The following is a 72089-nucleotide window of genomic DNA, read 5'->3' as shown; positions in this document are numbered from 1 at the left end:
GGATAACATGAGAAGGATTTGGGGGGAGAAGTCAGCCAGAAACAAAGACCATCTCTCCCATCAGATTTCTCTAGAACCCCGGAATAGCTGCAGTGTAAGATGCAGAGGACAAGCAAAGGCAAAGTGGTTTAAGTTTATTCCTTGCCATTAACACTATCACAAAGATACTGTTCATCTCTTAGGAAATCACAGGGGACTGCATTATCTTTGGTGGGGTCTTCAAAGATTAAAGGACTATAAAAACCTGGAAGTTGAGCATGGCAGATCAAAGAAGGCCCCCCCAAATCAAGAAAAGCATGCAGAATATTGGGGACCAAAAGGCAACGAGGCTGACTATATTCAAAGCCTCAGCTTTGCCTAAAGACTACGTCGCTATTCCCAGCAATGCTCCTCAGAACTCCATTAATAAAACCAGCCCTCCAGAGCTTGCAGGGCCCATGAGAATTTACCAGAACTCAGAATATTCTGGTAAGGATTTTGATAGCTAAGAAAAATAGCAGAATGTCATTGAAAAAACTGTTGGATCCAGAAGGGCCTCGTACAGTTGAAGATGAGCTTCCGAGAGGCAGAGAAATTTCAAGGAACTAATAATCTCAATTGCAAAGGCTCCTGTACAGTTCAAGCAGACATATCAAGGCCAAGAGATTTGCCTTTGTGGTTGTTCTGTTTGGTCTACATATTAGGAAGGTCAATAGCAGATGGTTGCCATTCACTGAGGAGTTCTTCAACCCCTATCGCAGGAGCATCTTCATTCAGAAGCTGTGCTGAATCAATGTCAAGGTGATGGATTGAATCAATCTGGCTGAAACCATCATGACAGGGCAAAACCATGAACACACCATCAGGTTGTTCCAATACCCTCAGTATTCAGCCAGTGATGAGTTATGCAAAAATAGAAAAAAAAAAACTAAACAAAGTAAATAGCAGATGAGTTTGCAGCATCACACAACCAGACAGCAGAAGCCACAGCACTGGAAACTGAACCCCAGTTCTGACGTTACAAGACCTCGCCATAAAATCCAGAGAGCTGTTCTCCCATAATGAAAGAAATATCCAAATAATGGAATAAGGCAACTGAAGAAAGCAATTAATGTGTTGCTTCAGGATAGACATCAAGGCCATTAATAGCAATTAATGTCTTTTATGCATAGTATTATGTACAGGGTATTGTAATTTCTACATAGTAAAATGATCTATTTTTCACTCCATTAATCAGAAAACACGATCACTGTGCTCAAAAATAGTGGCCTCATTTTCCTTCCCAGGCAACAGTTAACTGCAAGTGCTGACAACAAGTCTCATTTTCTCAAGACTTTATCACAGTTAAAGACATACTGCGGCCCATTAAGCCATAGACTGTGGATTATTATAATAAATACTTAAAACCACTTATCAAAATAAAAAGCCAAAGCACACTCTGCTATGCAGTGGGCCTGATTTTTTAATCAGAGTGTCTCACTAGCTAATTGGAAGTATTCAGAACTCCAAATGACTCGTCTTATCGTTGGTGAGAATTAAAAAGGTTTTACACTGGAGATAACTTTAGTTCTTTTCCCAACTAGGTCACCCTCATTAAACTAGCTTTGAAGCTTCTATTACATTTTCCTTCTTATATGTCAGTTGAAGAAAGAGGTTGGCAGAGACAATGACACTGGGCCCTGCAGCCAGTGACCCGCCGTGATGCTGTTCCGTATGTAGTCGGCTGTACATGTAGCCGCTTGCCAAGGGGAAAGAAAATCAATTTGTTCCAGAAGATTATTAAGACCATTTGATTTTATTTATTTTACAATCTACCAAACTCCTGCCTGAAATGTAGGCAGGCTTCTTTTATCTGTCGACATCTGTTGACGCACTTATTTATAAAGGGGTATTAAACAGATAACTGGACAGGTTAAAAGGACTGTGGACAGATGTGTTTGGGTTTATTTTGTTTGGTTGTTGGGTTTTTTTGGTTTTTTTTTAACTTTTACTGGGATGCTAGTGAGGTTTTGGAAACATCTTAGGACCAGACATTGCAATCTACATAGGGTCTTTTCCTGGAGTCTCACAAAACAATGGCAGCTAACAGATTAAGAGCATCTGAAAGAGGAAGAAATGGAGAGGGAGCCCTGGCATGGGGATAGGAGCACAGAGCAGGCCAGGAAGCAATCCACTTAAGGAAAATCTTCACTTCCTCTGAGGACAAAGGGGTGGCACCGTGAACTTTAGCTGCATCAAAGACTGGAGTGAGTGTATGGACTAGGTCATCAGAGCACCTACCCCTCAAAAATGGCAGCTCCTCCCACAGCTTCCAGGAACCACCCCTGAGGCCACCAGCTGGTAAGTGCACAAATAAACACACTACACCTAACTCTTCTGTTGGAAGCTCCAAAGAAAATCATCTTCAAATCTCTCAGAACCCACCATCTGCCAGGTCTTTTGAAGGGGGGCAAAGGTGACCCACTCTGTGGGCTGAGATAATTACATCTCAAGGTTTAGTTAATTAGGACGATTGTCTCATTATCAACCAAACTCCTTTAACATAGCTCACATGAACTGAGTCCAAATATTCATCTCAGAAACCAAGACAGGGCATGAAAACCTAAATATTATTCAACAACCTTTGCATTTTGGCAAATGTTGGTAAGTGAAAGACAAAGTCCTGGGTTTTACACAGAAAAACATAAACTCAAACAGTAAAACATAAACTCAAGCTGCCAAAGGAACATAGTAAATTAAAGAAAAAGATGCTAGACTCTGGCTACTTTTCTATTCTCTTATTTGAGCATGGAATGGATGTAAGTCCTTCCTGTTGAGTAATCTATGGCTGCTATATTTCCCGTGCAATCGCACCTTCTTGGACACCCTTCTGCCTGGTCACACTTCCACATGGAGGACTGCAATTGCACAAAGGACAAATGGAAAGAAAAGTAGTTGTTATCATCACAGGATCAAAATAGATTAGAAATTGTCAGGAGAGTCCTGCCTATGGTAATGAGAACTGAGTAACCATCCATCCACCCTCTCATGTCCCTCCTCTGATTACTCTCCTGTGTAATTCTGCCTTGGTCTTGCGTGTTAGCTTTCATTACAGGGTTTTTGCCATGACTCTGTATCTGTTGTGTCTTGAAAGCCCAAGAGAGGAAATTCCAGCATCCATTTCTAACCCAATGTCGTAAGAACGCTCATTAAACTCTTCTCCTCTCCCTTCAAAATCATCCTCTTCATTCTTCTTGAACCAGAGACTGGTTCCTGTTTTTATTGTTTATAATTTGTTTGCCTCCCGTGTCCACCTGTACCTCCTCACATCCTTCAACACTACTGCTTCATTCAATTTGTGATTAGACTTCACTGTTCATGGATTCTCTATTCCTGCAGCACTCTCCACCTATTTCTGTGAAAATACCGTTGTCAGTATAGTTAGTTGTCTTTTTTTCCAACATCCACCTCCATGAAGCTCTAAGATCTTGAAGACAAAGATACAAAACCACGTCACACACCTGGACCATCAAGGATGTTTGGAAAGTCCATACTGATTTAGATAGATTTTTCACCACTGTGACTGAAAGACCCCACCGGCACTATTATAGAGGAGGGAAAGTTTATTTGAGGGCTCACAGTTTCATCGGTCTCAGTTCATAGAAGGCTGGCTCCATTCCTCAGGACTCACGCTGAAGCTGAACATCATGGCAGAAGAATATGGTGAAGGGAAGCAGATCATGTGATGATCAGATTGCAGAGAGAGAGAGATCTCCACTTGCCAAATATAAATATATACCCAAAGCCACAATCCCATGATCCACCTCCTACAGCCACACCCCACCTGCCTCCAGTTACCACTCAGTTAATCCCATCAGGGAATTAATCCACTGATTGGGTTAAGGCTCTCACAACCTGATCATTTTCCCTCTGGACCCTCTCACATTATCTCCCACGTGAACTTTTGGGGGACACCTCACATCCAGACGATAACACATACTGAGGGAATAAACAAGCTTCAAAATATGGAAGGTGGGAATCGGATTGTTCTGTCTCTATTTAGCTGTCCTTCCTACTCAGAGTGCCCAGTCATTGGAAATAGTGACTTTGTTATACAACAATATTTAGCACCTCCATGGTTATCAGCTTCTTTGAATTGGTCCATTTCTTCACTCAAAACATTATGGAAACTCGGGATTAGGAGTATCTGCACAGATGGTTTCAACCAACCCCAAGCTTTGCTGGCTAAACTGTCCTTTCAAAGTAAAGAAAGCAAAGCTTGTGTGGTTGCTTTCTTATCAATAGTACAAAAGTATGGATATTTGGGAAAATGTTAAGCATGGCTGTGGAAATGGACGATCTCAGGCAAGTCTTCCTTTGACACTAGAATGTCTGGCCCAACCCCAGCCTCACCACTGGGTGATGCATGTAACCTCAAACAAGTCACCTAATCCCAGTCCTGTTATGGCTCAGATGGGGAATAGACATGACCCGATTAGGCTCATGGAGGTTTGAGGACACAAATTGTGTAAAGAACTGGTGATGTCCAGTTCCTACCTGCTAGCACCATGCAAGCACTCAGTGCCAATTGCCATCACCAGTATTACTAGACTGTTCACAAGTCACTCATGTCCACATGTCACTCAGAGAAGGTCCATCAAAGAGACACAAAAGGATGCAAACCTAAGATTATTCCTCCACCTCACCATACAAGCACTCACAACTTACCCTACTCTGCCCTACTCCAGACCAACTTCCTGTGTACCATGAAAACAGAATAAAAAAACTCCAGCAGGAACTGGGGATGAGGCTCAAGCGGTAGCGTGCTCGCCTGGCACGCGCTGGGCGCTGGGTTCGATCCTCAGCACCACATAAAAATAAAATAAAGATGTTGTGTCCACCGAAAACTAAAAAATAAATTTTTAAAAATTCTCTCTCTCTCTCTCTCTCTCTCTCTCTCTCTCTCTCTCTCTCTCTCTCTCTCTCTCAAAACAACAACAACTCTAGCAAACACTGGCATTCATCTTGCTGGTGGCTTAAGCACAGTCATACCCCAGTGCCCAAGTTCTAGCTTTATCTGTTCTAGCTCTATCTATCACACTCTATTATTGATGTTTATCCCAAAATAATAGCTATAATGATACTAAAATTTCTTGAGTGCTTACAATTCACTTTATACATTTTTAACTTATTTACTCCTAACAATGATCCATTAACAAGGCATAGTTATTATACATTTTCAAATTAGGAAACTAAAGCAAAGGGTACTCAATAAACTTACCTAGATCCCACTATAAATTATGTACAGTTTAAAAAATTGTATTAAAATACAAAAAAAATGCATTGAAATTTTTTTTTTAAATATTGACAAGTGACCAATTAGTCCAGGAAGGTTTTCTTTACACACACACACACACACACACACATACACACACACACACACACACAAAAGGAAGAAGTGAAAGAAAGAAAGAAAGAAAGAAAGAAAGAAAGAAAGAAAGAAAGAAAGAAAGAAAGAAAGAAAAGGAAGTGGAAAGAAAGAAAATTGCTCAGTCTTACCAAAATATATGTAAATGCTTTTAAAAACTCTGGAAAAGATCATAGAGAATCACAGGTAAAGAAAGATGTAAATCTCTACAGTTAAACTTGAGCAATGTCAGTGCATTTTGTGTTGCTATAACAAAGTACCCAAGGCTGGGTACTTTATAGAATAAACTGGGCTCACAATTCTGATGACTGGAAGATCCAAACAGTACGACACTGGCATCCTGGTGAGAGGCCCCTGGCTGCATTACAGTATGGTGGAAAAGCAGAAAAGGCAACTGGTCACCTGAAGAAGGGGCACCCATGCAAACAAGGAAACAAGAAACCTGCATGAGACCAGGCTCACTCTTGTATAACCACCCCCTCTCAAGGGAACTGACCGTCTTCTACCAGACCCCACCCACTCTCCAGAGGCAGCATTAACCCATGCTTGAACCTAGAGCCCAGCCCACATGACCCACAACTTCCTAAGGCCTCATCTCTTAAAGATTGCACCAACTCAACACCATCATGCTAGGGATCAAGCTTCCAGCACATGAAACCCTGCAGGGGGTCAAACCACATCCAAATCACAGCAAGCAGTTTGGTAAAATTCTGCAAAGGAGGGAAGGGAAGAAGAGATGAGAGACAATACAGAAAGCAGGGCAAAACAGAGAAATGTCGGAAATTCCGTGTAAGGTATCGTGTTAGGAACATCCCATTTGCATGACTTACCAACACCCTAAACGCCTTTGCTTTCTCTCTTTCTACTGCACCCATCCAGCAAGATCCCAAACCTTCTCTGTCCCTGCAATTAGGAAGCCAGGTGGTCTTAACTTGCTTTCAACCTGTCTTCCCTTACTCCATGACAAGACCACCCAGCATTGCTATCCAATCCAGAAAGACCCAGGATATTCTCGCCCCTTGACCACCCCTCCCCACCCAGCTCACCTCATTTCAGGTCCTACCTGTCTCCTGAATCTGGCCACTTGTCTCTAGGCCCTCTTTCCTCTTGTCAGAGCTCTGTCTCTCATGCCAGGGTTAACTTTTCACAACTCTCTTCCTCTGGCTCTGGGTGCTCCAGCCTTAGAACTTTCTTTGCATTCTTCCAACACACCATACTCCTTCTCACATGTCCTGGGCATGCACTCATTCTTTTTCACCAACACTTTCCCCTCTCCACCTTCTGTAGCTTGAATGTGTAGCCCAAAGTTCATGTGTTGGAAACTTAATCCCCAAATCCATGTGGTAATAGTATTTGGAGACGGAGCCCTTGGGATGCAGTTCAGATTAGATGAACGAGGCCATTTACATGAGGCTCTCACAATGGCATTAACCCAGAAGAGGAAGAGAGTCCTGAGCTAGTGCATTTGCTCTTTCTCACCTTGTGACATCCTCAGAGCAAAACCCTTCCTGGTGATTTGATGATGGACGTCCCAGCCTCCAGAACTGTGGGCCAAACAAACTTCTATTCTTTATCCTTGCAGGGGTTTTTTTGTTTGTTTGTTTGTTTTGTTTTGTTTTTTTAAGTGACAAAAAAACAAACACCACCCTCTCCCCTTTCCTTGACTAATATCAACCCATCGTTTAGAAATCGCCTTGTCTACCTTCTTAGGTAGACCTGGCCTGACCATCCCACCTGGACCAGATCTTTCATTAGTTGCTGTATTTCTACAACCTGTTCTTGTCTTCCGAGCCCTACCCTTGGTCTGTGACTCTACCTACGCTACTTTGGGTACTCTTTTTGAAGTCACATTTTCCCAATCTACCTGACCCAATGTGCCATGGGCCATGTCTGTTGCCCTACTGTCACGAGCTGGCCCAACATAGCACCTGCCACAGAGGCTGCATTTATCTAATTGGCTTTTGCCTGAGAACATAAAGCAAACACAGGTCCAGTATTAGCTCCCTCAAACCCTCAGCCCACCACCCCAGCCAGATAGCAGTCAACTTTCGTTTCTGAAGAACAATAGAGAAGTATGTTATTAGTTTTCTAAATAAAAATGTTTTCCTGGGTGTTACTGGATGCTCATAAATAAAAATTTGAAGAAATGAATTTACTAGTAAAAGATTGATTTGGGGCAGATTTTAATGAAACAAATTTCTACCCCATTCCAAAAAAATAAAAATAAAAATCATACCATCTGGTAGAAATTGAGAGAAAACTCATCCTGCTAATGATGTACAAGCATGAATAATAAAAATTCAAGGGTGGCAGAAAAACAGTATTCCCTCTCTGATAGGTGCGAGGATTTTTAGAAAGTCTGCATTACTGTAGAAAACTTTTCCAGGGAAAAGTAACAGCGGCTTTTCATTCTCTATGTGTCAATCAGTGTTTGAATGAAACCAGAGGATGAAAGAAAAAAAAAAATCCTTCAAACCAACAGAGATTCCCAACTGCTTTAATAAAAACAGAACCAGAATATATGTTATTCCGAAAGCGTCACAAAACTTGGCCTCACGAAGCCAATGAGGGCTCAACCACAAAATAAACACTGTCTGGGGAAAAACAGAGCTTTCACCCAAAGCAGAAGTAAGCGCTGCCTTGGGAGGTTGGACAAAAAAAATACTCCTCATCTGAAACCCCAGGGTCTCTGGTCACACGGTGTTCGTTGACGGCTGCCACCCTGCGGCTGCATTAGGTATTACAGGGTCTTCCAAGGGTCTGATTCCAGGGATTTCCCCCAGAGAAAAAACGACCAGTGAAAATTCTCAAGTCTAGAGATCAGGCCCTGGAATTTTTCATTACTCTACTCACTAAACAATCACTTGTAAATATTCACTGCCTACCGAATACTGGATTGGGATGGAAATAGGGATTATTTGTTAAATCTAATGGGCATGTTTTATTAAATTCAACTTTATTTTTGGTCCCCTCTCACTGTCCCTTAAAATTGGTTCAATTGTGGGGACTGGGGCTGGGGCTCAGTGGCAGAGTGCCCAACTCGCACACTTGAGGCACTGGGTTCAATCCTCAGCACCACATAAAAATAAACAAAATAAAGATAGTGTGTCCATCTATAACAAAAAAAAAAAAATTAAAAAAAATTGGTTCAATTGTGCTGTGTCTTCCCCTACTCCAGGATGAAAATTCAGACTGTCCAACACTTTTCTGGTTCTTTGAAATGTCATGAAGTACTGGTTAGAATTTCAACCTAGAGTTAAAAGGTTGAGTTGACCCCAGCCTGGGCCAGAATCTAGCAGGAAGTGGTTATTGGAGAGGAAGGAGTGTATTCTTTTTTTTTTTTTTTTTCGTATGATATTAAAATTTTTATTGTGCAATTGAGAAGGTCTGTGAGTCAAGTCCTTAAGATCCTTAGGGTTTTGTTCATTTTTTTTTTATTTTAATGTGTTATATATGACAGCAGAATGAATTATAATTTATTCTTAGGGTAATAAATTATAATTTGTTCTTAGGGTAATGATGTCCATCTCATTCCACTGTCTTTCCTACCCATACACTCCCTTCCCCTTCCTCCCCTTTTTCCTTTTGCCCCTATCTAGAGTTCATCTAATCCTCCCATGCCCCCCACAACCACATTATGAATCAGCATTCTTAAATCAGAGGAAGCATTTGGTATTAGTTTTTTTGGAATTGGCTACTTCGCATTATCTTCTCTAACGGAAGGAGTGTGTTCTTGTCATACTAGCTGAGCGTTTCTAACTCTTTTTCCATCCTGCTACCTTCAGCTTCTGAACCCTCCAAGGTTGGGCCTTCGGGAGACAGGAGGAGGTAGAAAGCCCTGGCATAGTGAGTAGTCTCTCCTGGTATCTAAATTCTCAAGACACTCAGCCCCCAAGGATCTGTCCCCAGTATATGCTCTGACTGAACACTATGACCTAAATTTTGTCCCCTCAAAACTCATATGCTGAATCCCTAACCCTCAAAGCAATACTATTTGGAGATAGGAGTTTTGGAAGCAAATTAGGGTTAGATGTGGTCACAGGGTGAGGTACCTGTCCTTGTGAGAAGAAACCAAAGGACTTACTCTTCTCTCTCTCTCCTCTCTCTCTCTCTCTCTCTCTCTCTCTCTCTCTCTCTCTCTCTCTCTCTCTCTCTCTCCCCATGCACACATAAGCAAGGAAAGGCATATGAGGATACAGAGAGAAAGCGGCCATCTGCAAGTCAAGAAGAGAGCCCTCACCAGAACCTGCCCTTGCTGGTACCCTGATCTCAGATTTTTAGCCTCCAGAGCTGTTGGAGAATAAATTTCTGCTGTTTATGCCATTCATTCGGTGATGTTTTATAATGGTAGCCCAAGGTGACTAAAAACAGTTTGTCTGGGGATTTTGGTGGGCCTCATCTAGTCAGTTGAAGGCCTTAATGGAAAAAAAGACTGGTCTCCTCCAGAGAAGAGAAGCTTCTGCCAGCAGAGACTGGCTTCAGACTTGAGCTGCAATATTAGCTCTTCCCTGGATCTCCAGCTCACACTCGACTCTGCAGATTTGGGCACTGCCAGCTCCTTTTGTCATGTGAGCCAATTCCTTAAAGAAATCATCACGCCCTCTCTTCATGCATACAGGTATGTGTGTGAGTGCATGTGAGTGCATGTGTGTATTCTCTGGAATCTTGACTAATACACCTTCTGCAGTGACTTGAAGTGAAAGAAGCATCCTCCCTATTCTTACCCCAAGCCCACAATTCTCTACTAAAGCCCTTCCCTGGGCATCTTGAGATCCCTCTCACTGGGTTCTGGGTGAGGAAGAAACACCCCCTACTTCTCCTGACTGAGAGTAGGACTCAAGCCAGCTCCCTCCAAAGACTCCCTTCCCTGCACCCTGCCCCAGCCTTCCTGCAACCTCCCCTTGTAAGTGTTCTAAATGACGACATCTCCCAGGTTTGGACCACCTACTCTGAACATTGTGTTCCAGTACCTGTGTGGTCTGTTTTTCCCACTCCTTCCTCATCAAGTGAGAAAGCAATGGGACCAGACCCAGAGAACAACTGAGCTTTGCTGTCCTAATGCTGCAATCGCCCTGGAGAAGCAAGATTTAGCACCATCCAAAATGTAGCTCTGGTGTAAAAGGCTGCTGGCACCTTACACAAACCAAGAGGGTATAAAAGTGTTTCACACGACTCACACGGGGGCTTTCAATGGAGAATTGGGAGACCTCCTGATGGGATGGCTGAAGGGAGTTAGAAAAGAAGATTGGCTTGGGATTTTATGATGGGTGGGTGGGGCTGGGTGAGGGTCCTTGTTCACAGACAGAGGAAGGAGTGAGGCTTAAAGGAAGTCAGTGGTCAGATATTGAAAATGGAATCAGACTCTGTTAAATGCAGCCTGAGGCAAGAGCTTAGGGGCTATTTTATGGAGAAGTGTGGTCCCAGGAAGCAGGAATGAAGGAATAAATGGAGCAGGGAAAGATGAAGAAGAATAGCAGCAAACACAAATGTGTCCAAGTTGGCCATTCCTAGGAGCTGGCCAGGGTGACTGCTGGATCTGCGGGTGTCTTCAGAGAGGCTCTATGCATCCTTGCTCTCAGGACAGACCTGCCACAGAGGGGAGAAGAGGAGTCATGGCTTCCATCTCTTGCTCTTCAGAGTCTATCCTGTGGGTTCACCTCATCCCCCAAACTTCCAGGTTGTACCTGGAGGCAAGTGGAGGTCCTGTAACACATCATGCCCCGATGGCCTCAAGGGATGCAAGGCAACCCCTTAACACGCAGCAGCTGTAGCAACCGCAACAGGGACACGGATCACACTGGCAGGAGCAGCAAGCAGCTTGAGCAATGGCACAGCAGGTGCAAACTCCGAGGGACGCACACGCAGAAGCCAGTGCAATCAGTGAGGCTGCTCGCAGCTCTTATTATTATTTTTTAAATTATATTTTATTTTAGTAAGACACAAACCTGGTTTTTAAGGGTTTTATTTTTCAGGGGAAGGGGTTTTGCTGAAGATTGAACTCAGGGACACTCAACCACTGAGTCACATCCCCAGCCCTATTTTGTGTTTTATTTAGAGACAGGGTCTCACTGATTTGCTTAGAACATCGCCATTGCTGAGACTGACTTTGAACTCAAGCTTCTCCTGTCTCAGCCTCCAGAGCCACTGGGATTATAGGCATGTGCTACCACGCCTGGCTAGTTTGTTTTTTTTTTTTAATTGACAAATAACAGTTGTATATAAGGTTTCCTCAGCTTACATACACAATGGGGTTTTCTACCAATAAACCCATCATGAGTTGAAAATATCTTAAATGAAATAATGCATTAACTTGCCCAACATCAATCATTTTAGCTTAGTTTTGCCTACTTTAAATGTACTCAGAACACTCATGCTAACCTACAGTTGAGCAAAATCATCTAACACAAAGTTTATCTTACAAAAATGTTGAATACCTCGTGTAGCTTATTGAATACTGTACGCAAAGTGAGAAACAACGGAAGTGTGGGAACTCACCATCGACATAATGATTCACAGGTGTCCAAGTTTGGTTTCCACCAAATGTACATCATAAAGTCCAAAACCCAGAAATCAAACCATTATAAGATGTGAAACTTCTACGCACTGTAGAGGACCAGTTCCTTCCCCCTGTGATCATGTGGTGACTGGCAGTGTCAGCTCGCTTCTCCCGCCAGTCACCACAAGACAGCACCCAACTGTCCATTCCTGTCTTACGAAAAGATCAAAGATTTAAAAAGAATAGTTTCTACTAAATGCATATCATTTTTTCACTATTGATTGTAAGTCCAACCATCGTATGTCAGAGACCGCCTGTATATACATTGTGGAGTGATCAAATCAGAGCAATTAGCTAATCCATCACTGTGCTCACATACTCGCTTGTCCAGCCCCTCTTGAAGTGTGCAGGGAGGGGTGGCCATGGCACATATTGTAGCCATTGAAATGAGCAGGAGGTGTTTGGAGAGACTTCTCTTCCTTGATGAAAGAAGAGAGAACCATGTGAGGATTTCTCTACCCCTACTGCCCATTCTGATCATTGGGTGTCATCTTGACGCCCAGAATTCTGTTCAGATCAGCAACATCTTTCAACAAATGAGTAGCAGGTGGCAAACCCATTGACTCATTGCATCCACTCCCTCTCCCTTTCTCAACAGTGCAATACGCCATCATCAGTCACACTCGCCTTGCTGGGCTATTAGTCAGAGCAGCTCCCTTGTTCTTCCCAACGTTAAGAGAAGGCATTTCCCTTGAAGGAATTAAAAATCTGATTAATAAGGATGCACCATTATTTCCATATCAATTAATCTAGACAGGTGCTTTTAGGTGGCAGCAGCACCTCAGAAACATCAGTAAGAACAGACTCTTTCCATCCTTCTAATTCATCATCCTCAGTCTATAGGCTTCTTAAAAATTTATTGGTGCATAATAACTATACACAATAGTGGAATTCATTCTGCCATATTCATATATGCACATGACATAACTTGATCAATCTCATTCCCCAGTATCTTTCCTTAAAAAATTATATTTTTATTTTTAAACTGATAGATAACATTATGTTTGTATCATGTAAGCAGGATGTACTGAAATGTAAATACATATATATATATATATACGTCATATTATATATGTGATGTAAATGATAACTATATGAGGTAGTAGGGAATGCCTAAGTCTAGCTAATTAGCAAATGCATTGCTTCACAGTTATCATTTTTGTGACAGGAGCCCATTCTTGACCCCCTGGAAAGGACAACTGAAGAAGTATATGCAAAGAGAGAGAGAGAGAGAGAGAGAGAGAGAGAGAGAGAGAGAGAGAGAGAGAGAGACACGTTTACATGCCTATACCTCCAAGCCCCATCTCTCAGGAAGCTAAAACAAGAGGCCCAATTTCTTAATGGTAAATCTAGCACTCTTCATCATATCTCCCATTCCACCTTGACTCCTGGTAGAAAGTGTGTAGTAGAGGACTTAGTAGATAATTCAACTTCAAATAACCTTGAATGTTGATGTTTTTAGTGCTAATTTGTCATTTGCACTTCAGAATATAGCTGCTGGTATTTGGATGTGGAAAAAAAATGGAAGGTATAGCAAAGCATCAAATAATGATGCCAATAATAAAAATAATGAGGAAAATTCTACTAGCTCAGGACTTCCAAAGATCCCCGATGTAAGAAAAGAAAATAACAAAAAAGAAAGAAAAGAAAGTATTTAGGAGTTTATTTTTGTCGTCACGTTGTGGGTAGTCTGGTTTTACTAGGGTTAAGGATTCATATATTGCCAGCTCCTGTCTTTTATGCATGGCATGGCATGTTCACTAAACCTTTGCTTTCCTGCACTGTGTATGGACCAGCTTTTATAGGACAAATAAAGACTCTCCCACCAATGCTGATCAGGGAGGAGATAGCACTGTGCATGCCCACCAACACACCTGTACTACCCACAGCATCACTTTGGTCATAGCTACTAAGTTTTTCAAAGTATCATGAATGCTATTTCATTGCCTTGCTATTATGAATAGGGTAGAAAATGTAAGACCTACAACAATAACAACTGAAGTCCAGGTCTCTTCAACTCAGAATAAAATGGAACAAAGGTGAGCCTCACCTCATGTGAAGAATTCATTCACCTCTTACTGAATACAAATTAACTGCAACTTTAATTTTATATGAAAATAGCAGAATAATATATACAAGGTGCTAAAAATATATTAAATGATGAGGCTAAAAGGTTATGGAAAATTGTGATTTTTAATGTTTCTTAGTACCCTGGCAAAGTAAACCACACTACACACCTGCTCATAATCTGTAGGTCTGTTGTTCTGTCTCTGTACGTCGATCCTCACATACATTTTTGTGTCTACACGAGGAGGAGAGGCTTATCTTATGCACTTGATGATGTTTATTAGCATCAAATCTTACGTTAAAAGAATAACATGTCATCAAATTAGCTTCCCTCAAATATTTGCAGTTAAACTGGGCTTCACTCAGATATGTGCTGTTTTTAGAAACCAAACCACAAGAGAAAGACATGGGGTCTCTCCATCTTTTCTCCCTGCTCCCTAATAAACTGAGCTTCTCTGTATACAGAAATAGAATATCTGTCCCCCCCATAAGCCACTAATGGGCCCCCAATGAGCCAGTGCCTGGCCTTAACTGTGTTCTCCTCCTAACAATCCCCCAAGAGAACTGCACACCGAGACCAACCTCTGATTGATTATGGACCAGTGGTCGTGTTGTTACCACACCATCCCGCTACTTACTAATAAATGCCCTCAGCCTTGCACACTGCCATAAATTCAGCTCATTATGGGGATTCTCAGGTGCCTGTTCCCATCTGCCTTTCCCCTCAGATCATCCAGGAGATGAGTCATTAATCCGTCTTTTTTTCTCCACACTTCCCTTCTCTCACAGGATCAAAATGGCTTTCATTTTATGACATAGTTCACTTCCAGTGCACGTCCCCTTCTGAAGGACATGGATGTTGAAATGTGTTGGATTGTTTCATTTTAGACCCTCAGTCCATTCACCTCTTGACTTGTCTCTTCCCTGGGCCAATTATTCACCATCTTTCTTTTAATCACAACCATTAATATTCTCCATGAATAGTCTCTTCCTCCATCTCCTCCCACAGAAATTCCCTCAACAAGGCTGTGTTTAAGTGTGTGTTATTAAAGTTCTGCATACCTCTCTTTGAACGGCCTCTTTTTCAAATATCTAAAACAATGAATTTGGCCCTGGGTAGGAAACCGGAACAATTGACAAAGGATCCTTTTTTAAAGAAAGGGGTTGAAAATTGAGCAAAAGCCAGACTTAGTTTGAAGAGTTAAATTTAAAAAAAAAAAAACTCAACTATAAACTTATGCTTTTATGAGGAAATGGTAACCAATTGTTTACATTTTCCTCGGGGCTTGGAAAAGCAAAAACTGACACGAAGCATTTCAGTACCATTGTTTGTAAGAAAAAAACCTCCTGGCAGAAAGTGTTGTCAGATATTAAAATTAGTTACCAAAGGACATTGCAAAGACCATGTCCTTGAGTCGATGAAATTGCAAGATGAATTTTTATTTGCCTGGAAGGAAGCAGGAGATGACTTCAATGACTTCTGCAAGCCTCATCCTATCCAATACATTATGCCCAAGTAGTATACAAGTTGGGTTCCTTTTTGTTTTTAAAGGATCAAAATGTGTGTCAGAGAGAACAAAAGAAATTGGATGCAAATGCAAAGTGTCTTGAGCAAAATATACTTCTTGATAAAACGTTATAAGAAACTCACATAATCCTCTTTGAATGTCACTAATGATTTCTCTCTGAGGTTAATTCTGGTGGTACATCCATTAGGAGGATACGGTTTATTTATGAGAGTGATAAAAAATTAACAATCATTCTCATTTTATTAGAGGGAAAGAATCAGTTAAAGATTTTAATAGACAAGATTGCAACAACTTAAAAGCGAATTAATAAAATATTCCCTTGTCATTCATCGGGAAGTACATTCTACCTTGTTGGAGATGTATTTACTTAACCTCATGAAATAACTAATGAAGGTTCAGAACTGCTTATAATCAAAAACAGCAATTTGGGATTTAGGGAGAATCCTGCATTAATATGCAGAAATGGTTAGGAGAAAACTCACGGAATAAATTATGGGTGAAATTTTAGAATGAAGAGTGATTGAAGTAATCAGAACTTGCCGTGTCACAGGAAATCCTTTTGGTAACGATGAACCTGTGTTCCAAAGGCTTGTTTTGAAATCACTTGCTTAAATTTAGAGTGAAGGTGCCCATCTGATCACAGAAACTATGGGCTAGAAAGAGTCTTAGGCCAACGCTGATTTGAGATTTAATCACTTCTTACATCATCTCTACCATATATATAATGTTATTACAGACAAATAAGTCACCAGATTAAATTACAATATTGTATTTACATAATAAAACATGTAACAGGTACTAAACACATAGTAGCATTGTATTTTTCCACTCTGTATCACAATGTTTCTATGAAAAAATGGGATCAGTCGGGGGTGCACATCTCCTAGCCCCAAGCAGGAACATCGTCTCCATCCCATGGATAGCACCATAGGGCTGAAGAATGAGGTTAGGACAGGGTGGAGAGATATGGGATCAGGATTGGCATCACAGGATAAGACAGAAATGGACAAAGGTTCAGGAGAGAGGTGAGAGGAAGACCAGAAATGGTGCAGAAAGGCTGAGACTTCTTGCTCTGCATCTCCCTCTGTCTTTTCTCGCTTTCCTTCTAATCCAGTACCACCTGAAGAAGGTCCCGCTCTTCCCTCCGGGACCTTTCTCTCTTCACCATGTGGAACCCCTGAGTGTTTTATTTAGTCTAGCATTAAATCACTCTTCTGGGTATTCATTTTTCTTTTTATTTCTCCTTTGCACTCTGGCTTTATCACTTCACAGCTCTGGTTGCTCAAATCCCAGAGCACAGATGCTAGAGTGTGCCCTTCTAGAAATCCCAAAGTGTACTTGAGACTGGCTCATAGAGTCTGTGGAAATGTCATTATGCGGTAAGTCTTATTAAATAAAGGGAAAGGAAAGGCAGCCAAAGAAGGAGAGTGCAGAAGTCCCTGAGGGGCAGCAAAATAGATTCTTTCTGTCTTTTAATCTGTTTCTCCCTTGAAGCCATCAGCCATGACTGGGCTTTGAGCAACAGAGGAGGGAGACAAAAGTAATGAAATGAGAAGCAATGGTTGAGGGAATCTCCCACTTCCCCTCCCTTTCTTCTATTCTACCTCTCTAGCAACCTCAGAGATAACTCCTTTGCCCAAGACCCTGTTGTTTGAAAAGAGGGAAACTGGTATCATGAGAACATGGCTTCAGAAAACAAGAGTTCTACAGGGTTAAGAAGAAAGAGAAGAGGTAGGAGGAAAGAAATATCTAGTAGAAACAGGGAGGGAGAGCTTCTTCCTTAGATGGCAGAGGTGGTCAGTTCTCACAAAGTATATGTGTATCTTTCTCCATGTTTTCCAATTCCATGCATCACAGTGATGTCATCAAACTAAAACACAAACTCTTACTAGTGGAACATGAGCAGGAACAAAATGCCCATTTTCATTTGAGAAAGGTGAGAGGTTTTTATGCTTGCTACAATGACCTTCAAAGTCATTTGCGTGACTACACAATGGTTAGTGCTGTCAGACCTAAATGTCAGATCTTAAATAAAGATAAAGTAGCATTTATGGTGCAAAATCAGTGCTATTCAGGGACTTATTTGTTTCAACAGCATTGCACAGCATAACCTAACTAACACAACTTAGTACACTCACCTGGGACAGTCATTAACAAGAAAGGGAAAGTTGTTAGTCATGCTTCTGGAACAAGAGTTGCCCTTCTTAGACATTAGCATCAGATCCATAGTTTCTAATTCAAAGTTTGAAAGGATCTCCAAGTTACCACTTCATATTTCTGCCTATTAAGGACGGGACATTTTTAAAATGGCCTAATGTATATTCCAATGACACATTCTTCTTCATACTCTAAAATATACCTGCTGAATGAAGCCATACTAGCAGAGTTCTTTATTGCACTGGCCACCTTGAAGAATCATTCTGAGCTCAGCATGAGGCCATTCGATCAAGGGATGGATACAAAAGATAGCCACGTGAAATTCATTGCAGTATCCACTCTACAGATATTCTGGAGAATGCTGTTCATCGTATTGCACAGTGTTATCTTTATAAGAATCCTCTGAATAATTTTTCTTCTGATCTCAGTAATAGCTGCTCTTTTATGAAATAGTTTTAACTAGTATCCATTTCACCAGGTTGTTATAAGGATTAAATCCAGTAATTTAGTGAAAAAGACTTAAAATGATTCCTAGAACAAAATAAGCATCAAATATATTTTCCCAGTAAGAATTTTTAAAAATCTTGATTCTACTATAAATTACACTAATGCTAAATATGTTTTCTGAAAACAGGTGAGAACAAAAACTTGAGCCCACCTGCAGCCAGTCTACCATTTGTCTCCAACTTTGGTGTTTACCCCTATTTCTTTCTCATCATCTTCCAATATGTGCAACTTTGCTATGTTTTATATATTCCGGTAAGCTGATCTAAATTCTTCCCAGAAATGCATAGGCTATAAATAAATAAAAACAGAATAAACCCTCAATTCTCTACTTACTTTTCATTACATTTGGAGATGGAAAATGAAATAATGAAAACCCTATACATATAAATAGAATTTTCTCCATTATAACAATTCTCTCACTTTCCTGCTGTTATTAAAGATGTGAATCTTCACTCCTATGACTAAAAGAATGCACAAGCTCCAGTCAGGCTCAATGACCTAAGCTTCACTTTGACACTTCAGTCAACACTTTGCAAACCCTTCTGACTAGACTATATCCTCCACAGCACTTGGGTTGGGAAGCCATAACATTCTGCTCCCCTTGAGACACCTTGAATAAAAGCTATAACTCTGGAAGCCACTTTCCAAACAAGTTCTTAGGCCAATATTTTTATAAAAAAATATTTACAGAAACAAAATATATAAATATGAATTTGGTTAAACTATCTGGCCTAAATGATAGTTGTGGCTAAAAGATTTAGAACGCTTATGGACCCTAAGCTTAGAGCGAATTCTGGACTGCTCAGTTCATAAGTATTTAGTGCCTTTGTCTCTTAAACATTGTGCTAAACTCTGGGGACCTAGAAACAAATAAGGTATGAACCCAACTTTTAAGAGCTCTATAATTTAGGTAGGTAAGATACACTTAAAATGTCTGTATTATTAAATATTCTTCATTGCCTTCATAACCTTTATTACAAACACTAATTACACATTCATTTTTTGCTTTCATATTTTCTTTTTGGCTCTCTACTATACTATTAGCTCATTGTGGGGTAAGGGCTTTGATGATTCTGAACATTGTAAGCTCAGTACAGAAGCCCACCCAATAGGTAGTTTCTAAATGGTAATGTATTCATATATAAAATTAATAAAAATCAAGAGTTTCCATGTATTCAAACAATACTTACAAGAAATAATGAAAAAGATCCCTTTTGTAATGGCAATAATAACAGTTCTGAAGAGGGTAAAATATCCAAGAATAAATCTAATAAGGCATATGAAAAAACAATATGGAGAAAAAATTGGATTTATTTCTGAAAGACCCAGAAGAATTGAATAAGTGGAAAGACATACCGGGTTTGTAGATGAGAAAACAATGCAGTAAAGATACAATTCCAGTTCTCCCCAAGCTAATTTATACATTTAACTATCCCGATAAGAATGTTAAAAAATAAATTCTGGTCTTAAACTTGGTAAACTAATTCTAAAGTTTATATAGAAAAATCAACTAGTTATAAAAACCAGGAAACAGCTAAAAAAGAAAAATCTTGTAAACCAATTAGTCTATTATAACATTTTAATAATTAAGATAGTATCAGAATTGGGACATACATAATACCCTACAGAGAAGATAAATTCCAGAAATAGGTTCCAGTCTATATAAGAATTTAGTACATGATAAAGGTGGTAGTAAAATTTGCAGTGGTAAAGATAAACATTAATATCTAATGTTGGGACAACTGACTAGCCATCTGAAAAATGATACTGTTAGGTTCATATATCACACCACATTTGAAGAAAGATTACAACTGGATTTAGGATTTAAAGATCTTGATAGCTATGACTCGGAAATGAGAAGTCAAAAAAAAAGTTGATAATTTCACCCACACAAGATTAATAAACCTAGCATTCAAAAACAGCCTAAGGACAAATGGGAGGAGAATATTTGAAATTTAAAGGGCCATGCTCACAAATATATGAAGAGTTCCTAGGAATTCAGAAAAAAAATACCAAAAATGTAATAGAAATGTGGATATGAAATGGACAGTTCACAAGAGAATAAATATAAATGGGTATTAAGCACAAATAATGCTCTTAAAAACAGAAATGCAAACTGAAGTTATATTTCTGGGAGTGGTAGGCAGGATTGTATAAGCTTCATCCCAGAATTTTAGAACTTGTATGCTCTCTTCCCACTAAGTGTGGCTGAGGCCTGCAACTTGCTTCTAGCCAATAACAGATGACAATGATACGTTGCTACTCCCTTGATCAGGACGGGTTGTGTTCAAATGTGCTCAGATGACACATGATCTCATGGCCTTGTTATATAGTATGACAGTCTATGGCTCTCATAAACTCACCTACCAGCCCTGAGAAGTGAACTAATGAGCTGGACTGTCTGAGGACAGAGTCATGTTACTAGGAAATGCAGGCAGCCTCCAGGAGCTGAAGACCCCAGTCCTACAACCATAATGAACAGACTTCTAACAACAGCAACATGAATTTGAAAAAGGATTCTGAGCCTCAGATGAAACTGCTGCCCCAGCTGACACTTTAATTGCAGTGGTGAAATCCTGAGCAGAAGGAACCAGGTATACTGTACTTGGGCTCCTGAACCAGGAGCTGAGATAATAGATGCATGTTGTTTTAAACTGCTAAATGTTAGGTGATTGTTATTCAGCCATAGGAAATCATTACTTCTATTAATCATATCAGAAAAAAATACAAACTTATTCAGCACTGTGTTGTTTTATCATGGCTATGAGCTCATTCCTACAAAACAGCCCAATACCTGTGGAGGAAGATCTGACAATGTCCAGGGCAGTGACAGTAGCAGGTGCCCTTTGGCTCAACAACACCTCTTCTGGAAATCTAGCCTACAGACACATGAAATGACAGGAGTAGAGCATTTTTCATTAAAGCATTGTTTAGAGTAACAAATAATAGAATCAACTCCAGGGCCCAACAATTGAGGACTGATTAACTTATCTAGGCCCACCTACTCAGTGCAATCCTATGTATCTATTTAAGAAAATAAAAAGGAATGAGGAAGACCTTTGTGGAATGATACAGAAAAAATCTCTAGGATATTTTAATAGGGGGAAAAAGTAAGGTTCAGAATGATATATACAGAGTTCTGCCTTTGAATAAGAAAAAAAATTTTTTATAAAGAAACAATGGATTTTTAAAAAAATCTTTTAAATGGTTATCTCTAGGAAATAAATAGAAACAGGTAGATGAAATAGGAGCAAGACTTCTCTATGGAGACTATTATGGTTTGGATGTGAGGTGTCCCCCAAAATCTCACATATGAGACAATGCAGGAAGGTTCAGAAGAGAAATGATTGACTTGTGCAAGTCTTGACCTAATCAGTGAATTAATTAACTGAGTAGTACTCAAGTGGTTGGGTGTGGACTGTGGATGAAGGAAGTGGGTTCCTGAGGACATGTCTTTGGGGTATATATTTGCTCTGGCAAGCAGAGAACTCTCTCTGCTTCCTGATCACGATGTGAGCTGCTTCTCTCTGCCACACTTTTCTGCTATGATGTTCTGCCTCACCTTGAGCCCCAAGGAATGGAGCCAACCTTCTATGGACTAAGACCTCTGACTTTTCCTCTTCTATAGTTGTTCTTGTCAGATCCTTTAGTAACAACAAAAGAGCCGACCAAAACAAATACCTTTTTATATTTTGTTGTTTGAAAACATATAAATGTGTTATCTACTAAAAAAATTAATTTAACTGTTTTAATTGTTGAATGGAAAAATATGAGAAAGGACTGTGCCATACTGAGCATCCATTCAAGATGCAGGAACAGCGGAGAGGCTGAAAGAACAGCATCTTCATGGGAGAGGATCACCGAGAAGGATTTTGAAAGATGATCAAAAGTTACAACGGATGGACGAGCTTCATAGAAACATCGCAGACAGAACAGCAAGTTCAAAGAAACAGTGGGGTAAAACAGGCAGTGTATCTAGGGAATAAAGGAGTCTGGTCTTATTAAAGGTAATGAGTGCACCAGAGAGTCATGTAGTGAGAAAGGTAAGCAGACAGATCAAGGTTCCTTGGAAGCTCTTCTAAGGAACCTGCACTTTATACTTTGCATAATGATTATGTCTTAATTGATCATTCTAAAAGTGACTCGGCGAATACATCAGAGGGAGTCTGTATTAGTTTCCTGTGGCTTCCATAGCAAATTAGTGCAAACTTAGAGGTTTAAAACAACTGAATTTTTTTTTTTCCTCTCACAATTCTGGAAGCCAGAAATCTGAACCGAAAGTCCAAAATGAAGGGGATGGCAAGACTACACTCTCTCTGGAGGCTCCAGAAAACAATTCATCCTTTGCCTCTTCCAGCTTCCAGCTTCTGGTGGCTGCTGGCTTGTGGCCATATGGTGCCAGTCTGTGACTTCAGGTCTTGGTGGCATTTTCCCATGTGTCTGTGTTTTCCGCTCTTCTGTTTCCCACAGGGACACCTGTCATTGCATTTAAGGGCCGCTACAGGAATTCACAATGAACTCATCTCAACCTGCTTTACTTAATTACACCCTCAAAGACCCTTGTTCCAAGTACAGACACACTCAGAGCTTCCAGGGACTAGGACATAAACATATCTTTTGAATGGGGCCATCATGGTTAATGCTAAGATAAGGAGTCTAATTAAAAGGTGGTTGCAATTGACCAGGTAAGCAATATTCAGCAAATATTCGACTTTTCTGATTAAAAACTTCCCTGGGCGCTGGGATTGTGTCTTAGCGGTAGAGCGCTTGCCTCGCACATATGGGGCACTGGGTTAGATCCTCAGTATCACATAAAAAATAATGAATAAATAAAATAAAAGTATTGTGTCCATCTACAACTAAAAAAAAAAAAAAAAAAAAACCAAAACTTCCCCGAGACAAAAATCTCACAAAGTTTCCAGAAATCTGCTCCATGTCTTCCTTTCTATAAATTAATCCCACCCCTCTTACTCTGATTTTTATTCAAGCAACTGAATGCATATTCAAAGCAGCCCTCTTTATGTCCTCTAAGTCTTTTTTATGTTGATATCATAGTCACTGGGTGTGTTATTTTACTGTAAGAACAATTCTAGGCATCCTAGTCTATAGGGGCAGAAGGGCTCAGGAAGATTCCCTCACCTGAAAATGACCCTTAGCTAGCAGCAGACAGGGTGAGCTACAAAGGAGACTTGCAGGCAAGAAAGCCTACGGCTTATAACATTAAGGTTTCTGGTGAGGTCTGTGTAGCACCAGCCCAATCTTCATATTCAGATGTGGGAATTTTTAGAATCAGTTGTATCATGTCAAAATAAAATACAGATGACCAAAGAGAAACTCAAATCTTTAAACTTCATATTAGAGATGAGAGGGGTTTCTTTATGCAGGTGAAAGAAAAGGAAGGCAAAACTCTTATCACCTTACTTTCCAAAAAGATCTGTCAACTTCTATCATTGATTAAGCAGGAATCCTCCAGATCATGTCCTGGTTGTTGTTAGTTAGCTTTCCATTGTTATGAAAAAGTACCTGAGAAGATCAACTTAAAAGAGGACAGATTTATTTTGACTCATGGTTTCAAAGGTTTCAGTCCATAGTCATTCGGCCAGGTCCCTTTGAGCGTGTGGCAGCACAATAGCTCATGGAGGAAGGAGTGCATGGTGGAATGCTTTGGTTTGAATATGAGATTTCCTCTGAAAAGTTTATGTGTGAATGAGTAATGTTCAGGGATGAAATGATTCGATTAGGAAAGCTGTGACTTCATCAGTGAATTAACATATTTTTTGGATTAATAATCTAAATAGGCCAGGAGCAGTGGTGCCTGCCTATAATCCCAGCAGCCCAGGAGGCTAAGACAGGAGGATGGTGAGTCCATAGCCAGCCTCAGCAATGATGAGGTGCTAAGCAACTCAGTGAGAATCTGTCTCTAAATAAAATGCAAAATAGGGCTGGGGATGTGGCTCAGTGGTGGAGTGTCCCCAAGTTCAATCTCGGGTACCAAAATAAATAAATAAATAAACAAATAAATAATTTAAATGGACTGCTGGGTAGTAACTGTAGGCAGATGGGGTGTGGCTGGAGGAAGTAGGTCACTGGAGGTCTCCCCTTGTGGATCATATTTTGTCCCTGGTTTCTCTCTCTCCCTCCCCACCCCTTTCTTTCTCTCTGTTTCCTGACTGCCTTCCACCATACCCTTTCGCCATTATTTTCTGCCTTACCTCAGGCCCACAGCAATGGAGTTGGTGACCATAGAATACATCTCTGAAACTGTGAGCTCTCCCAAAATGAATTTTTTTTCCACTAAATTGTTCTTGTCAGTTATTTTGATCTCAGTGACCAAAAAGGCTGACTAACAGAGGAAAGCCATACATACACACTTCATGAAAGCCTGAAAGCCATGTACAAGGAAGAGACTGGTGTCCCCAAACATACAATGGAATAGGGCAAATATTTCCACTCCAAAAGGGAATAATAACAAGGGCACATGAAGGAGGAATGGAACCAAAAGCAAGACTAAAACCCAATAGTGAAAACAATAAGTCCATGTCCTGAATCTTGGGCTCAGGAAGGTGAGATGTGAGCTCCAAAAGACTTGGTCATCCTCACCTTCGCACTGTTGCCAGATGTTGTCCACATGATCTCTCTCTTCAGCTGGCTCTGCTTGCTTCCTGCAGCTTCCAACGTGTTTTCGGCATCTCTAACTTCCTAGGGTCTTCATTTTAGCTTTTTTTCTCACAACTTCATGCATCACCCTATCAGGGGATACTCTAAGGGCTCTGAGCCTGCCACATTGTCTGGCCTACCAGGCTTTCCTTTGAAATCCCATTATGAGCTTCCAAGACCACATAAGTTACATTCGATGTGACTGCAAAATCAGAATCACAGAGAAAATACCAAAGTGTGTTGCTGGCCCAGGCTGTATCTGGGCTCACGTGAACTTCAGCTGCAGTGTCCTCTGCCTGGATGGTTGAACAGTGGAGGGGTGCCACAGTCTGGCTGGGCACAATTCAGAAGCCACTTGTCAAAAGAAACAAACTTTATTTTTAGAACACACACACTGCACCACACAGCTCCTCAGGGAAACCCTCAGAGCCCAACTGCCACCACTGGCTTCCCACAAGCCTCTCAACCTCCCCCCACCCCTCCTGCTCTTGAGGCCGATTGGCTGGGTCGTGTGGGTGGAGCCAAAAAAATTCCCCCTATGAGCAGCTCCATTGTCTGAAAGGGCAGGGAAATAGCCCAATGAGCATCACCACAGAGGAGCCAATCAGTTGGCAACTAGAAGTTTGCTGGGGCCACTGTGAGCCAATCATTAGCTGGCAACTGGAAGTTTGCTGGCAGCTGGAAATTTGCTGGGGCCCCTTGGGCTGTGGCTCTCAACAGAGGAGTAAGGGGAAAATTCCAAGGAAACAATTCTTTAGGTCTCCCTGTGTGAGCAGGGTATGGTGCTCTATGTCTCTTCTCAAAGAAGCTTCTTTGAAATCAGTTGACTTTTGCACCTTTGACCCTGCAATGGGTAGGGTCTTGATAATTCCTGAGATACCCTCAAGGCATCTTTCCTATGGTCCTGGTACAAAGTACTTGGCTTCTTTTTAATGGTTTATCACTTTAGCAATCATACCTTCCTCAACCCAGACTTTATAGATGCTTCTTTTCCTACCAAACTACAATTTGTTTAAATCCCTCTGCTTTTTGCCCCCTGACTAACCTTGCTAAAAGAAGCCAGCAGTACCCAGGCCAACAGCTTGAATTCTGGGTTGCCTTGAAATTTCTTCTGCCAGATAAACTAGTAAATTCAGCCCCTTATAAAGTTTCAGGTCTTGGACAATATGTAGACAAGTGCCTTGACAGGATGAAGTGGCTTCTAGTCCAATTCCCAATAGAGTCCTTATTTCCATCTGAATCCCCATGAGCCTGGCCTTTATTGTCTACATTCCTATCAGCATTCTGATTCTCTGAGCTCTCACTTGAACTGTTAAGTTTCACTTACAGCATTCCAGGCTTTCTTCTAATCCAACATTTTCCAATCTCTTCCCACAAACTAGTTCCAAAGGCTTCTGAAACATATCTTTGGGTAAAGTCGTAGCAACAATGATAAAAGTAGATATCCTATATCTTTGCTCTCCAATAAGGAGTCTACTATCCATATGTGGCTATTGAGCACTTAAACTAATTTATAGAGGCTTTATAAAGCAACTGATTTATAAAGTATTTGTCATTTTTTATAATTGAAACTTAGTTGCTAAATGTCACAAGTGGCTACCATATTGAACAGTACAGCTCTAAACACTGTTGAACAAGGTCCTGGCTCATCTTCCTATTTGGACAGATTCAAATTTATGTTAGTATCAACTTTCTTCTTGGCCTATTCTCCTATTTACTCCCTCCTCCCAGGAAAGGAGCTAGTAAGTCCATTTAAGTTTATGGTCATCAATTATATTTCAATGGGACAAAATTGGAATTTTTTCCCTCTGCTATTGGTTCAAGATGTTATGATACAAGACCTAGAAATGCTGCCTAGATATTTTCAAAGACATTCAGATCAGACCATTCCCTTTCACCCTATGCAGACGCCTCCAAGAACACCAACAGAAAATCACTGCTTCAGTGGGTGATTTTACTTTATCCAAACCCAGTTAAAAGAAAGTTGACCCAGGCGTGGTGGTACACCCCTGTAATCCCATTCTTATAAATGTGGGACACCTGGCTAGCCATAGCTCACTCAGCCACTTTTTTGGATAAACTTACCCTTTTATTTTCTAGCTTCTCTTTCTAGGCAAATTTACAAAGACTTCTTTGGTTTCTGGATTTAATTTCTATTATGTAGTTCAAGTATGTATGTTTGCATGCACTGTCATTATAAGCATGAGACTGCAGGTTTCCTAGATTGTTTTCAAGTTCCTAACTACCATGAGTGAGCTCTGCCATTAACATAGACCAAACAGATGTGTGTCTTTCAACGATGTCAGAATTTATTGAATAACAATAAATTCACAAGCTATACCATCTTCATTAACTGTTTTTCACTAAGTACTTGTGGGTCACCTGGTTGTCATAGGCTGGGCAATCACAAGTTCTTTTATTTCAATGTGCTAATTACTAATATCTATAACACTCAGGTCACACCTCATACGTTACACACACACACACACACACATAAAAGTCACAGAAAGGCTAAGAAAGGATTAAGGTGACTATAGAGGCTGAACCAAGAGGGAAAGCAAAGAGCAGAAACAAATACAAAAGTCACTGCAGGTGGTTAGATAAGATTACAAACCAGCTAGAAAACTTGTTCAGGGCACAGAGCTCTCAGATCATGGAACTTTTTCTAGGCCAAGGTCCAGAGGTCAGGCAGCTTTGACATCAGCCACATCAAGCAGGGTGATCAAGCTGAGTTGACATTCAGGGACAGAAAGTCAGAGGCTCATGACCTGTCAGTCTCATGACATGTTCAATAGACGGTCTGATGACAGGTTTAAGTGTGCCACCACAGTCTCTGCTACTCCTCCTTTTAGGGGACTCAGGTGAAGGGGTTGCTTCATTCAGTGGTCTAGTGTATTGATACACTTAGGAACCTGGTCTTTCTGATATGGGTAGATACACTCATGCATCTATGTGCTTCTGATTTAAATTCAACAAATTTTCAAGTGGTAATTTTTATTAACACAATTAATTTGTGCCTATTGGTTGTGCTAGGTGGTTGTTTCCTCAAACAGGATATAGAGTCATTCTGTCTCTGCACTTTTATTCAAAATGGAGTAACTCATGGAAAACTATTGCTTGGTATAATGGAGTGACTCAGGGGTGGGCACAGTCTTGAAGCTACTTCATACATCTAGAGTAACTGAGAGCAGGGCATAGCCTGCTCTCAACACTAACTGCCAGCTTCTGTATAGAATGAATCTGGTAATTCATTGAAGGTACGTACATAAGACATTCAGATCCAGACCAACAGATGCCTCCAAGAACACCAACAGAAAATCACTGCTTCAGTGGATGATTTTACTTTATCCAAACCCACATCATTAAAAGAAAGTTGAGCCGGGTGCAGTGGTACATTCCTGTAATCCCAGCAGCTCAGGAGGCTGAGGCAGGAGGTTCACAAGTTCAAAGCTAGCCTCAACAACTTAGTGAGGCCCTGTCTCTAAATAAAATACAAAAAAGGACTGGGGATATCGCTCATGAGTTAAGAACCCTGGATTCACTCCCCAGTTCCCCGGCCCCCACCCCACAAAAGAAAAAGAAAGTTGAAGTTTTTAGTAAGCAGATCAGGCTGTCATTAAGACCTTCACTGTATAAATGTGGATCCTCCATTCCCATTCTCCCTAAAAGGTAGAACATTTCATCAACTCGCCTACCCCTTATACAGTGTGAAAGGGAGCATTCAACCCAATGGGATGCTGAAGAAATAGAGATGGTTGGTACATGAAGTCTATTGATGCAGAAGCTCACATGCAACTCATTACCAAATTACTTCATGGTAAGCCTTACAATAAAGACAACATAAGGATGAGCAAGAGTAAATCTATAAATAATAACATAACAGAGATGACTTAAAAACGAACAAGATCCAATCTATAAAGCATTTAAAGCTTCTCAAATAGCTGCAAAGCTAAGTAATATTATTATGTATCGTCAGCTTTAATAAGTTGATTGCCCTGCCTTTCTCTTTGTTGTTATTTTCTCGTCTTAGATAAAAGTTCTGTTTGTGTCTCTATTAGAGAGAAAATTATGAGATAGAATATTTCTCAGTGGTGGTTAGCAACAGGCTATAATTATCATTTCTATTAGAAGCAATTGCTTAGGTATTAAAATTTTGAGAGCAGTTTGAGCAGCTTGATTCTTGGGCTTGCATTTAAAACAGCTGAGACGATAGGCAGACAGAGAATTTTTGAAGCATAAACTGTTAAAGTTACAGTGAGACTACTGAATAGCCTTTAAACCCATTGGAATGCATCATCCCACAGCAGTGTTTTACCAATTTCTTCATAGATTTGGGGATGTGGCTCATGGGTTAAGCACCCTTGAAAATAAAATTCTAGACTTTAAAGGAACATTAGCCACTGTCGATAGGAAAAGAAAGAACCCAAAGACCAGGCTGCGTGGTCTTACGTGTCTCTGCCATGCAACCTTAATATGTTAAGCTTTTTATGCTTGAGTTTCCTTACCTGTAAAATGAATAAAAGAGTACCTACTTCATTAGGATGTTGTAAAGACTTAACTGAGCTCATTGTCATTAAGCACTTAAAACACTAAGCACGGCATAGAGTAAGTGCTTGATAAACATTAGTTTCCATCACTCTGACAGTTGTTACCACCACCATCATCGTCAGCATCTTACAGATGTAGACAGCAATGTTCAAGAGGTTAAGGTGATTTGTCCAAATCACACAAGTAGTATTAAGCACCCAGGGAACCAAAATCTCAACTAGCTCTTTGTTCTCTCCAGTGTGCAAGGTTGCTTATACTGTCCTATGCTATATACTGTGCTACAAAGTTCTTATCAGGTACATAACTTACGAAGGAAAGAATCCAAAGAGGAGAAGGCCTAGAGATACCATTTCTAGAGGTCTTCAGGAGAGTATACATGCCAAAGTGGCTGCTGAAACCACTCACTTCAGCGTCACTATTAAAGTCTCTGTACCCAATGTCTTTCCATTTGCTACCATTGTTAAAATTCCTTTTATAGAAGGAACAATTTTCATTGCATGAAAAAAATATAATGTTTCGATTATAAATCATAACACTGGCTTATATTTAGATTACTCATATGGAAACCTTACCCTTATTGAATGAGAACACAAGGTAAAATAATGAACATAACATCTGCATAATGAGTTAGCATGTAAGAGCATAGCATGAAGAAGAAGTCATTGAGGTGGGTGATAAAATGTGCATATGGATGCTTCCAGTCCCCAAATCAAGCTTCACTTTTCTCACAGTTTTCCAAGAACCAATGGCAACACATCTTGGAACATTACAGGAAGGAATGAAGCATAGCTCCTCCAAGACCATTTCATCAACGATGAAAAAGACACATGAAATATAAAACTTCTTTCCCTTTCTACAGACCCCAAGATCCTTGCAAATCCAAGTCAAATTAGGTCTCTAGTCATGAAGAAAACGGGACCCTTGCAGGAAAGTCAGAAAACATCTGATGACATCTCCTGATCCCCATGAGCATTCAGAAAAAGAAAAAAAAAAAAGATACTTTACACATACATTTTACAATTCAAATTTTTACATAGTATGAAAAAGGAAGAAAAAAAAAGCTATCCACAAATGTTCCTGCATTCAGCAGGAACAATACCTGGCTTCTACCTAAACTGCTTTAATCATAATTATTTCTATTTGGAGTTGACAGTATAAAGGCTACCATGACTACATAAGCTTCATGAAAATCTATATATTTAAGTTCAGAATGGCCTTTCTTTCATTCCCATCAAGTGTTTGAAAATTATGTTGATGCATTTTTCTAAGAAATCATACACTGGTCCAAAGTAGAGTGACAAAAGCAATTTGAACATAAAAAAAATCTCATTTTGCAGTTCTTAGCTTTAAATATGTATTAACAGGGTGGGAGCTGTTACGTTCTCACCTCGTCCTTAAGACTGTTCAAAGCATGAGAAGACTACTGTACCTGAAAAGCATATGTGGTTATCGTGATTCGGTCTCTGTCACATCAAAGTTTACTCTCTTTTAAAGAACCAATTGCTTTTGCCTAACACTCTTCACCCCACATTACGGTAGGCAACACTGATGCGCAGATCATTTAGGACAATTGTTCTCAGGAGAATGGCTTTTCCAACTTTGCACTTTCTGTTTTTTCTTGACCACGTTCTCCTCTGGCAATCAGGATGCCAAGTTGTTATTGGGAGTCTATCGCTGACTTGAAATTCCCTGGGACCCTCAGCTCTAAAAAACTGTTTCATGGTAAGTTACTACAGTCCATCCAGCCTGGGGTAGACATATACAAGAGGGCATGCATGTATGAATACACAGGATTGCTTAAATTTATCCCTTCTCTGTCATCTTCCTTACATGTCATCAAAGTATACATTTTCTAGACAATTAGTCCATGAGAGACGAAAGTTAACTTGAAGGACCATGGATAAGCACTGAAAGGCCACAGAGTAAACCAAATAAAGTGTTGACTCAAAAGTGCAGCACAGAACTAGACATGTAGCTAAGAATCAGTGAATGGTTGCTGGTCAACTAACTGATCTTACAATATACCTGGGAACAATTTGAAGTTTGTGAGAGGATGCTTGCAATAAATTCTACTGGTAGAATTTCAGCTATTAAAGGAGACAATAAGGGGAGGGGGGTTGTTTGCTTTGCGTTTGTATCAATTAAATTGCATGCTGTAGTTGATCATTTAGTTTTTTCTAAATGCAAGTTTGATTTTCTACTCATTTATGTTTACTATGTAATTGGGAAAAAATATTGGGGTTAAATGACATGGATTCTCAGATGTGGTCCTTGATTTCGTCTTGGCGTGGTATACGCTGGAGTAAAGCATTCTGGGATGGATTTGGAGAGTGAAGGTCCTCAATTTTCTTGTTCTACTGAAACTTCACGTGTATAGAGACAGGGAGTAATACTCACTTTGTAATTAATCTCATGTTCATCAGGAAGACTATCCCCATTTGATCATTCAATGCAAATAGATGTCTTCCAAAGCTTTAGTTTTTTCTTTCCATTATTGAGCAGGGAAAAAGAAATGAGATTAAACATTTAAAGAATAAAGGAAGAATCAATAAAAAAAATAGGCCAAAAAAACAATAGAATCTTTAGAGAAAAGAAGTTTTTTACAAAATATTCAGAAGAAGTATAAAATAAATATCTGGAAATTGAGCTTTATGTATATACACATGCACGTGCTAAGATTAACATGCATATTTCAGTAAACATCAATATCTTTTATGCCTTTGGAAACTATTGACTAAGGCAAAAGTCAATACATCTTGAGATTCACAACAAAATCAATAATTCCTTAATAATTTACCAGGACTCATGGGATTTAATGTACTTGATGACTGTGAGGTCAAGTAAGACCATTACAGTTTCTTCCAGGCACAGTTGATAAAGGAAACGATGCTAGCATTAGACAATAGAACTATAACACATTTCCCCCACCCTCTGCCACTTTTTTGAATGAAGCAAGTAAAACATCAACTTTTCCAGAATTGTCGATGACGACTCTGAGAAAGAAGAGAAGCCTAACATCAAGGAATCTCAGGGAAGAACATCCTCATTAGAACACTGGTTCAGTGCTGCAGGGAATGTGGACATCTGGCCTGTGAATTAAACAGCCAGATGTGACAAATATCATTTCATCCACTTTGTGAGATCCCTGTGTTTGTTCTTTCCTCGTCTCTCACTTATCTCCAGAGATTAACAGATGCAGGTTATCCAAATGCTTTGATCATCTAAATCTCAATCCAAAGCAGGTTAGTGACAGAAACAAAAAGTGTTTGCATGCTTCCTATCATTCTTCGGCATCATCCATTATTTGTTTCCACTTAAGAAAGACAAAAATAAAAAGATGACCAGCCCTCTTCAGTGTGAATATGTGATTGCCTATGAATCAGAAGGTAGGCAATGTGGCCAATCATTAAAATCACTCAGGTTAAGTCTGAAATAGAAAAATTCCATAGACTGAATTGTGGGTTTGTGTGATAGGAATCATCTGGTAAATATGCAGAATGATGTTTCCTAGTGCTTCTAAATGTTATTAATAAGTCAAGCTCTGGAAGTAAAAACAGGGGTCAAAGCAACCCACAGAATAAGCAAAACATGGCTCCTTCTAAGTAAATATCTGGTGATGAATTTCTCAAGAAAATTGCCAACTATCTTTAGCTAAAACTACAGAATAGAGATCTGATTCCCAATTTGTAAGATCTATACAGGAAAATAATACATGAACAAATGTGGCCTTCAGAAAATAATGGCTTATAGGATTGTCCTGAAGGGGATAGAGGTAGCCTGCTCTTTGCAGGTATTGTCAACAGATAAGGCAGGGCAGAGAAATTCAAAGTGGTCTTTGGCTTACTAAATGAATGAGGAGGAATGCCTGCACATACATCTGCATGGGAGCCCAGACCCAGGGTAGACCTGGGTTCTACAAGATTATAGGGTATAAACTATAATATCTCAGATCTACACTGAAAGAAAGGAAAACACATAGACAACATGAAAAAACAAGGGCAGAAAATGCCCCAAACAAGGATACTACAATAACAGCATCCATGGACAGAGTATTTAATGAAATGTCAGAGAAGAAGTTCAGAATATACATAATTAAAATGATCTTTGAATTAAAAAATGAACTAAATGAGCAAATACAGGCAAAAACTGATCACTCCAACAAAGAGATAACAGGGCAAATACAGGCAAACATTGATCACACCAACAAAGAGATAAGGAAGCAAATACAGATAGCAAAAGATTACTTCAAGAAAGAGAGTTTCTGAAAAAAAAAAAGAAATCAAAAATCCTTGAAATGAAGAAAATAATAAACCAAATTTTAAAGAAAAACTCAATAGAAAGCATCACCAACACACTAGATCACTTGGAAGACAGAATGTCAGATAATAAAGAAAAATCATACAATCTGGAAAATAAAGTTAACCACACAGTGAACATGGTAAGAAACTATGAACATACCATCCAAGAATTATGGGATAGCATCAAAAGACTAAATCTAAGAGTTATTGGGATAGAGGAAGCCACAGAGATTCAAACCAAAGGAATGTACAATCTCTTCAATGAGATAAAATCAGAATATTTCCCAAACATGAAGAATGAATTGCAAAATCAAATACAAGAGGCTTATAGGAGACCAAATGTACAAAATTACAATAGATCTATACCAAGGCACATTATAACAAAAATGCCTAGCATCCAGAATAAGGATAGAATCTTAAAGGCCACAAAAGAGAGGAATCAGATCATATATAGGGGAGACCAATTGGTATCTCAGGAGATTTTTCAACCTAGACCCTCAAAGCCAGGAGAACATGTACCAAGCCCTGAAAGAAAATGAATGCCAATCAAAAATCTTATATACAGCAAAATTAAGCTTTAGATTTTATAATGAAATAAAAATCTTTCATGACAAACAAAAGTTAAAAAAATTAACTGAGAATGTCTGCACTACAGAGCATCCTCAACAAAATATTCCAGGAAGAAGGTATGAAAAACAACAATGAAAATCAGCAAATATGCAGAATGCAGTTCCTCTACACTAAAGGAAAGGCCAATCAAAGGAGAAACCAAGTCAAGTTAAAAACCAAAACTAAACCAAAATGTCCAGGACTACAAATCATATTTCAATAATAATCCTAAATATGAATGGCCTAAACTTATCAATTAAAAGACATAGACTGACAGATTGGATTTTAAAAGAAGATTCAACAATATGTTGTGTTCAAGAGACTCATCTCACAGGAAAAGACATCCCAGACTGAAGGTGAAAGGATGGGAAAAAATGTACCACTCACACGGACCACATGGATAAGCAGGGGTTTCCACCCTCGTATCAGATAAAGTGGATCTCAAACCAAAGCTGGTGAAAAGGGATAAAGAAGGACATTCCATACTGCTTAAGGGATTCATACATCAATGAGACGTACAATCATAAATATCTATGCCCCAAACAATGGGGCATCTATGTATGTCAAACAAACCCTTCTCAAATACAAGAACTAAATAGACCACAACACAATAATATTGGGTGACATTAATACACCTCTCTCACCATTGGATAGAGCTTCCAAACAAAAACTAAACAAAGAAACTATAGAACTCAATAATACAATCAATAATTTGGACTCAACAGACATATGTAGAATATTCCACCCATCAAAAAGCAAAAACATTTTCTTCTTAACAACACATGGATCCTTCTCCAAAATAGGCCATATATTATGTCACAAAGCAAGTACTAGCAAATACAAAAAATAGAGATACTATACTGCATTCTATCTGACCATAATGGAATGAAATTATAAATCAATGATAAAATTTAAAAGAGAAGCTACTCCAACACCTGAAGACTAAGCAATACGTTATTGAATGACACATGGATAACAGAAGACATCAGGGAGAAAATTAAAAAAAATTCTTTGTAGTGGTAAATGAGAACTTATTAAATACAACTTATTAAAATCTCTGGGACACTACCGAAGGCAGTGCTAAGAGGAAATTTTATTGCATGGAGCTCATTCACTAAAAACAGAAAAAGTCAAAAAATAAATGACCTGACATTATAGCTCAAAGACCTAGAGAAAGAAGAACAAACCAACACCTAAAGTAGAAGACAGGAAATAATTAAAATCTGGGTGGAAATCAATGAAATTGAAACTAAAGAAACAATTCAAAAAAAATGACAAAACAAAAAACTGGCTCTTTGAAAAAATTTAAAAAAATTAATAAACCCTTAGCCACTATAATGAAAAGAAGGAAAAAACTCAAATTACTAAAATTTGTGATGAAAAAGGGAATATCATGACAGATACTATTGAAATACAGAAGACAATTAGAAACTATTTTGAAAATTTATACTCCAGTAAATAGAAGACCTCAAAGACGCTGACATTTCTAGAGGCATATGATCAACCCAAACTGAATCAAGAGGACATAAACAATTTAAACAGATTGATTTCAAACAAGGAAATAGAAGATACCATCAAAAGCCTACCAACAAAGAAAAGCCTGAGACCAGATGGATTCACAGCCGAGTTCCACAATACCTACAAAGAAGAATTAATACCAATACTTCTCAAATTATTCCATAAAATAAAAGAAAGGAACACTTCCAAACTCATTCTGCAAAGCTAATATCATCCTGATACCCAAACCAGGAAGAGACACACCAAGGAAAGAAAATTGCAGACCAATATCCCTGATGAACAATGATGCAAAAATTCTCAATAAAATTCTGTCAAATCACATACAAAAATATATTTAAAAAATAATGCACCATGATTAAGTGGGGTTCATTACAGGGTAGCAAGCTTGGTTCAACATATGGAAATCAATAAATGTAATTCACCATATCAATAGACTTAAAGATAAGGATCATATGATTTTATCAATGCATTTGACAAAATGTAGCATTCTTTTATGTTCAAAACACAGGAAAAACTAGGGATAGTAGGAACATACCTCCATATTGTAAAAGCTATCTATACTAAACCCAAGGCCAACATTATTCTGAATGGCAAAAATTTGGAAGCATTCCCTCTAAAAACTGAAACAAGACAGGGATGTCCTTTGTCACCACTTCTATTCAACATAGTTCTTGAAACTCCAGGCAGAGCAATGATACAGATGAAAGAAATTAAAAGAATACAAATAGGAGAAGAAGAACTCAAACTATTATTATTTGCAGACAACATAATTCTATATTTAGAAGATCCAAAAAAACTTTACCAGAAAACTTCTAGAATTAATTAATGAATTCAGCAAAGTAACAGGATATAAAATCAATACCCATAAATCTGAACATCAGTGATGAATCCTCTGAAAGAGAAATTAGGAAAACAACCCCATTCACAATAGCCTCAAAAAAATAAAATACTTGGGAATCAACAAAAAGTGAAAGGCCTCGACAATTAAAACTACAGAACACTAAAGAAAAAATTAAAGAAGACCTTAGAAGATGAAAAGGTCACCCATGCTCTTGGATAGGCAAAATTAATATTGTCAAAATGGTCATACTACACAAAGTGCTATACAGATTCAATGCAATTCTAATTAAAATGCTAACATCATTCTTTATAGAAATAGAAAAAGCAATCATGAAATTCATTTGGAAAAACAAGATACCCAGAATAGCCAAAGCAATCCTTAGCAAGAAGAGTGAAGCAGGAGGCATCAAATACCAGACCTTAAACTACACTACAAATCTATAGTAACAAAAATGGCATGGTATTGGCACCAAAATAGACATGTAGACCAAGGGTACAGAATAGAAGACGTAGACAAACCCACATAAATACAGTTGTCTCATACTAGACAAAGGCTCCAAAAACATACACTGGAGAAAAGATAGCATCTTCAATAGATTGTGCTGGGAGAACTGGAAATCCATATGCAGCAAAATGAAATAAACCCCTATCTCTCACCATGCACAAAACTCAACTCAAAGTGGCTCAAGAACCCAGTAATTAATCCAGAGACCCTGTACCTAATAGAGGAAAAAGTAGGCCCAAATCTTCATCACCTGGGATTAGGCCTCGACTTCCTTAACAAGACTCCTAAAGCACAAGAAATAAAATCAAGAATTAATAAATAGAATGGACTCAAGCTAAAAGCTTCTTCTCAGCAAAAGAAACAATCAACGAGGTGAACAGAGAGCCTACATTTTGGGAGCAAATTCTTTCCACATGCATGTCAGATACAGCACTTATCTCCAGAATATATAAAAAACTCAAAAAACTTAACACCAAAAAACAAACAACCCAATCAATAAATCGGTTAAGAAGCTGAACAGATACTTCTCAGAAGATGATATACATTTGATCAATAAATTTATGAAAAAATGCTCAGCATCTCTAGTAATTAGAGAAATGCAAATCAAAACTACTCTAAGACTTCATCTCATGCCAGTCAGAATGGCAGTTATCAAGAATACAGACAACAATAAATGTTGGTGAGGATGTGGGGGAAAAGGTACACTCATAACATTGCTGGTGGGACTGCAAATTGGTGCAACCAGTCTGGAAAGCAGTATGGAAATTCCTTAGAAAACTTGGAGTGGAACCACAATTTGACCCAGCTATCCCACTCCTTGGTCTATACCCAAAGGACTTAGAATCAGCATACTATGGTAATGCAGCCACATCAATGTTTATGCAGCTCAATTCACAATAGCTAAACTGTGGAAGCAACCTAGATGCCCTTCAATAGATGGATGGATAAAGAAATTGTGGTATATACACAATGGAATATTACTTAGCATTAAAAGAGAATAAAATTATGGCATTTTCAGGTAAATGGATGGAGCTAGAGAGTATTGTGCTAAGCAAAGTAAGCCAATCTCAAGAAACCAAAGGCCAAATGTTCTCTCTGATAATTAGATGCAATCCATAACCCAGGGTGGTGGGGCATAGGAAAAATGGAAGAACTTTGATTGAACAAATGGGAGGGAGGGGTGAGGAGGTGCATGGGGGCAGGAAAGATGATGGAATGAGATGGATATCATTACCCTAAGTACATGTATAAGTGCACATATTGTGCAATGCTACATCATGTACAAGTAGAGAAATGAAAAGTTTTGCTGCAATTATGTACAATGAATCAAAACACATTCTGCTGTTATATATACATAATTAAAATAAATAAATTAATTTTTAAGAAAAGATTGCATGCAATATTGCCATAAGTAACCCCAATTTACCAATTATTGAAAGAGTTCTAAGAGCAAGACTATTTTACATTGTCTGCATTCAGATTGGGGAACATCATAAATGATTAAATTATTTAAATATATTGCAATTTATGTTTTTCATAGAGCTTATCCACTAACTCTCATAACTATGCCTCACAAACAAACTTATAATCGACTTCTTCTGTAATGGTTAATTTTATGTGTCAACTTGATAGGGCTAAGGGATGCCCAGATAACTGGTAAAAGATATTTTTTTTTCTGGGTTTCTCTGTGAGGACATTTCCAGAAGAGATTAGCATCTGATGAGTACACTCAGTAAGGAAGATTGCTCTCATTGAAAGAGTCCATTCTCCAGTCCACTGAGGGTCCAAATAAAACAGGAACAAAACAAGAAAAATGTGTTTATTTCAATCAGAAGGGTCATAAGAGTCTAATATCTACCTTCACACATTTGGCAACACAGTTAGCCATATCATTTGACTGAACAATTTTATCTGAACTAATTAGATAAAATTGTTCAGTTAAATTTCTACTTATAACATTACGTGTCTTACATTCTTTATTCTCCTTTTCTGTGACAGAGCACCATTTTATATCTGATTTCTATGCACAATAGCTACTGTGAAACAGGGAAACAAGTTTCATTCCCTGACTGAAGTAATGCTTTTCATTGATAAAATCCCAACTACTCAATGATGCAAAGTGGTGATTCTGAAAGTATATAGACTGCCTTCCCAAAAATTTGCTGGGGAGTTTCTTAAAATGCAGGTTTATATATCTCACCCCAAAGACTTTCAAATCATAATTTCTCTGTTTTATTTCATATTTTATTCATTTCCAGCACTTACAAGAACTATTTTGCCTACATTTTATTGGTACATTAAAATTATACGTAATAGTGAGATCCATCATGCCATATTCATGGATGCACATAGCATAGTTTGATCAAACTCACTCTAAGTACCTTCCCTTCCCATCCCCTCTTCCCTCCCTTGTTCTGCTCAATCTATTCTACTGATCTCCCTCCATTACTACTATTATCATTCTAATTAGTGCATTATAATTTTACAAACAGATAAAATCAGAATTCGATGGGATATATCCACACAGGAACATGGTAGAATTTGGTAGATTTTGAATCATAATTTCTAAGGCTGGATCCCTGCTGTATTTAACAAGCATCTTAGGCAATATTTATGTGGTAAGAATCACAAAGTAGAAGATGAAGCCATGAATGTCCAAGTATGATTCAGGCATTAACACAGAACATGACACATTACATCCAGTAATATATATATATATATTTTAAATCACATTAAGTCTTGTCATACTCTTACCAATAAATGTCCCTATGCCCAGAAGAAGTGAGAGACAAACATATAAACGTTTACAGAAAGTGACGTTGGGGAAACAGAAATAAATCCATAATGCAGAATGATCACTGTGGTTTGTCAACAATGAAAGAGACTGAGGCATGGGTGGTGCTCCACCACGTGGAGCAGGATGCTCTCTGTCCACACCGACACAATTTTCAGCCGGTCAGGCACCCTGGCTGTGGAAGATTGTTTTGTTTTGTGCAGATTTTAAGCTGGAATCCACATGAGTTATGTGAATAAAGGTGGGAGGGAAAGTAGTGCCGCTCTAAGAAGTGAAAATCTAAAAACTTGAAAAACGGGCTTCAAAGCAGAATCGTAGAGCTAGAACATATTGGTGTTGTCAAGGGCATTCCTCCAGTCTTCAGCTTCCCATAAACCACCAACAAATATGCCTCATTCTGGCTTAAATCATTCCATGGGAGGCCTTACAAACCTTCGCGAAGGCTTCTGATATTGATGTGCTTTACTCTAAAAACAAAAAGAAAGAAAAAAGCATATTTAATTTTAGGAATATCTTACATATTAATATAATGTTCACACTTTCTTAATATTTGGAGTATTTTATATGTAAATAGCAAACACAGCTTTGTGCTTTAAATTTTTTTGCAGGGGTAGGGAGTAACCAGAAATTGAATTCAGGGGCACTCAACCACTCAGCTGAATCCCTAGCCCTATTTTTTTTTTTTTTTTAATTTAGAGACAGGGTCTCACTGAGTTGCTTAGCACCTTGCTGTTGCTGAGGCTAGTTTTGAACTCAAAATCTTCTTTTATCTCAAGGACTTAATTTTACACACAGCTATCTGTGAGTGTGTCTGATGAACAAAGAGAAGTAAGCTTGCAGTTCTTTTCCAAAGGACCCTTCATCTTATATATTTTTAAACACATCAAGCACATTGAAATAACATTTATGTGTGTGTATCCGTTCAATTAAGAAACTAATTGGCTTTGTGTTTAGGAAAGTCTCATGTAAAAAGCAATGGTCTGAAATGGAAACACATGGGCTTTATTTATGGTCCTTCCACATATTAATTTAGAAGTCCACAGGCATATCTCATAGCAACCCTGGAACGTGTTTATCCCTCCACAGTGTGACCTTGCTTATACTCTTCTCACAGGGGTAAATGTAATAAAATTTAAGCTGTAACATAGAATTTCCCTCCCCTGATAGCTAAGCAAGTTGGGGTGGGGGACTCAAACAACCAACAAAAAGGTAAAAGATTAACTAGGAATATACATATTTTTTTTTAATGTACTGGAAGGAAAGTTATGGGGCTAGAGCATTTATGTGTAGAGGAAATGAGCACAACATTCCTGATCATTTCCTCCTCCTGGACACAGTTCTATCCTAAGAGAGTCCTCAAGTTTTCAACATCCTGAAATTCTTCATCTACTAGTACCCCCAAACCCGAACAGAAACACAGTGAGTGTTTATTGGACTGTGTGAGAGCAAAAGGGTAGGCACAGTAAAAGAAGCAAAAAATCAAAAAGATGAACAACTAAACCTGAACAAAACTTACTCAATGAACAGAAGGAAATTCCTCCATGATTGTAGTATGCTATAAAATAATTTAATAATTAAGTCTATATAGTAAGATGACAAAACGGAGAGAGTGAAATGAAAAGGGAGATTGTTGCAACCTGCACAGACGAACCTCAGAAACCAGAGAGGGGTGATATGGAATTAAGAAAGACAAACAGCCAGTTGTGGTGGCACATGCCTGTAATCCCAGCAGCTTGGGAGGCTGAGGAAGGAAGATCACCAGTGAAAACCCAGCCTCAGCAATTTAGCGAGGTTCTAAGCAACTTAGCAAGACTCTGTCTCTAAATAAAAATATAAAAAGGGCTGAGGATGTGGCTTACTGGTTGAGTGCCCCTGAGTTCAACCCCTAGTGCCAAAAAATAAAAAATAAAAATAAAAGATAAACACACACTTATAAGAAGCTGGGAACAGATGGGACATTATCCTCTGATGGAGGAACAATGATCTGGAGCTAGTTAACAGCATGTTTATTATATAGATTTTTACCATTAAAAGGTTATTTGTGGGAAAGTTTCTGCAAAGGAGACAGGCTAGAAGGTCTTGGCATGTGCAAGATATGGTGGTTATTTTGTTATGCCCAGAATACTTTTTTTGGGGGGGGGATTAGATTATGTTTATTTATTTTTTTAATTGGTTGTTCAAAACATTACAAAGCTCTTGACATATCATATTTCATACCTTTGATTCAAGTGGATTATGAACTCCCATTTTTACCCCATATACAGACTGCAGAATCACATCGGTTACACATCCACGTTTTTACATATTGCCATACTAGTGACTGTTGTATTCTGCTTCTTTCCTATCCTCTACTATCCCCCCTCCCCTCCCATCTTCTCTCTCTACCCCATCTACTGTAATTCATTTGCCCAGAATACTTTATCCCTGGCAGCTGGTGTCTGAGCCTAGGGTCCAGCCTGATATGGTTCTGTGCCTTTGCACAGAGCTTCCTCAGGCAGGTATCACCATAGCAACTGGGCAATCTTGACCTGCACAGAAAGTTCCCAGCACAAGTGCAGCCACAGGCTGTCAGAGACCATGATCCAAGTCACTGTTCTCCATAGGAGATTGTATGGCTAAGGCAATAAATGGATGCTTAAATCAACATCATTTCTGAATGAAAAAAAAATAAAAATTACTAACATATGGAAAATAAAGATAGTGAGTGTGTACACAGGGGGGAAAAAGCCAATAATTTAGAAAGGAACTAAACTCTATGGAAGACAAAAACAATTCATCCTAAAAAGAATTGGTGCCCCTGGGTTAGAGAATCCAAGAAATGAAGCTGAAAACAAAAAAGAGAAAGAATATGTCACAAGTTATAATACAGGAAAAATATACACATAAGAGAGAAGGAGCATATCATGATTATGACAGAAGAGCCTCAATATTAATACCCATCTACCAGACTATCAAACATTGATAGTGAAGAATTACAACAAGGAGATGGTGCAAATCACACACAAAAAGAAAAATCATGCTAGCCTTATATTTTCCACCATAATAATAAATACCAGATGATGATGGAATAATATCAATTAAGTTCTTTCAAAAGGAAATGTGCTCCCAAGAGAATTGTCTCCAGTTGAGAGGTTGCTCACATACATCTCTTTTTGTTATATTAAAAAGCTGGAGGAAAAAGATTTAGTGAGATGACAAGTGACAATGTCAACCATAAGTACATTTACAAAGAGGGTTGCACTGAGTCGTAGGACTGTATTGTTTGTGTCACTGGGAAGGTGTCCAGTCCCAATGCCTCAGCAGCAATACTGAACCTAAGGGATAAGGAAAGTACTCCTCAGCATACCTTGCCCTGCCATGGTGCAAGCAATTATTTATCTGAAACATATTTTTAAATTATAAAAAGACCAGTTTTAATAAGAGGGGAAATTGAGACACCATGACAGAATTAGGGCCTTAGGATAGGATGATCAAAGTAGTATTGCTACTTGCTACTCAGCAATACTACTCAACATGTATATCTTAATATATACACACATACATATTAAATACATCTTTCTTAATAAATGTGTGGTGGGGCTGGGGATGTGGCTTAAGTGGTAGCGCGATCGTCTGGCATGCGTGCGGCCCGGGTTCGATCCTCAGCACCACATACCAACAAAGATGTTGTGTTCACCGAGAACTAAAATATAAATATTAAAAATTCTCTCTCTCTCTCTCTCTCTCTCTCTCTCTCTCTCTCTCTCTCTCTCTCTCCTCTCTCTCTCTTAAAAAAATAATAAAAAAATTTAAAAAAAAAATAAAAAAAAATAAATGTGTGGTGCCCCCTAAAAAAAATATAAGAAAGTTTTTTTTTTATTGTTGGTCATTCAAAACATTACACAGTTCCTAATACATCATATTTCACAGTTTGATTCAAGCGGGTTATGAACTCCCAACTTTACCCCGTATACAGATTGCTGTATCACATCAGTTACCCTTCCATTGATTGACATATTGCCTTTCTAGTGTCTGATGTATTCTGCTGTCAGTCCTATTCTCTACTATCCCCCCTAAGAAAGATTTTTATCTCTGCTTTTTTATATTGTCTATATTATCTATTCTCATTTTTGTGTTGTATTATGTAAAGATAATTTGACCAAATACCAGGAAACCTGAGTTTACAGTTTGATATATTTGGTTATCTAGAGATATAATATACAATATATAATTAAATAAGAAAAAAATTGCTTATGATCTTTTAAACAGATGCCCCATGTATGTCTAATAAAACTCAATACTCAATAAAAACATTTTTAAAGTAATAAAAAGATACCATAATTGTGTCTATTGAAACAGAAGTTAGAACACATGTGGCTTTCTCTTTAAACACCAGAAAATTATACAGATACCCATTATCAATATTATTTGGTTGGATAACTTTTGGTTATGAGAAACAGAAACCTATTAAAACCAGAAACCTCACAAAAGGAGGATTTGTTATATTAGAATCTAAAACATAAAACGAAAGCAGCTTCCCCACAAGAAGCTGAAACATGTTGAGAGGTGGTTGTCTCTCCTTTTCTCTTAAATTTTGTGTGATGTGTGTGTGAACCACAGCTTCAATAATACATGACCTTACACAGGCAGTCCAACACCATCTGATTCCTAGTCTGATTACTGACCAGCCAATGGATTGTTTTTTCCTGAGTCATGTGCCCATTTTTTTTATCCAATCAGCTCTATCTGAGCAGCATTCATATAGTGCTTAGCTACCAAGCAGAACTTCCAGATCTGCAAAGCAGAACAGTTAAAAAGGGAAGTTGGACAGAAAAGATAAATTAATTGATGTCTCTTCTACAATTGTTTCTCTAATATAATTATAATAATAAGTATTATTAAGATTCAAGTAAGATAAAAATAATACTGGGAACTGAAAATCATTATCTGTAATGAGAATAATTGCATAGCTAAAAAAGCCAAATGAATCTGCCATTAAAGATAAATTACTAATTAGAGGTAATAAAATAACAGTGAAAAGGAAAGGGAGTATATCCAAAAAATTCATAGAAGTCTTAGTAAAAGGCAGTTAAATGAAAATAATAAAATAAACCTATTCTCAATAATAATAAAATTAAAAAATATTCATGAACAAGCTTAATGAAAAACTAAACAGAACTTTTATCCTGAGAAAGGATAAGTAGAAAACAAAGAAAATCCTTAATAAATGAAGAGTTATAATTTAGAACTTTATATATCAATATTATATCAAAGTCAATTTATAGAAATATAATAATCCCATTCAAATTCCAAGTACAGAGGAATGAGAGGATAATAACGTATTTCTAAAAGGGTTTTTAGAAGAACATTTAGAATAATTTGAATAGTACAGAAATATTGAAAAAAGGAGCATCACTGGTTTATAAAATATGCGAAAAGTAAAATACTACCTTAGGAAAATTAATTTTTATTAGGTATTAAAACATACTGTAAAACAATTATAAAATGTTTATTATATTGTAAAATATAGAAAAAGATTGACAGAGCAGAATACAGCAATCAGAAATTACAGAAGCTTTGTAAATACAATATTTAGGAAAGTAAACTTTTGAAGCTGTGGTTAAAAGAAAGATTATTAATATATTATGTTGATAAAGGATACCAATTTTAAAAGCATCTAATTTAGATCTTTATATCTTCCCCTGAAATAAATTTAAGGTCCATTAAAAAATTATTTTTAACAAATTCTTAACAATTAGAATGATGAAATGTTGTATCTACAGAGGAATGATGATTTCTCAAGCGTAAAGTATCACGTAACAACACAAGGAAAGATAAAAACCTTTATATTGTAAGATTTTTAAAACTTTACTTAAAAAGTTTAATAGAAAATAAAATCAGTAGACCAGGACTTATATTTGGAATCAAATATATTTAACATTTACTTCTACAACGTATACTTTCTTATTAAAATTTATAAGAAAGGCCACAATGCCCTAGCCCTAAAATTGAAATTAGATAACCATTTGAGAGCAAACAAAAATCTTTTTATTCTTACTAAGCATCAAACATATTCATATTGAAGCAAACTTGAAATACAAGCATGCACCCACAATTTGGCAAGACCTTGTCTCAAAATAAAAAATAAAAAGGACTAGGGATGAAGCTCAGTGCACCCTTGGCTTTGACCCCAGCACCCTCTTCACCCTGCAAAAAAAAAAAAAAAGGAAGAAAGGAAATTATGTTGTAAATTGTTACAACTTCTTTGGATGACAATATTACAAAATGAACAACACCAAGGGTTATATTAAAATTTTTAAATTTTTTTTTTGCCAAAGAGATAATGGAATGAGCATATACTTTGAGGTCACATAAACATGAGCTCCAATTCTCTTATCATATCTCAGCCTCATTTGTTTTTCATTGATTAAAAAGGTCATTGCAATAACTAGCACTAATATTTCTGTGAAGATTCAATATTATAATGATGCATATAAATGCTTAGTACTTAATAGACAATAAATAGATTTTACTGCCTATATTTTCACTCCTTACCTTGCTCCTATGTGTAAGTATTTGGTACCTGTTGTGAAAACCATATTTTTCATGTAGAATGACCAGATTTGGAGGATTTTAAGATTTTTACACATTATTGCTAATAATTATTCATGTTATTTTTGACACGGTAGCAAAAATTTATTTACATCCAAAGGCACTGATAATTCTTTTCACAGTCCATCTTCAGATGTCTGAAAATCACATGGGTCCATCCATTATGGAGCAAAAGGTCTTTCTGTGCTTGTAATGGCCTTCAGAGAATGTTTACAGATTCCCATGTTTAATCCACTGTTGATGTTTTTCCAGTCTCTGTTGTTGCCTTTGGTCTGTGGCTCTATCTTCTAATTGCTAACTCCTTTCTTCATCCTATTTAGAGCTCTATTTCTTTCCCACATGGTTGGAATGATTTCCAACTGCAACATTCATTCTTTCAAATATTTCTCGGGGGGAGAATCTCATCTTCTGCAGAAATTGCCAACCTCAAAGTGATTCATTTCATTGTCCAGGTCTTTTTACGATTAAAAGAACTTTTCATATTATTCATGAGCCCAAACTGATTCATCCATATAATTTAGATTTTAAGCTTTTAGGTTAAGGACTACAATTTCCCAGTGACATTTTCAGTGCTGGGTAGAGAAGCTGTACAGAAATTGATGTTCTTTCTGAAAAACGAAATGTTAGCACTTACTCCACCTTTTAACTCAAGCTGCAGAACTAAAGAAATAGGTTTATATTCTTCAAGGCGGGAAGGATTCTTAATAACTGCCTGAAGTCACAACCGTAATAGGAAGTGAATTTTGTGCTAATGGATTTCTGCTTAATAAAATCACACATGTATGTAAATCAATAGAGGAGAACATTATGTGTGAGTGTACTACTTTTCAAAACTTTGAAAACAAAGTCCATTCTAAAAGTGATACATGCTCACTATGGAAAATAACAAAAAAAAAAAAAAAGGAAAGAAAAAAATCAACTGTACCCCCACTCACCAAAATGATATCAATGAATTCATTTTCTTTTTTCACTTATCTAAATAGAATTGGGGGTTTTGTTTTATCCTTTGTTTTACTTTTTGTTTTTACATAATTGTGGTCATTCTTTAAAATTATGGAACTTGTATACATTCAGATTCACACATATATGTAAAGTGCCTTACTTTCTAAATATTATAACATCAACATTACCCCTACTATAACATTTGCAAAAGCAATTTAATTATTTTCATTTTGTCTTTATTTATTCTTTGCAGGTCTTTTAGAACGTTTTTAGAAATATTTGAATTCCAACAGACTGAAAATATTTTCTAACAGAAAAAGTAGTGAAAATACTTCTGACATATGTTAAACTTCAGACAACAATTACACTTGTACTTTGCTTGTAATGGCATTTTAAGACAACTATGTAATATCTCATTGGTGGTAACTGACTTCATTTAATTATTTTATTACATGGCATGTTGAAATTGTTTCACGAAAAGAATTTAAGTAGAATGCTTTCTCATAATTTGGGCTTAATTCTTGGAGGTTGAGTGACAAGAATGGAGTCATTAGTTCAAGAAAAAGAAATATTCAAAGGTTTTTGGTATGTTACCAAATATTTTCCCAAAAGATTTGCAACAATCTGCCTGCCCTTACAATGTATGGATATCTTCATTCCATCCTACCCTTACCTCAGTAGGAGCAAGTGGTCTCATTAAAACCAAATTAGGTTTGTTAATTTGCTGGGAAGAAATAACATTTTATTATCATCTTAATTTGTAAGCCTTTGATGACAATGGTGTTGAAAATGTTTCCGTATGTTCACTTATTTGTTTTTGTTCATCTTTTATGATTTTCTGATAATGACTTTTGCATATCCTCTTCCACAGTAAAATGCCTATTACTACTGACTTCAATGTTTTTTTAATAAAGAAAATGAACCTGACTCATAGATGTTACAAAAAATTTCCCAAATACTTGCCCTTTGATTTTTTTCCCACAGGCTTAAGGTTTTATTCTTGTATTATTAACACTTTACCATTATTATTCTCTTCATTACTTTTTAAGCAAATTCTTCACTTACATGTGTTTATTAACATATTAAAGAAATTCAGTGTGATATTCCCATGCATGTATACAGTGTACACTGATTAACCTCCCTTTTTTACCTTCCCCCCATCCTTCCCAATCTAGTAATCACTATGTTACTTTCAAGATGTCTTAATTTAGCTTCCACATGAGAGAAAACGTGAAGTACTTGTCCTTTTGTGTCTTACTTATGTCACTTTATATATGGTCTTCCAGTTCTATGCATTTTGGTGTAAACGACAGGATTTCATTCTTCTTGGTAGCTAAATAATATTCTATAGTATATGAATGCTACATTTTCTTCGTCTATTTGTCTATTGATGGGCGCTACAATAAATAACTGTGAATGGTGCTACAATAAGCATGGGTGGCCAGGTATCTCTTTGATATGCTGACTTCATTTTCCTTGAATATAGATCCAAAAGGAAGATAATGGGATCATAGGGCAGATCTGCTTTGAGGATCCAACACACTGTTCTCCATAATGCTATAACTAATTTCTATTTCTACCAACAGTGTATGAGAGTTCTTTTTTTTCCCCATATCCTCATCAGAATTTTTGTTTCTTTCTTTTTTTAACTTTTTAAAATTTGTTCTAATTAATTAGACATAACAGTAGAACGCATTTTGACATATCATATATAAATGAAGTATAATGTCTCATTATTCTGGTTGTACATGATATAGAGTTACACAAGATATATTCATATATGCACACAGGGTAATAATGTTTGATTTATTCTACTATCATTCCTACCCCCATACCTCCTACCCTATCTTCACTCCCTTCTGTCTAATCCAAAGTACTTCTATTCTCCCCCACCCCCAATAATTGTGAACTCACATCCACATATCAGAAAAAAACATTTGACCCTTGGTTTGGGGGGATTGGCTTATTTTGCTTAGCATAACATTCTCCAGTTCCATCCATTTACCAGCAAATGCCATAACATTATTCTTTTGAAGGCTAAGTAATATTCCATTGTGGTTATATACCAAATTTCTTTATCTATTCATCTGTTGAAGGGCACCTAGGTTGGTTCCACAGCTTAGCTATTGTGAATTGAGCTGTTATAAACATTGATATGGCTGCATCACTGTAGTGTGCTGATTTCAAATCCTTTGGGTAAAAATCCTAGGAGTGGAATGACTGGATCAAATGGTGGTTCCATTCAAAGTTTTCTGAGGAATCTCCATACTGCTTTCCAGAATGGTTGCACCAATTTGCAGTCCCACCAGTAATGTATGAGTGTACATTTGTCCCCACATCCTGGCCAACATTTTGATAACTGTCATTCTAACTGGAATGAGATGAAATCTCAGTGTTGTTTTGATTTGCATTACTCTAATTACTAGAGATGTTGAATTTTTTTCATGTATTTGTTGATCGATTATATTTCTTCTGATGTGAAGTTTCTGTTCAGTTGCTTTTAAAGTGTTGAGGTATCCCTAGTTTTTCTAGTGTTTTCTAGCCCATTGAATGATTGGATTATTTATTTTTTGGTGTTAAGTTTTTGAATTCTTTGTATATGCTGGAGATTAATACTCTGAGGTGTGTGTAGTAAAAATTTTCTCTTATTCTGTAGGTTCTCTCTTCATGTTATCATTGATCAATTCCTTTGTTGAGAAGAAGCTTTTTAGTTTGATTTCATCCCATTTATTGATTCTTAATTTTACTTCTTGTGCTTTAAGAGTCTTGTTAAAGAAGCCAACATGGTGGAGATTTGGTCTACTTTTTCTTCTATTAGGCACAGGGTCCCTGGTTTAGTGCCTAAGTCCTTGATCCACTTTGAGTTGATTTTTGTGCAGGGGGTTTAATTTTATTTTGCTACATATGGATGTCCAATTTCCCCAGCACCATTCATTGAAGAGGCTATCTTTCCTCCATTGTATGATTTTGGCGCCTTTGTCCAGTATGAGATAATTGCATTTATGTGGGTTTGTCTGTGTCCTTTCTTCTGTACCATTGGTCTACATATCTGTTTTGGTGCCAATACCATGCCATTTTTTGTTACTATGACTCTGTAGTATAATTTAAGGTCTGGTATTGTGATGCCTCCTATTTTACTTTTCCTGCTAAGGATTGCTTTGACTATTCTGGGTCTCTTATTTTTCCAAATGAATTTCATGATTGCTTTTTCTATTCCTATGAAAAATGTCATTGGGATTTCAGTAGGGATTGCATTAAATCTGTATAATGCTTTTGGTAGTATGGCCATGTTGACAATGTTAATTCTGCTTACCCAAGAGCATGGGAGATATTCCCATCTTCAGTTTCTTTCTTTAGTGTTCTGTAGTTTTCATTGTAGAGGTCTTTCACTTCTTGCTAGATTGATTCCCAAATATTTTATTTTTTGGAGGCAATTTTGAATGGGGTAGTTTTTCTAATTTCTCTTTCAATTGATTCATCACAGTTGTATAGGAATGCATTTGATTTATGGGTGTTGACTTTATATCCTACAAATTTGCTGAATTCATTTATTAGTTCTAGAAGTTTTCTGGTGGAACTTTTTGGATCTTCTAAATATAGAATCATGTCATCAGCAAATAGTTATAGATTGACTTCTTCTTTTCCTATTTATATTCTTTTAATTTCTTTCTTCCATCTAATTGTTTTGGGTAGAGTTTCAAGGACAATATTGAATAAAAGTAGTGAAAGAGGGCATCCTTGTTTTGTTACAGTTCTTAGAAGGAATGCTTTAGATTTTTCTCCATTTAGAATGATGTTGTTCTTGGGTTTAGCATAGGTTGATTTTAAAATGTTAAGGTATCCCTAGTTTTTCTAGTGTTTTGAACTTGAAGGAGCACTGTATTTCGTCAAATGCTTTTTCTGCATCTATTGAGATGATCATATGATTCTTTTCTTTGAGTCTATGGATGTGATGGATTACATTTATTGATTTCCATATGTTGAACCACCCTTGCACTTCTAGAACTAATAAATGAATTCAGCAAATTTGTAGGATATAAAGTTAATACCCATAAATCAAATGCATTCGTAAAGCACTATCTTTTTAATATTTTTGTATGTGATTTACCAGAATTTTACTGAGAAATTTTGCCTCTATATTCATCAGGGATATTGGTCTGAAGTTTTCTTTCCTTGATGTGTCTTTGTCTGGTGTTGGTATCAGGGTAATATTAGCCTCATAGAATGAGTTTGAAAGGGTTCCCTCATTTTTCTATTTCTATGGTATAATTTGAGAAGTATTGGTTTTAATTTTCCTTTGAAGGTCTTGTAGAATCTTTCAGTTGAGAATCTGTCTGGTCCTGGGCTTTTCTTAGTTGGTAGGGTTTTAATGGAGTCTTTGATTTCATTGCTTGAGATTGATCTATTTAAATTGTGTATGTCCTCCTGATTCAATTGGGGTAGGTCAAATGTCTCTAGAATCTTTGTTTTCTTTTGGCAATAACTTTTTAATAACTTCATGATAACTAGGGTAAGATGATGTCTCATTGTAATTTTTATTTTCATCTTCCAAATGGTTAACGATATTGAGCACTTATTCATACATTTATTGGCCGTTTGTGTTTTTCTTTTGAGAAGTATCTATTCAGTTCATTTGTCCATTTTTTTTAACTGGATTATTTGTTTTGTTTTTGTTGTTCAGTTTTTTGGGGTCCTTATATACTCTGGATATTGTCCCTTGGTAGAATGAAGAGTTGGCAAATACTTTCTCCCATCTTACAGTTGTCTTTTCACTCTGTGACTCCTTCCTTTGTTGTGCAGATGTTTTTAGTTCAAAATAATCCATCATTGTGGATTGGATTTTGTTTCCTGTGTTTTGGGGTTCTATCCAGAAATTGTTGCCTTTACCAAGGTCTTAAAGTGTTCCCTATGTTTTCTTCAAATAGTTTCAGTGTCAGGTCTTACACTTAGTCCTTTGACATATCCACCATTCTTAGAGTACTGGGAGTTTTAGCCAGAGAAATTAAGCAAGAGAAAGAATAATAGGCATACAAATAGGAATGGCAGGAATCAAATTATCTCTATTTGCAGATGATATGATTCTAAATAGAGAAAAACCTAAGGATGCCAACAGACTAGAAATAATAAATTTGATAAAATACCACATACAAAATCAACATGCAAAAATCAGCAGCTTTTCTATTCAGAAATAACAAGTTTGTAAGAAAGAAATTGTAAAACCAAGCCCTTTGACAATAGCTACAAAATAAATAAATAAACAAGAAAGCAAACATACCAAACCTAGGAATAAGCTTTATTGAGAAAGTGACAGACCTCTGGAATAAAAATTACAAAACACTAATGAAAGAAATTGGAGACACTAAAAGACAGAAAGATCTCCCATGTTCATGGACTGGAAGAATTAATATTGTTAAAATGTCCATACTACTCAAAGCACTCTACAGACTCAGTGTAATCTTCATCAAAATGCCAAAGTCATTCTTCACAGAACAAGAAAAAAATCCTAAAATTCATATGTAAGCAAAAAAACAAACAAACAAACAAACAAAAAAAAAAACCAGCACCCAAACCACATAGCCAAAGCAAACTTGAACAAAAGAGTGAAGCTGGAGGCACCCCAGTGCCTGATTTCAAGACATACTCCAGAGACAGCATGTTATCTGCATAAAAACAGACACATGGGCCAATGGAACAGAATGGAGATTCCAGAAATAAACCCATGCTTTTACAACCAAGTGATTCTCAACAAAAACATACATTGGAGAAAGGACAATCACTTCCATAAACTGTGCTGCAAAAACTGGATATCCATGCACAGAAGACTGAAACATGACCTCTATCTCTCATTACTGTTTTTAATTTTCATAATTCTTTCCCCATCTAGAGATTGGATCATTTTCTTCTATACTTTTGGAAATATATGGCTTTTACATTAATTTATTTCGTTCTCATAGATTTGGGGGTGATTATGATAAGAATCCAAAGGTATATTTTTAATAAACAGATGGCCGGTTGTCCCAGTGCCTCTTATTATATACTACTTCCTATAACCGTTTGCTATGGTCCCCCTCTAGCACACAGGGAAGTCGGCACATACAGAGTGTGTCTGAGCTGTCTGTTCCAGTGACCAACCTTTTGCACTCCTCTAGCTTCATGACACTTCGTTAACGTGTAATACAGCTCTTCATTAATATATTTTTAGGAAAAAAAATACTATTTTAACAAAGTTTTATTACTTTTTTTAGAGAGAGAGAGAGAAAGAGAGAGATATTTTTTAATATTTATTTTTTAGTTTTCAGTGGACACAACATCTTTATTTTATTTGTATGTGATGCTGAGGATCTAATCCAGCGACTGCGCATACCAGGCGAGCGGATGAGTGAGCCCCATCCCCAGCCCTTTATTACATTTTTACAAAGTTCCTGTCAAAAGAATCCCACTAGAACTTTGAATAATTATATTAAAATGACAAATCCAGACAAATTAATAATTTTATGATATTTAATGCAACTAATGACTAATGTCTTTTATTTGGTAAGCTTTTATTTTAGGTCATTTGCTAATCTTATTTTTTAATGTGAGTTCTGCTTATTTAGTTTTCAGGTTATTTCTAATAATTTTAGATTTGTTTTTATGTTCATATACTTTCTATTTTATTATATTGTATAATCATGGTAGTTACTAGGAGTACCGATAAAAGCTAATCAAATATTTTGTTTAATATACATTCAGCTCCATAATTTAATGTTTTAAAAGTTAAATAGTTTTTCATGGGTTTATTTAAGGTTTCTAATAAAAATACATTACAATGTAACCCATATGTAATATATAAATAAACATCATTTAAGTATGATGTACTTAATATGTTTGCATAATATAATCCCAATATATTTGAAGTATCTAATACTATCATTCGTTTCATTACTTCATAGATTTATAACACTGTTACAAAGGTTTAAAATAGCACCAAATTGACTGAAACTTCTATATTGATAGATATATAATCCAGAGCTTACAAGTTAATTAATCTAAAGAGAACTGAATTTTTCAATGTTCTCAAAAGACAAATAATTTCAAGTAAAATCAGTGATAATTCTCCATAAAATGTGAAGTGTCCTGGTATAAAATGAAAGATTCTTTTGTACTTCACAAGTTCCGTATATAAAAAGTGCTTAAAATGAAATTCATTTTAAAATGCCATTTGTTGGAACCATAATGAATTCCTAAAATCAAAAGTACAATTTCACAGACGTCCTTAACACATTCACATCCTTATTATGTTTATGTTTAGGATGGGGTCTATAGAAAATATTCTTGTTTTAACTTATTATGAATTCTGACTATATAAAATATACATGATTATAACCCACTATGTCAGAATTCATTTTAATAATCTCAGTATCAGAGTTAATTTACAACAACAACAAAAATTTATTTTGGCAACCCTAGGATATGGGCCAAAAATGGGGAAAAGATGGGGCTGTGGGGAGACCTTTTTACCTACATTCAAAAGCCAGTATATGTGGTATGCACTACAGAAGGCTGATGAACTACAGAGGCTGCTACTGGAAAATAATTGTGAAATACAACAAGTCACCAAAGGGTGTTAATCTGGTCAGGTAGAGGAACACAGGGAATACAAATTTAATGAAGAACTCATTGGTGGATTCAGATATGTAGCAGAATATTAAAATGTAACCCTTCCAATCTCACAATTTCATCTGAGGCTGTAGAAGGAGAACATCACCCACCAAGTACCCTTGTAATTGCAGAATGACATCCACATAAGGTTTCCAAAATAAGTGAGGCTAAAACCAGTTCTAGGAGGTTTTGCCAGTCTCCCCCCTGCCAGGTCATAATAGAGAAAGCTAAAAGGGGATGAAAAGAATATCTTTGAGCAGAAAACTTTTCTATTATTAGGAACTGGGTTCTCAGGATTGATTCCCAGGGATGGATTTATTAGTTCAAAGGGAAGACATCTTTGAAAGGTGACTCTCACAAGGAGGTTAAAGATACTGGGACACTAAGGAATGCTGCAAACATTCCAGGTGATAACACTTAACTTCCTCACTTATAGTGAAGGAAAAGTGACTTTGAGGGACCCATTCAGGGGACATGTGTTCCTTAAATGTCAGCGAAGATACTAGTTACACTCAAAAGTCCAAAGGGGAGAGACTAATTGTAGCTGGCTGCTGGGAGGCAAAGACAGAAAGAAGGATCTTACTGGTAGTCAGCCATGATGTCTGATGTTGAGCAAGACAAAAGTGAATAAAAAAACTAGATATGGGCATTGAGACCTAGGATATGGGATGGGGTGGGGGTAGTAAGAAACAGCTGTTAGAGGAATCTCCTTGCCAAATCACTGGAACTGGAAGTCCTCGGTCAGGCATCTCCAAAGAAGCTATGAAATATGCTATAAGAAGAGGAAGCAGGAAAATGACCTTCCCTCCCACCTGCCAGTGCCCTCCATAGCTACAGATTTTATATGCCAATAACACCATTGAAAATTGAAAGTGTTGTAAGTGGAAAATGCACTCAGCCCAACCTACCAAATATCATAGCTTAATGTCACAACTACACTACAGAGTATCAGTTGTTTCCCCTCCTGATTATGGGCTGAGTTGGGAGCTGCAGCTCATTGCTCCTCTCCAACATCATGAGAAAATATTGCACTACGTAGTGCCCTCCCAGGAAAATACCGAAATTCAAAATTCAAGCACAGTTTCTACTGAATGTGTATTGCTTTCACACCAGTGTAGTAAAAAATCATTAAGTTGAACCATCACAAGTAAGGGACATGAAGAGAGGCAATCTCAATTCTTGGCCCAATAAGAATGGGCCTTGGATCTAGAATATTTCCTTACTGTTATGGTTTAGATATGAGGTATCCCCAAATCTCATGAGTGAGACAAGGAAAGATAGATTAGAGGTGAGATGATTGGATTATGAGAGCCTTAACCTAATCAGTGTGTTAATAATGGATTAACTAGGGGTTATGTTATGGTCTGAGTTAAAAGTTAAGTTAGGCAACTCCATTCTGCTCAGACATCTCAACCAGCACAGAATTGCACACCCCCCTTTCCTCATGAGCCCACTTGCATAGAAGCTGACACTCTCATTCATTTGCACCCTGACCACAATGTCTTTAAACTCTGGAGCTGTGCTGAGTGGATACAAGAAATGTGAATTCTAAGGATGTTCTGTGAGTTGGTACTTTCCACTGTTATGACTTACAGTAGTACTTGCCTCTCCCACCCGCCTCCTTTGTTGTTTTCCTCTTTCAATGGCCCCTCTACCTGCATTCAGTGTCTTGGACTGCAGAACTGTCTGCTTTCTGCTCCCTTGGCCCTGGCCAGAATAAACCCTTTGTCTTTTCTTCAATTTCTCATTTGAAATTTTAGAATCACACCTTAACAGTAACAGCAGCCATGGAGGGTGTGGCTGGAGGAGGTGGGTCACTGTGTACATGTCTTTGCGGTTTATATTTTGTCCCTAATAAGCAGAGCTCTCCCTGATTCCTTGTTGGCATTTCTTGAGATGGTCTCCTCTGCCATATCCTTCAGCCGTACTGCTCTTCCTTGCCTCAGGCACAGAGCTATGGAGTCTGCCTTCTATGGACTGAGACCTCTGAAACAGGCCCAAATAAACTTTTCCTTTTGTACATTGTTCTTCTCAGATCTTTTGGTCACAGCAGCAAAAAAAAAAAAAAAAAAGTTGACTAAAACACTTACCAAGAGATGAAGAGCCCTCCAGTCTTCGGAGCTTATCACCCTGTGTGGGGTATCTTTCCTACTTTCAAGCTCAATGTGTACTCCTTTGTTCACCTGAAGCAAGTTTATCAATGGCCCTTAGGCACATGCCCAGCTTTCAGTATTTCAAACTCTACAGGGGAAGGTGAGGGTCCTTGTAGTGCAATGACAAGGATTAAATGAAGGCCATTCGCTCTATATCTGCTGCTGGGGACCCTCTAGCAATGAGACCAATGCGTTTTTGGAGCTGATGTCTTTTCTCCGAGTCAAATGGCTTTTTCATTTGTGCTTGACTGTGTTATGTTTTCCTTAGCAATTCTGATACCCAGACTCAGTAGTGGGCAGAAGTTTAGGAACATCCACTGCGGGAGGTTGGCACAGTGCTGACCTTTGCTATCTCCTAAGTGGTTGGAATCATTGGTAACTGCACAGTGTTCCACTTGATAGCAGATTGACAGATTAGAGCAAGTGCAAACTGGAATAGGGAAGAAGTTTTAACTTGAATGAGCAGTTGTATTCGATTTGAATGGATGTTTTCATGTTAAAAACTCACTAGAGAAACCATGAGATCTTCCTGGGATTTCATCGAAGGATGAAAGGAAGAAATAACAAATTGATTTTATAAAAGCATTGATGAGAAGGAATACAGTTGATTTTTTTCCATGTAGCGAGTCACACCGTTACATTACTTAAATTTAAGACCTTGATTACCGAGGTGCTAGAGCCAGCTAGTGAGAGCTATCATGTGTGCGTCTTCCCAACTGCGGTTCAGTGGCATCATGTGAGGTTTCCCATCATCCACAGTGGGAGTATTTACACCAGAGAAACTGGCAAATGTTACAAGCCAGATTTTCCTTCTTCTAAGAGCTAGTTTGGACTTTACCAGCACAGCACCAGAAAGAACCACGCATCTGAAGCTCTATTGATCTATAGAGCATTTTAATCCGCACAAATGAGAACTAAGAACCAGAAAGAAAGAATTTGACATTTCCAAGAATAAAGGCTAAAAGAGATAATAATAACCTAAATAAATCAACCCAAATATAAAGGTCACCCCACCTTTGGACATGCCATTCATACTAAATGCCACCAAAGGAAATTAGCTTAAAAGTTAGTGAAGGAGCCAGGAGTTGTAGTGGTGCAGGACTAAAATCCCAGCAATTCAGGAGGCTGAGTCAGGAGTATCTCAAGTTTGAGACTAGCCTTGACAACTTAGTGAGACTCTCAGAAAGTTAATGAGACCCTGTCTCAAAATAAAAATAAAAAGGACTGGGGGTGTATCTCAGTGGTAAGGTGCCCACAGGTTCATGGTTCTATCATTCATATATATATATATACACATTAATGAAGGGATATCAGAAAGAAAAACAGAAAAAAACAGAAAAAAAAAACCATAGTCCAGGTACTAAGAGCACCAGACTCATTGACCCTAGGTTGGCTTCTGAATATGCTAAGCTAGTGCTCAACATAAACAGAACTGACAAGAAAAAACATATACACACACATAAAAAAAAAAAAAATAGGTAACATCCATGTAAGGAGGCTGCAAAGAAGGCCACCAGCCCTGCTTACAGTTAAGGAAATTCTAAAAGACAAGCATATCAGTGTATTTTGAGATTCTTTCTCCAAGATTTGTAACTTTTGTCAATTCACATATATTACTTCCCACAGTCCTTAGCAACATAAACAAATACCAATAAAAGAGCTGTTGCAGGACAGGGAGCATAAGATCTATACCTAGGAAGAGCCTGGGGAGAGAACTGGGCAGAGAACATAAACAACTGCAGCTGGAAGAGGAACTGCACTGCACAGGTGAGGCTCGCCAGCCCGTCCTCTGGGGGATTAGCTGCAGGAAAATTCCAGGACTCTCCTCGTTCCACTGAAGTTCAGAATCAGCATCATTCATGGAGACCGTTTTTTCTTAGCAAATAATGCCCACATCAGGCACCTCATTAACTTGTGGATTTGCTACACATTCCTTTCTCCTCTCTTATGGTAATTTTGGAGCCTCTGAACTTTATCTTATTGTTAGTCATGATTTGAAGTAGAATTATAAACCCCACTAGGATGATTTAAATCGCTTAGAAAAGACCAAAAGCAGCAGTTCTCTCTGTGATGATATTAATACCACTTGAAGATAATGACCTTAACTGCCCGCAGTGATAAGACAGGCCTTTGCTCATGCATAAATACTGTTTGGCATACTTGATTGTTTAGGGATGCTAAAAATTCTGTTGAAATGATTGTTGATTTTGTATTTTCCCAGAAGAGCCAAACCATCTATTGTGGGTCTTTCTTCCCATGGATGTTACATCTTGAACCACAAAGAGCTGAAAGATATCACAGAACCTTAAGAGTTGAAAGACAATCTTGTTTAACTTGTCCATTTTATAAGAGACCCCAGTACTCAGAGACATCAATGAATTATCCAAGATCACATGCATCGATAGAAATTTTATTGACCTACGTATCAATTAAACACTGAACACCTAGTAAATTCAAAAGGTGATAAAATTAAGGAACACGGCATACTGCAGTAAATGCATTCTAGTTTTCTATTAGTGCATTCTAGTTTTCTATTAGTGCAATGCTGCTTTGTAATGACCAATAGAGCAAGTCTACTGAGGCACAGATCAGTGATTGCATGTTTATGTGATTTAAGGTTTAACAGAAAGGGCCCCCAGCTGTTGCAATCGCCTTTCCTGCATCCCACTGCCTAGCAGCCCACAAGGAGCTATTCATTTCTGTGAATTAAGTGCTCATACTAAATCCCCAAGACTGTGTGATCCTGGGAAACTCACATAACTTTATGAGCCTTGGTTTTAGTATCATTTTCTTAGGTATTAAAAAATAAACCTGTAAGCAACATCCTGTTTATAAAATGTACTGGATATGAAACTCAGGTGTGCAGAAACAATAACAAAAACATTAAAAACACACCTACAACAACAACTATCTATTCTAGAAAGGGCAGCAAACCCCATCACAAATAGCCAAAATAATCAGTTCTCTTTCCCAGGAAGTATCTGCATCCTAGCCTTTCTCTTCGGGAAAGAAATGGGATGGCAGGAAGGCAGCTCAATTTCCATACCAAGCCAGAGCTCAGTATTATATTCTATGACCCACCAACAATGGGTGAATTCCAGAGACAGCACCATATTATCAGAGCGTCTCTCAGAATTCAGATCATAGAAAATAGATGTATGAGAGAATTATACATAGGACCTGTATGTTTTAAAAGAAGGAAGCTGGGGAGAAAAAGATCGTTTATACTCCGAAAACCTGAAGGTAAGACTTCAGAAAGCCTCTAGGCACCCGTAAAGCATTTCAGTCATGTTGGGAGGCTACATGACAAAGGACAAAGAAGATGGTTTTGAAAGGGAAGGTAGAGAAGTACATTTTCCAATACTCCAAACCTGTTGGATTATTTTCCTTCACCTGTGCTTTAATTTGGGGTTTTCATGTGGACTCCACCCTTCGCAGGTGGTTTTTCTCTGAAAGGCATTCATTATGTAAGTAGCATTTCCTCCTGTCCTTCAATCATAGCATTTATCTGTAAACCACTCAGCTCATAGCAGCCTCTTAGGGTGGACTCTTACTGAACACACAATTATCCACTCTGGCTGCCATGACTGCTGCATTAATCTGACTGTCTGAGATGGAAATAAAATCAGGCTCCAAGTTCTTAGGAGTTTACCTGATATTCCTAAGTGATTGATTCTTTGCCAGTCATGGACCTTTAAATGAAGGCTGGATCTTTAGCAGCCCACAGAACCTTCATCAGACCCAAAGTCTTTTTATGCTATGCTAAATAAACAACCCACCTACCTGTCCGACTCTGATCACACACTCAGAGACCAAAGGGCAGGTAATTTTCCACTAAGGCTCATCCTTCTTGCCTGCGGTCCAAGTCTATGCTGCTGATGTGCTGAGACAGAACCTTTGTCTTCAGTGTCTCCCCTGGCAGGCTGGTTATAAATTCACCAGTGCAAATTATCATGCAGGGAAAGGCTGCAATTCCACTCTGCCGGAGCCAGCTGATTTTCATTTTAAAGGTGAGCCAGCCCCCAGTTCCTGAAAGCAACTTTCCCTCCTCACATCCAGCTTTCACACACTTGCAGAAACCATTATTAAAGGCTTTTTTCCCCCTCTCTTCCTCTCCAAGTCTATTAGGAGATGCTTCCTAAGTACAGAGTATACTCAAAATTGTCAAGTGGAGAGGTTTGTGTTCCTGACCTCAAAACCACTGTGGCACCTTCCTGGTAATTTCTTTCTCAGTAGAGTCCATTCCCTGGTAATGGTTTTCTGATGTGTCAATGGGGCTGAGCCACAATCAGACACTAATCAGGATGCAGCTGTCAAAGGATTTTACAGATTTAATTAAAGTCCCTACTCAGTTGACTTTACCGAAGGTTGATTATCCTGGATAGTCTGGGTAGGTCTGGCTTCAACAGTTAGAAGGCTTTGAAATCCTGTCTGAAGCTTCCCTGAAAGAAGAAATAACACCTGTAGATAACAGGTTGGGCCTGTGCCCTGGAGATCTGTGCTGCATGTACTCTTCCCCTCCTTCTGGTCCTACTTCTGGTTGAACACTGACTGTTACAGCTCCTCCCTGCCACAGCTGTCCCACTGGGAATTCCGATCAGGGAACCTGTACTCAGGACTTCCCTCTCCCTCTTCCTTCACTCACTGGTAACTTGTGTTCCTTAAACAAAAACTAGGACTTGGGGTCTAATGATAGATTTTTTTAAAAATTTCTTTGTGAATGCATTGAAAGGAAATCTCTGATAAGAGTGTAAATATTAAACTCTATATAATTATTCATATAATATTCCATATTTATCAAAAGGAATAAATTTACTTGAGATGGCTATATTCAAGGTAACCTAGGGCCTAGACCCCTTCTGTACTCTCTTCCCACTGGAAATGAATATTACTTTATTTTTGCTAAGTTAGCTGAGTGGCCACTGAATGCTTATGCCATACAATCCTAATACTTCTCATGAGGAATATTTATTTTTACAGAATTTTTACAAAGTTATTACTTCATATATTAGTAGTTCTAAAAGTATGGTTTCCTGACCAGCAGCTTAAGCATCATTTAAAATCTTGTTAAATATAGCTGGGCGTTGTGGTGCATTCCTGTAATCCCAGCAGCTCAGGAAGCTAAGGCAGGAGGATTGCAAATTCAAAGCCAGCCTCAGGAAAAGCAAGGTGCTAAGCAACTCAGTAAGACCCTGTCTCTAAGTAAAATACAAAATAGGGTTAGAGGTGTAGTTCAGTGGTCGAGTACCCTTGAATTTCATCCCCAGCACACACACACACACAAAAAAAAAATCTTGTTAAATATAGAAATACAAATTTCATGATCTCCCAGGGAGGGAGGGGAGTCCCAGCAACCTGTGATTTGGCCCTGCAGGGACAGAATCAAGGTATCTTAAGCAGGGCTCTGAGTAGGTATGGTTTGCAGTAGCTGAACAGCTCTCATGCATTCTCCTTTATGAAAGACGAAAGGTTTTGACTCATGGGTGAAATGATTTCATGGTAGCTTTCCTGCATTATGACCCTCCCAGCTATAGGGGCCAACCCCTGACTCAGGCTAAGCCTTCTACTTCCTAACACTTGCAGTTTCATAGTTTGAACTGACAAGATCACTCTAGTTGAGTTCTATAGGTGGTGCTCTAGAAGTTAAACACATACGTGGGAGGTTCCAAGGCTGCCTGTTCTCCTACATTCCAAAGTGCTGAACTCTTGGCATTGGCAGTACATGCCAACTCTTCTAATAAACTCATTTTTATTGCTTTATTTATAATTTCCAGTTGCTTTCCTCTATATCTTAATTGATTAACTTTCTAAAAGAGCCCACATGTGACCAGTACCATGGCTCTCGGTCTTGAATTAAGAAGTGGTTCTTAAACAGAACGACACCAGGTTATGCCCTTCATCATCCTATCTTATCTTATATATCATCTCCTCCAGGAAGCCCTCCAGGACCCTTCAAGTCTTTACTAGCTACCATTTTTCAGGCTCTCCCAGTGCTGATCAGGAGCCCACATCAACTCCTACTCCTTTCAAACTCCACCTTTGTCTCCAGTCTAATGCCTTTCCACTCCACCAGCCTCTGCTTCAGAGACTCTAACAAACATAAAATATCTGAAAAATGGAGTTGAAGGTCAAGGAAAGGAGATTCCATTAATAGGTTCAAACTAAAAGCCTTGACCATGTCAGTGAATTCATTCAACACAAGATCCATTGATAAGCTTCCGATTTATGGACAAAATCAGAATCAGCAAAGTATTGGAAAAAGAATGTGAAGTTTAGCTTTAAATAGTTATTCTTTACTCAGAAATTGATAATAATGTCTATATGCTGGCATGATATTGTGAAGGACTAGCCTGTTATTCTTCTTATGTCTGCTCCCTCGTATGCCTCCAAGTTCAGGCTTTTGGGAAGGAGAATTCCATAAGCTGCATTCCTTGTGTGTGTGTGTGTGTGTGTGTGTGTATGTGTGTGTGTGTGTGTGTGTGTGAGATTAAATCTACAGAGAGGACTAGGGGGTTATATTTTAGCTTTTCATTTGTAAAAAGTTTATTTTCCCTGGTACCATCACCCACACCCCTCCATTCCTCATCCCCAAAGTAGACAGAAACCCTTCTGTCTAAAGAGGAGAAAGGAACGATGCAAAGCAATTGCTAGATTTTAAGCAAAGTTTATCCCTCAAAGGTTCATGTAGGGGAAGCTTGGTCCCCAGTATGGCCGGGCTGAGACGGTGGGACCTTAAAGTGGTGGGGCCTGGTGGAAGGTAGTTAGGTCATGGGAACCACACCCCCCAAAATGGATTAATGCTTGTCTCTTAAAGTGGGTTAGGTCTCATGCCTTGGACCCTTCTGCACATGGCCATTTCCCTTTCTCTTTCACAAAGGTGTGATGCAGCCAAAGGTGACTTCCCCAAGACACTAGCACCATGCTGTTTAGACCTTCCAGCTAAAATAACTCATGAGCCAAATAGACCTCTTCAAAGCGCCTAGCCTCAGGTATTTTGTTATAGAAACACAAAATGGACTAAGACAATAATTTAAACCATTTAGTCAACAAAAGAGTGAATTTTAGCCACTTTGGGAATTTAGATAATCTTACTCCACAATTACAAAGCAAAGAGAGAATAAAGAGAAAAGGAGCAGAAGACAGAAAAAAAATAAAATTAATTTTTTTCCAAACCTAGGACTTCATGCATGTTAAGCATACACCCTACCACTGATCTACATCCCTACCACAAAATAACATATCTTAATTCTGTCAAGCCCTTGTTTAGAGTCACAATCAGTCTCCTGGGAGCCCCAACCCACAGGATAGTCCTCATGCCCAGCAAAAACAGAGAAGCTTGTGTGATGGTTTAGATATGAGGTGCTCTCCAAAAGCTCTCATGTGATGAAATGCAAGAAAGATTAGAGGTGAAATGACTGGGTTATGAGAGCCTTAACCCAATCAGTGCATTAATCCCCTGTAGGGATTAACAGGGTAGTAACTATAGGCAGGTAGGGTGTGCAGGAGGTGAGTCCCTAGGAGTCCACCCTTGGGATACACATTTGTCTGTGGTGAGCAAAGCTCTCTCCCTCTCTGCTTCTTGGTGTGATGTACCCAGCGGCTTTCCTCCACTACACACTTCTGCCCTGATGATCTGCCTCCCCTCAGGTCCTGACCATCAGTGGACTGAGGCCTCTGAAAAAATAAGCTCCAAAATAGACTTTTCCTCCTTAAAATTGTCGTCAGGTCACAGCAGCAAAGAAGCTGACTAAAACAGTCTGCCTGCAACCATCCAAGTGAAATGTCCAAACATCCTATAACAGCATAAAAAAGCATCATGGAATATTGGAGAAACAAGAACCAAATTGGGGAAAATCTGAGTGTGTTCAGACCTCAGAATTATGATCTGCTACTTGAGATTTTCTCAGAAGATGACAGCAGGAATTCATGCCCTTCCTTGAACTGATGTCATTTCTGGATGCCCTCAGGCTGGCTGGGATTGCTAAGCTGTCCTGCACTCATTTGTTTGTTTTTGGTTTTTACCCAAAATCTTGGCAAGGTCAGGTTTCATGCGTGTCCTTTAGATCTTTCTTGCTGCTCCTCCGCCTGCTACTTTCTGACTTGGGTTCTGGTCCTTTCTTTCCTCCCCACCTCAATGTTCTTATCTTCCCCTTTTATCCACAGCCCCTTCACACAGCTGCATCTGGGATATGGGCATGCCTGGATGGGCCCTCATTCCACTAAGACACAGCCCCCCTTTCATGCTCTGCTCTGGATCTATGTTTTAGAACTTGCTGTTGAGCAGCAATATTGCTCACTATTTTTGTGTGTGTTTAGGAAGACTATGTTTAGGAACATTGGAGTCAGAATTAGGGAAGCTGTTTTCCAGCCCCACACTTCAGTTCCTGAAATAGCTGGAAAAACACTTAATTTTTAACCATTAGTCTCCTCATCTGTAAAATACATAAATTAAGTGAAATTTCCATTAAGTTTCTTCCAGTTGTAAAATGCTATGATCCTCGGTGGGAAAAAAAAAAAAAAGATACATCTAAACTTCAGATATTCTGGGGAATGGAATTAATTTTGTTTTAGGCACCAGGAAAGAGTTTTCTGTCTTATAACGGGATAATAATATAAAATGCCCCTACCAGATATTCATTCAAAACCACTACCACAAATAATAATTCCTTATTTTCTTCTGTCTCATTTCATTACTTTCCTCAAAAGTATTAATTTCTACAGTGATGGAGGGTTTTTTTTCATACATTTTTGTCTCCTTCCTGGCTTACAAAATAGGAAGCTGGATCAAGTCAAAACTTGCCTCCTCCTCCACACTGCTAGAGCCTCTTATTTGCTTCTTCAAGACATCAGCTAATGTCACTCACTGTCATCACCTCCTAGTCCATGTCTTCCTGTCCACATTTCAATCATTACCACCATCCAATCATCTCTCTCCACTGCTTCTCACATGAACTTCAATTCCTTATTTGTCTTTGTGACTCTGGGCCCAGGCAGTATGCATACCAGGCGGTATGCATCTGATAACTAATGGTTGCCTAAGTTAAACAACTATAAAAATTTCACTGTCAAGCTACCAAATTACATGAAGGAAAACATAAATGCATTTTGCTAAATGAAAGAAGCCACTTGAAAAAGACTACATACTGTGTATATTGCAACTATGTGACAATCTGAAAAAAGGCAAAACTATAGAGACTGTTTTTTTAAAAAAGATCAGTGTTTGCCAGGAACTTGGTTAGACTAAAGAAGGGAGGAGAGACTGGAGCACAGTGGATTTGGAGAGCACTGAAACTCTTCTGTATGATATTGTTTGGTGGATACATTTAATCATGCATTTGACAAAACCCATTTAATTGTACAAAGAGTTAGCAAAAAGTGAACCCAAATATGAATTATGAGTTAAAGTTAATAATTACGTGATCATTGAGTGCACCACAATAATGCAAGATTTAATAGTAAGGGAAACTGAGGCAGAAAGAAAAGGTATAACTCTGACTTTATGCTCAGTTTTTTTTTTTATTTGTTCTAATTAGGTACATATGGCAGCAGAATGCAATTTGATTCATCGTACACAAATGGGGAACAACTTTTCATTTGATGATGTACAGTCTAGGCTCAGTTTTCTATAAAACCTAAATTTTTTGCCAGGCATGCTGGTGGTGCATACCTGTAATCCCAGTGGCTTGGGAGGACGAGGCAGGAGGATCACGAGTTCAAAGCCAGCCTCAGCAAAAGCATGGCACTCGGCAACGCAGTGAGACCCTGTCTCTAAATAAAATACGAAAAAGGGCTGGGGATGTGGCTCAGTAGTCAAGTGCCCCTGAGCTCAATCCCTAGTACCCCAAAAAATAAAAATAAAGAAATAAACTAAAACTTTTGATAAATAAATGATCTCCCTTAGACTCTCACAAGTCACTCATTTTTAATCTAACTAGATTTTTATCCTGGAGAAGGTAAGGACAGCTAGACTGGCTCACAGTTCATGCTGTCAGGGAAACGAGATTTTAGGCCTCCTGCATTTCTTCCTCAGGAGTTTTTCTATAGCTGACTTGCTTTTCATTCAAATCTGGTTTTGCCTTTTAGTTGCTTTCTTATCTGTTAGCTTTTACCTACACACACTCGCGCACACACACACACACGTAGTTTTCCTGCAACCTGGGCATTGTCTACATCATTTTCTTTCCTGTGTCACTAATTAGCAATTGATTTCTAAAAAAAATGCAACTCATCATCAATAAATGCTGTTAGTAAGAGTCAATTAGAAAGACCACCTCACAGGGACTTGTGGTGTTATTAAGTCTCGAATCTAGCCTTGGTGAAGTCATACATTAAGACCCCTATCCCAGGAGGATTGTCTGTGGTGACAGCAACAGGAAGTGAGTCTGCTCAGCCGAGCTGTGGAGTTCAGCACCAGGCGAGAGAATCCATCTCCCCAGGACAGTGCGCTGTCACAGCCTGCAAGCTTCTGCTCTGATCATGTGGCCCCTTTTGCAACCCTTACAGCTTAATGGGCATCACATTTTCTTCAGGTCTAATGTCCATTTTTAAATTGACTGCCGTGCCATTAACTTTCAGGTTTGGGAAGTCTTACTTCTTCCCAGGAAGGGAGCTTTGCAAATATATCTGTCGACCTGCTCTTGCTTAATACATTAAGAAGGGCTTTTTCTTCTTCAATCTTGTCTTTCCACAAATGGAATAGCACTTGGCTCTCTTAGAGAAACTCTTTTTATGTAACTACATCAATCACTCACGTAAAGCCACCTCCTCCTGCATCCTGCATTTGCCTTGTTCCTCTCTGAAGCCCTCCCCAGTTGACAGTGAAGGAAATGCAGACAAGAAGCTGCTGCCGCTGCTTGAAGGGCAAAGGCAGACTCCTCAGGCTTCTGATGAATGAGGATGAGAATCCACTGTGCAAGGCAGTGAAGAACGTTTATGTTGATATGATATCTGTGCTTTAAAATATATGCCAGGCAAAAAGTGAACAACACAATCATTTCATAGCCTGGGCCCTGAGCAGCAGCAGCAGCAGCAGTAGCAGATGTATTCATTTTAAATTAGAACTCTCCCTCCTCCTCCTCCTCCTCCTCCTCCTCCTCCTCCTCCTCCTCCTCCTCCTCCTCCTCTTCCTTCTCCTCCTTCTCTTCCTCCTCCTCCTCCTCCTCCTCCTCTTCCTTCTCCTTCTCCTTCTCCTCCTCTTCCTCCTCCTCCTCTTCCTCCTTCTCCTCCTTCTCTTCCTCCTCCTCCTCCTCCTCTTCCTTCTCCTTCTCCTTCTCCTCCTCTTCCTCCTCCTTCCCCTCCTCCTCCTCCTCCTCCTCTTCCTCCTTCTCCTCCTTCTCCTCCTCCTCCTCTCCCTCCTCCTTCCCCTCCTCCTCCTCCTCTTCCTCTTTCTCCTCTTCCTCCTCCTTCTCCTTCTCCTCCTCTTCCTCCTCCTCTCTCTCACTCCTTCTCTCCTCTCTCAATGCCTATGAGAGACTAAATAAGGCAAGCAAAATATAAATGATTTGTTTTCCATAGCCAGTTAATAGCTCCATAATTGAGTACAGTGAAAATAAAATTGTAGAAAAAAGATCATTCGCTGGGTAGTAATGGTTATTGGTTATAGTGGTACAGAAAGAAATTCATCTGTGTAGGTCTCAAATGCTGGTAGAAGATAGAAACTGCCATTTTAAAAATAATGTTCTAAAAAGACTATGTATAAGACTTACAATGAGATGTGAAAACACCCCATCAGAACAGACAAAATGGAGAAGTGACAACACCACATACTGGTGAGGATGCAGAGATAGCTTGCTGGTGGGAAAACAAAAGGTACAGCCTTTCTTCTACCATATAACAGAAGTTTCTTAAACAGGTCAGTTTCTTTAAAATGGTTTCAATGTGTCAAAATGCATTCTGCTGTCATATACAACTAATTAGAACAAATTTAAAATTTTTAAAAAATCGTTTGGCAATTTAAAACAAACAAACATATATTGACCATATGACCTAATAATAACATTCCTGAGAACTTATTGCTGAGAAATGAAAACATTAAAAAAAACCTGTACATGATGTTCATATAAGCTTCATTTGTAATAGATAAGGTGTAGAAATTACTCAAATGTCTTTCAGTGGGTGAATGGTTAAAACTGTGTTACATGCTGTCAACTACCACTCAGCATTGAAAAGGATTAAACCATAAATACATGCAACAGCTCAGATAGCACTCAATTACATGGAGGGGAAAAGCCAACCTCAAAAGTCACGCAATGTATGCTTGCATTTATATGACATTCTCCAAATGACAATATTATAGAGATAAAGAACACATTAGCCATTGCCAGGAGTGAGAGAGGTGGGGTCAGTGATGAGCATGACTCTGAAGGGATCATGGAAGTGATGTCTTTACCACGGTGGAAGAGTTCTGCATTTTGACTGTGCAGCAATTACAAAAATCTGTAGGGGTAATAAAATGACATTTACACACATATTGTACTGATGTCAATTTCCTGCTTTGATAGTATAATACAGTTACATAAAATGTTCCCACTGAGAGAAATGGGGGAAGGGTACATTAAAAATTTTTTAATATTAAAATTATATTTAATAACATAAAGAATTATTCATGTTATAAGAAGGATACTGAATGTGTGTGTGTGTGTGTGTGTGTGTGTGTGTGTGTGTGTGAAAACCATGCATACTTACATACCATCTCTCAGAAGTGATGGGGAAGAAAAACACCCCTACTGGTGTAGTAGTGATTGAACCTGGGGAGCAGAAACTAAATGTGTCTCTTTTCTGGACTTTACAAAACTCCTGTGATGTTATTAATGTAATAATTAATTTTATAATCAGCACCCAGATTTCTGTTTTGCTGTGCTCCACCAGGACTTTACTTTTAAAATGCAAGTTATATGTGCTCTGCTAAAATTAATGATCCAGAACTTGTTCATGAGAGAGAATTGCAGAAATGAAAGGAATCGCCCAAGAAGATCAACCTAGTCCCCCCTAGGAGAAGAATGGACAAATAAAAATGAAGAAGTACCTAATTTATGTGAGGTCTACTTTTTTTTTTTTTTTAGTTAATACAGACATAAAATTAACAAGACTGCCAAATATCCTGGCCGTAACATGCACTGTTTTTGTAACGATTAAAGCAATGTTGTTGATTTGCTTGGAGTGTATTTCCCTATCCCCACAAGATTGCATTCAGAAAGTGTGTACTACTCATGCCTCTTTGTATAAATCACTCCTGTGGCCACTAGAAGAAGGTTGACCATGTGGTAACTGCAGATTCACCAGAGATAAACATGAAGGTTAAGGTCTTCATTGATGAAGTTTCATCTACTTGGTAATTACTATGGAGCTATGCCCCTAACCTTCCTCCCCTCTGAGATTGTCTGGTGGTGGTATATAACAAGTAAATTATTCATACTCTTTATATTCACACTTCATATTTCTCTTCAGATAATCTACATTTATGAACTTATTTTTCATAAGTATTTCTAAAGTAGATGCCACACATCTCCAGGGTGAGTTTAATGATAGAAGATAACAGGGTTTTATGATTTTCCCTAGCTATTTATGAAAACAAAGAACAACCTGTTTGTTATTCAGATGTAATGCCTCTATTCATCAAAAAAGCATTGATTTCCCTTTTTCAGATAAAATAATCCTGAATTATTTTAAATCATGAAACAAATGCCATCCAAATTATAATTTCAAGATAGGCTCACAATCAACAGGAATACACATTGTGCTTAAATTCAAATACATGTTTAGTTTCATCTCTTTAAAAGAAAAGAACTTGAATTACAGAAATGCAAAAGAGAAACATATACACCTAAGTACAAATAAAGAAAACTTCCCTTAGGCCAGCTGACACTCACAGAAAAACCCTGCCCACTGTTGCATCAGAAATAGAAACTGACATAAACCTGAGTATGTCAGTAGGAAAAAAGAGAGCAAATAAATGAACAGACAGAATAGAATAGACATTATGATTGCTGTATGTATATGGGTGCCTCTATGACCAGTGTGATTCTGCAATCTGTACAATCAGAAAAATGAGAAATTATACCCCAATGATTCAAATGTATGAATTGCCAAGATCATTGTAATGTCATGTGTAGCTAATAAAAAAAAAATTATAATGAGTATGTATTGATCCAAAAAGTAACATATTGAAATATATACATTTATGAGATTATTGAAAAATAAACAAATTGAATTTGCAAAAAGAAAAAAAAAAAGCAATAAACAGCCGGGTGCGGTGGTGCATGCCTATAATCCTAGCGGCTTGGGAGAATGAGGCAGGAGGATCACAAGTTCAAAGTCAGCCTCAGGAAAAGAGAGGCACTAAGCAACTCAGTGAGACCTTGCTTCTAAATAAAATCAAAATAGGAAATAGGGCTGGGGATGTGGCTCAGTCGTCAAGTGCCCCTGACTTCCATCTCCGATACCAAAAAAAAAAAAAAAACCACCACTGTCGGAGACCAGCTCCAACAGGGGGTCTCAGGAGAACGGATGGTGAGGAGTCGGCGAAAGAGGGGGTGGAGAAACAACACAGACACCAAAGTGAAGGTGTTGATCCCAATCTTTCCTTGTGAAGTTGATCATATATACTTTTCATTTTGGCAGGCTCACAGTACTTTGTGGTTACAAAACAGGAATCATTATTCAAAGAAACAAAATATTACGTAGCTACAATTAGAATAGAAGAATGTATCTTGGCTTATGCATAAGCAAGCATTTGTACTTTCAGTTCGCGTTTTGTTTTGAGCTGTTTCTGCTTAGTTAACTTTTAATAATA

General features: G+C 38.1%; 1 long non-coding RNA gene across 1 annotated transcript; it reads right to left on the bottom strand.

The window, feature by feature from the left end:
• Positions 1-39386: 39386 nt before the first annotated feature.
• LOC144375905 (uncharacterized) lies at positions 39387-61530 on the bottom strand. The gene is made up of 2 exons (XR_013435756.1): positions 61082-61530; positions 39387-40438 (listed from the first exon to the last, which is right to left on the bottom strand). It is a non-coding gene; the product is annotated as an uncharacterized LOC144375905 (long non-coding RNA).
• Between the last annotated feature and the right edge of the window lie 10559 nt (positions 61531-72089).

The sequence above is a fragment of the Ictidomys tridecemlineatus genome, chromosome 3 (assembly GCF_052094955.1).
Source record: "Ictidomys tridecemlineatus isolate mIctTri1 chromosome 3, mIctTri1.hap1, whole genome shotgun sequence".
Classification (NCBI taxonomy): domain Eukaryota; kingdom Metazoa; phylum Chordata; class Mammalia; order Rodentia; family Sciuridae; genus Ictidomys; species Ictidomys tridecemlineatus.
The sequence above is the reverse complement of the archived record's forward strand: the minus strand, read 5'-3'. Positions and strand labels throughout refer to the sequence as shown.